The 72,089-nt window shown below is 34.0% G+C and overlaps 1 long non-coding RNA gene across 1 annotated transcript; it reads right to left on the reverse strand.

Annotated features, from left to right (window-relative positions):
• Nucleotides 1–15,572: 15,572 nt before the first annotated feature.
• LOC145266471 (uncharacterized) lies at nt 15,573–48,828 on the reverse strand. Its single transcript, XR_013864722.1, has 2 exons — nt 48,332–48,828; nt 15,573–17,794 (listed from the first exon to the last, which is right to left on the reverse strand). It is a non-coding gene; the product is annotated as an uncharacterized LOC145266471 (long non-coding RNA).
• Nucleotides 48,829–72,089: the final 23,261 nt, after the last annotated feature.

Below are 72,089 nucleotides of genomic sequence, written 5' to 3' on the forward strand. Positions count from 1 at the left end.
CTACCATTTTGTTGCACGGATGCCGCCATTTATATGCGAAGATTGCTCTATGACTCACAGTTGTCTCATCTTGTCTTGTTTTCGGTGAGATGTTGTACCAAAACACCGCCTCCATGGGTGAAATGTTGCTTTTTTCCGCAGCAGCCTTGATGGTGCGATGATTCCTCTCAACTATCCCATTGCCACTTGGCCAATACCCTGCCCTAAAAACTCCCCCCATATCACACACCTCTTTAAAGGCTTCTGATCAGAAAGTGGGGCCATTATCCATTAACGGTTCCTCAACCGGCCCTCTCTCCAAAAATATTTCTTTGATGACCCCTCCGATCGCCCATGCAGCTTCTGCCCTGATCTCTCTCCAGATGGCAAACTTCCCGAGTCCACAGTCGACCATCGACAGATACAGCTTATGGCGATAATAGGTCACATCAATGGCCAATCGCTTCCAGTCTTCCGCAATGTGTAACTCTTTAACTTCCTCCCCTGCACAGCATAACGAGGAACGCTTTCCCATTTGCAGCCATGCCTTATTTACCTGTGTCATCGAATCTGCTTGTTCTTTTCCGATGGGACCAGCACAACAGATACCCTCAACTGGAATTCCGATATCAAATCTGCAAGTGCTCCAAGCCTGTGCTTGATCAGCATTTCTGCAGCACCTCTGGTCCTAACTCTCTTATCGCCAGTCACTGCCGACCTGATCCATGAAACTACCGATGCTGAACTGGATTTGATTTCAATTATTTTCAATCCCCACTTCAGGGCCAGATGGATTCCTTTCATAGCAGCCTCCAGTTCGGCTATGTTGATATGGGAATTGTCGTTTTTCTTTCTTAGCCATGCTGTATCTTCCACAGTTACACCTCCCATCTCTAATACGACACTCAATGCCAGGCTGCTGGCATCGCACAAAATCACCCACCTGTTTCCGCCGCTAATGCACCATTCCCCCTTCACTGAGTCTTCTTCCATCACTCTCTCAATGATTTCTTGTAGCATGTTTGTGACCTCCTTCGTCACACGGCCCTCCCAGCCATCAGTGGCCGTTTGTCATTTAATAAAGCTGCCCGCTATCCTGAGGCAGCCGGCGCCTGCAGACCAAGAAGAGACTCGTTTTGTCAGGTCAGTTTCGACTTCGGGTATCGCATTCCCTCGTCTAAAGACAAGGCTTCCTTTGCCATTTCGGCAAAGTTTCAACCCCAATGCCGATCCTCCATCCAGGGACTCTGCCGGTTTTGCAGTCAACCCATACCTCGCGACATGGCCTCTCACTTTTTCCACTGTGACCTCTGCTTCCTCTACGAGAATGTCGTCAATGTACGAACTAGTGGCCTTGCCCACTGTACAGTCTTTACTCAGCACTGTCTTCAGCACGGCAGTCATAATTTTGGGGGCTGAGCTCAGACCAAAGCCTAACCTCGTCAGGCAATACAACTTCCCCTTGTACCGGACCAATTGATGTTGCCAGTGTTTTTCTGGAGATAAGCTGACTTCAGGTCGACAATCTTAGTGGCTCGCTCCATCCTCCTCCATTTCCTCATAACCTCTTTGCATACGTCAATCCCCTTTCCAGTATGGCAGGCTATGTGTCTGTTTTATTCTCTGAAATCCAGTACCGGTCTAACTTTGTTCTTGGTGGGTTGAACAACCACCAGTAATGGTAGCACTCCTTTTTCTTCCCCTGTCCACGGTTTCAGAATTCCCTCCTCTATCCACCTCTCCACTTCTTCCTGGAATCCTTTTCTTATTTCTTCTCGCAGTGTTTTCTCATAGCAGCTTACTTTGTTTCGTAGTTCCTGAGGCCTGGAGATCCATTTCCATTCCACTGTCCACCTCTCGCCATCGAACCTCGCCAGGAAATCCTCATCCTCGATGCAGCAAGCCTCCGGTTTTTGCATTCTGATATTTCTATCACCTTCAACTCCTGCCATCCCTACGGCGCCGAGGCGTCTGAAAGTTACTTGGCCCCATCTCAACATAGCGCCCCCCAGTTGGTTGATCACACTTACACCTAAAACCACATCAACATCACCGACCAGACGATCCAATACCAGGGCTCACAATCCAATGGGAACACCTTGCACCAGTACTTCTGCTGTTGTCTCCCCTAGACATTTCACCTCCCTGCCATCCACGGTCTTAATACTCCTGGCTCCGCTCCATGACCTAGCAACATTCTTTGCTAATAATGTCATTGTGGAGCCTGTGTCAATAAGGGCCATGGCTCTCTTCCCATTGACTACTACCGGTAACTGAGGCAACGTTTCGTTGTGCACTATTTCCACATAGAAGGGGGAATCACTAGTGCAATGGGCCCTTGATATTCTTGACTAGGACTCTGGTGTGGACCAAGATATCGTCCACTTTCATAGTATTGATCTCAGTGATTCTTTGCATGTTCGCAGAGATTTCTTCTTAGAAGCCGTTCACTAGGTATAGCTTCACCGTCATCTCCAGGCTCCTCCCACATAACCAGCCAATCCTGCCAGTCTCCTGATCTCTGCAGCAAAGACGTCAACAGACTCGCCAGTTCACCTCAAACTTGCAAGCTTGCCGAGTGCTTCAAATGGACTCTCAGAGAAAGCCAATTTCAGTCTTTGCTCCATTGAGGCGAGGTCTCCCTTATCTTCATCACACATCTGCTGGTAAATTGTGAGGGCTTTGCCCTCTAAGTATAGCGGCAGCAGGGTAACCACGTCTTCGATTTTTTGCAACCTTGCCACCATCTTTAATGTTTCCATCCATTTAATTAGGTCACCCTCCCCAGTGAAAGGTTTCAACATCTGAGTGTTCAGTCTCCAGTCAGCCATGTTAACCTGCTTAACAGAAATAGCTTCTAAATGTTACAATCAAGATTCGGTTCTGGGGTTCGGGAAGGAATGAGTCACTTGCTCGACAACAGCACATTTCTGCCCTCCTTTCCAATCGACCACACCTGTGTCACACCACACAATCTGAACGTCAGCAACACAAAATACTTTTCAAGAGAAGATGGTCACCACTCTTTTCTTTTTTTTCCTTCCAGGGAATTTTTCCCAGCTTTTTATATCCTCCTGTAAAAAAAAACAAAGGAAGAGACAAGAAAAAAAATAGCTTCTCCCATCATGCCCTGCCTTCCCAAAATTCCCTTGGGTACATAAATGAGCTAGCCGTCCTTTACTTCTTCTTTCCTAAAAAGCGATGCAGATACGTTGTATATTACTTATTTTTTTTAGTTTTTGTATCTAAGCATAACTTAGCCTTAAACGGTACCCTCCCCCCCTTTCGTATATACCCCATAGTAAATAAGCGTTTTTGTGAACTCATCTTGGCAACAGAGTTTTAAAAAAAAGACGTAAATGTAGGACATCGTCAGCTACATGATGAGCCGTTTGCTCCTAGAAATAAACTTGTTGCCCATTTTTGTGGTGAATAGCGAGATGTATAATGGTGTTGTATCTCTGATGTAGCGGAAATGAGAAGAAATGCCACATTCCTTACCCACAGCATAAGAAACAGCCGATGACAAGATCAGATGGTTCCTTTCAAGAACCGTCGTGCTGCACAGCAAACACTACGGAATCGCTACTTTTGTTAACATATTTGCAGATATATTTCATGGATTTTATGGAGTTGCAGACTTCCATATTTATGTAAGCCTCGAGTATTTTCACCAACAGGGGACAGTATGGAACGATCCATCTGTTATTAATGGTGTGTGTCCAACCGTCATCATGGGACCTTTCATCATCTGGACTCCGACGTCTGTATAGTGAGTAGCAATCGCCTCCCATTTGTGTAGCAGAGACGAATCTGTGTGAATAGCCGCTAGACCATGCAGTTTTATTTCTGCAACAACGTGGCCTTTCTGATCAAGATTGCATGGTCAGTCAATGTTGCGAAGCTGCGGATAAAAAGTAGGATCTAGAATTTTGTTCAATATAATTTTGTCAATTTTAGAAGCCAAAATTCTGTTGCAAAGCCAAATATGTGGTTATGCGGAAGGTCTCTTTTTTGCCATTTGACGGTAAACATGGGGCACTTTATAAACATGTGGTACTTTATCATAGATTTGTTTCTTTACGATAATTTCCATAAGTTTGCACAATTTAAGCCAAAAGATGCAGGCAATGAGGTCAGGTCGATCAGAGATTTCTGGACCAAGAAGCAGTTCATCTCAAATCTCTTTCCACAGCGAGTTGCAAGTAAACTATCCATCTCCTATAGAATAATTTGATTGCAGAAATTTCCCTCTGGACCAAAGTACGGTAGGTTTGCAACAACATATGCCACATACAAATCTATCATGTCTAGACTATTAGTCACTATTTTATGTAACTTTAGAACGCCATTATAGGCATATTTAGTCGTTATATTAAAATCCTACGTTACATCCTAGATGCAAAGCAACATCATCACAATCGTAACCATCTTTAGAGGAAGCAGTTCCTATTTTTCCCTCTAAATAACAAGTAATACTACCGCTTCCAGTAATCACCAGAAACTATTCTGCACTAGGAACATATGTGAGGTTTCACCTTTCGTAACTGGATCATAAACTCATTGGCATAACATAATTTTTCCCTTTTCTATTACAAAAAATAATAACCTCCCCCAAATAATTCCGCTCCTTCTGATTTGATGATCTCTGCCCATTCCTATGTTCCAGAATACCTGTATTAACATGCCAAACGAAGGATAATATACCTAATTGCTCCCGATGAGTAAATTGTTCGCTCGATTTTACCTTTGTTTCGATGATGAATCATACTTTTTACAAACATAGTTACGTTTTTTTAAAGTAATTCATTTATATGTACTTTATTTATACCTGCGCGATATACTGGAGTATCCAACTGTTTATTTTCTTCTCAACTTTCCCTTTCTCCTTTTCTCGCTTTGAAGACAAAAAGCAAACATTTATTTCTTCTCCCTCTCACTCGTTCGCTCGCTCGCTCACCTAACAATTTACGATTTTCGTAATAAAATTTTCCAGCTTTCCTAAAAGAAAAAAAATTCTATCAAGCAAAAAAATAAAATAAAAATAAGGATAAAAATCTTGAAAAAAATTAAGTATGTATTTACCTCTACCAATTTACAGTTAAAAATAAAATTAAAAAAATGAAAAATCTCATTGTATTTTAAATCATTGGGAACACAAAACATTATTGGAAGCCATTATTAAGTAAATAACGGATCCTATTCTCTTCTGCGAAGTAATAGCGGAACTGAGAATGTTTTTCTGTTGAATCATTGCTGTTGAATCATTGCTGTTGAATATTTTCGTGTTTTTCTCAGTGACGTGATTGATTGGGTTTTTCCGTCAATTTAACCAACTAAAGACTTTGAAAAATATAGTTTTATTTTTAATTTATATTACATTTTTATGTTAGTCAAAGAGAGAGAGATAGAGTGAGAACAAATCCTCTCACATGCGAACATGGTGACTAATGCCATTAAAACCAGTTCAATTACATTTCTCTTTTCAAAACAGCGTCTGTGTATAACATTTCTATATAAAAAATATACTCTTACACAACTGATAAGTCTTTATCACATACAGTTCTCAAAAATTCTTTTCATTGAGCTGAGTGAATTTCGAATATAATCTGTTATTTCATCTGACATAATGGCAGGCCACATAACACATAGGAGGTAGAAATAAGGCTCTATAAAATTTGACATTCTACTGTATCGTTTTATATTATCACAACACATGTGTTGGAGCCTCTCCTACAAAATGTGTACCCCATGTTTAATATGCTGCGATATCGTGGTCAAAACATAAAGGGAAACAGTCATGGATAATACTAGAGACGGTTGAATTTTCAGACATGTCCAAACATTTATTTTATTCAAGGAGATTTTCTCAACGAATAAAGTAGGATGTTACAAATGTGGAACGATATGGAATAATAAGCTCATCAAGTTTGAGCCGCAGTTAAAAAAAGGACAATCTTTGATTTCAAATCTTGCAAAGAGTTCATTCTCGCAATATAACTCAGGCGAAATAATGTTAATAGAGTTCAAGGGAAATAATTCTAAATATACTGAACAGACAAACCTATAAAGATGTGCAAGAATTTAGAACATACATTACGAGATGATCCTTGACTCAATATTGATTAAATTTGACAGTTTTTCTTATATTTCTACTTTGCCTCCCTCTCCCTCTTTCTTACCAGTGTTCTACTATTATACTAGATGATAATCCTTTCAGCCAACGTTGGTACATTTTACACTAGTTGAATAAATATGTTAAAAAAAGTAAAACGGTATTACTATTTTAAGCAACTTTTTAGCCACTGCATTTATATTTGCCCTCTATCGCCCCCACAACAGTGGAGTTACTATCTTTAAGATCATATCTTAGAAAATTGACCACATTCTGTCTGCGCATACTTCGGCTAACATTCATATTTGTGATGACTTCAATGTCAACAATGTGGATTGCTGACCCACTCGAACAAGACAGATAATGAGGGGAGGTTCTGTCATGATTTCGCCATTGCCTATGACCTCACCCAGATTGTTCACAAACTCACCCGTGTGCCAGATACTTCCGGTCAGTATGCTAGCCTTCTAGACCTTTTTCTCACAACTTCTCCTGAGCTATGTTCATATTCTGTTCTGTCCCCTCTAGGATCTTCCGACCACTCGGTTGTATCAGTTAAGATAAAAATGAGATGCAATAAGTCTTCAGATGTACCTCTCCACCATAATGTATATCGATACTCTACGGCTGACCGGGATAGCTTCTGTAAATTTATATCTGATCTACCTCTACATTCCATGTTTAAAAAGGATGTGTCCTCCATAGTATCAGAGCTGACCGAATGATTAATTGTAGACATAGACCGATTCATACAATCCAAAAATTCCAACAAAAACCTAACAGCCAGCCATGGTTATCCCCAGAATGTGCTGCTGCCATTGCGCACAGAAATCACTTTTTCCATAGCTACCAACGAACGTAATAGATGCACTGTGACTGGAGCTTTCAGGACTGCCAGCAATCACAATAAAAGAGTAATAAAAAATGCAAGAGCGCTATATGCTCAGTCCGTTAAATCCAAAGTAGCTGAGCAGTGGCTTGGTTTCCACTAGTTCTGGCAAATAGCAAACAGGATCCTGAACAGAAGCGTACGTTTTATCCCAACTATCATCAATGGACCTGAGGTCATCTCGTCAGTATCAGACAAAGCCAAACTATTTGCCAAGAACTTTGCAGCTAATTCTACCCTATGCGACGAAGGCCATCAACTCCTATATTTCCTCTTATAACAGACAACACGCAACATACAAATATCTGTGCGTGTTTAAAACTGTTTAAGCGTTGCCTTAAAGAGAAGTGTGTTCCAACACCCAGGAAAACCTCATAAGTATGCCCTGTATTTAAGAATTCAGGTGATAAGTCGTCTCCTTCTCAGTATATACCAATAAGTCTCCTGTGTGTCATGAGTAAGTTGCTGGAATTCATATTAGAGAATAGAGAAGTAGTCAACCACCTCAGCAGAAATAACCTTCTTAGTGATATACAATATGGTTTCTGTTCTGATAGATCTACAGCAGATGTGCTAACGGTTATATCTCATAGGATAAGTGAATCTCTTGACAAAGGCTTCCTCTCTAGGGCAATTGCTCTTGACATACCAAAAGCCTTCGATAAAGTATGGCATAAGGGTCTACTTCACAAGATGTCCAGCTACAGTATAACTGGAAATGTTTTCTCAATCATTAAATCATTTCTCTCTGATAGACTCATAAGAGTAGTGGTTGATGAGCAGAAATCAGAGGCCCTCAGTATTTATGCTGGAGTCCCTCAGGGGTCCATCATGGGCCCAACTCTCTTCTTGATCTACATCAATGATCTCCCAAAACACATACTTAAATCATTCGTTGACATCTATGCTGATGACACGACCATTTATGGCAACACATCAAAGTCCATAAATGACAAAGTTCTCTGATTCTCTCTCCTCGGATCTTGAGCACGTGGTACTGCGGGGGAAGACGTGGCTGGTTACTTTTAATGCATCTAAAACCAAGCTCCTATCTTTACATCAGCAACACTCTGATCCCTAATTGAAATGGATGGCTCTCGACTAGGGGAAGCTCCATGTTTTGATAAGCTTCTGGGCTTGACCTTTACTTGCGATCTGAAATGGATCATGTACATCGTCTTTTGCCAAGGTCGCTGGAAAAATGGTGGGATCCTTCTACCGCTTCAGAAGATATCTCACTGCTGATGCAATTCTCTATCTATATAAAAACCAAGTACGTCCAAGGATGGAGTACTGTTGCCACATCTGGACAGGAGCTGCTAAAAACAGCCTATCCTGCCTTGACAGAGTACAAAATAGGCTTTGTGGCCTAGTGGAGGATGCCCTTTTCTCTTCCCTGCAACTGCTCTCCCACAGAAGAGACGTTGCGAGCCTGTCTTTGTTTTATCGTTACTTTCATGGCAGGTGCTCGTCTGAGCTCCAATCCCTGGTCCCCCCTCGCCGATCTTTCACGAAAAACACCTGTCTAGCTGTACCCATTGTCAAAAATTTTTCCCACTCTTTATCTGTGCCGAAATCAAAACGTAGATTCCACGAACAAAGCTTCTTTCTTAGAAGTGCACGCCTGTAGAATTCTGTTCCGTCTTTCTGTTTCCCACCTGACTACAACTCGGATGACCAAGTCCAACATAAACAAATTCCTGATGAACCGCCCCCTTAAGTAAGACACTTTATCAAATCTCAACATTAACGTACTGTACACGCAATAACTCTTATCCCCGAGTGGCTTACGGGCCTTGATAAGTGGTGACCACCTTGTAAAAAAAAAAAAAAGGATTACGGTTAATGAGTGTCTGGTGGGCGATGAAATAGAAACATATAATGATAGACGCGTTTCCTGTTTTCCTGTTTCTCTCTATTCTTCCATCTCCTCTTCTTCTTCATCCTTTTTTTTGTCTCTCGCATTTTAATCTTCACAAAGAAAAGAACCTCAGAATACATTGTGATGTCTTATTCAACCCTCTATCTTCTCATTTCGTTCTCATCCTTTTCTCTTCCTTTTTTACACCATTCCATTCCTCTTGCAATTTCTATCATCATTCATCCCTCCTCCACCATACATGTACACAAGTCGTTGCTTCAAATCATATTATGCAATCCGTGGCGTAAAGTTGAGGCTATTGTCTGGATACTTTTCCCTTGGATGGAAAGTTACAACCAAGTTAAAGGAAATGGTGACAATTTTATGAATTAAAATCATTTATTTAGCTTTTATCAGTGCCATTAATGTTTCTTAGTTAAGAGTTGTATTTCATTATTCTCAGTATGGGAAGTCAAAACTTCCGTATTTACCAGGATCTGTTTCTTTTTTCAGGGACGGACTAACCTTGTGACCAGGATAAAAACGTAGTATCTGTTCTGTAATTAGTTGGAGGGGAAATGTAGTTTAGAACTCAATTATCGTATAACTATGACTTCTTTTCATGGCATTCAAGTTTAGATCAAAGCCCTTAACTAAAAAAAATAAACAAAACTAAAAAGGTAACTAAAAAGCCTCCCAAATGCCCACCATTTTATTTTTCCTTTCGTTTCCAGCCCCTCCCAAATTGTATGCATCTTGGAAGGACATTACCCACTCTCCAAACTCCACCCCAACTCATTTTTCTTTTCTCTCCTATCTAGATCTCACAGCCACTTGAAAATTTGCCTGATTGTTTTCAGTTGAAAACAAACAGGAAAACAGTGGGCGGTTTATTATTTAGAAAGAGTTGGGAGGGTTTACTAACGAAATTTTTTTTATTAAACATATGGTATTGGAAACTGAAGGTTGGTCTAACGGTAAATAAACGAATACATTTGCCTTTTGTTTTTCTTTGTCAACAAAAAGAAAAAAACGAAAGAAAGATAACGTAAAACGGACGAATAAAATGTTTCAGGTGAGACTGCATGCTTACCTTATTATCCTGGAACGACACTACAAGATTTTGGAGCACGATAGTCTGTACGAGCCTGTGATTCAGTGTGATTAAATAAACAACAAAAAAAAGGAAAAAAAAGGAAAAAAAAGAAAGTGCATGTTTCTTATATGTGTAATTTCCCAATACTTGTGGATAAATATTTTGGATATTTCATCTTCTGTATAAAATAAAGATTGTCTGATTTGTCCACTCTAGAACAAGCAACATATAATTATCCATATGAGAAGCAATCATTTTGTTAATGCAAATCAGACAATTGTAAAGATTGTCACTTAGCTTGTCATTGATGGTGAGAATCTGGAATTACAATCTTTTTAATTGAAATGGCATATTCGTTGGAATCATAGGAATGAGGGCATAATCACCTTGTAAAACCCCTGTTTAGAGTGGTTCTGCTAGGATGTTGTTCATTATTTTTTTCTACTGCAAGCCGTGTGCTATTGCAAAGCTTGGGCTGGTTGATATTTCGCAGCATTTTCACTTGCAGTACATGGGGTGGCATCCCTTGCAAATCTAATGAATTCAAAAATTTTGTTGGATATCTACTCGCTTCATCTGTTTCCACAACAGTGACGGCGGATTGTATGTGTGAATAATAGCGTTTATGTACCACGGTTCCCCGAGTTGGCCAATAAATGCATGGACACGTACCCCGACGGGGTTGTCTGTATGTCCAATCTTGATTTACGAGACCAATTGGTGTAACAAGGCCGTCTCCAGTCCTAAACGCAGTGGCTAACTCTAAGTCTCCATCTAGTGATTGATCTTTCAAAATGTAACCAGACACTTACTTATCAATGGAACTAGAGCTCTGTTGCTTACAGCTCACAAAACATGCATGAACCCAAGTCCATGTTGCAATACTTTTAGCACAATGGCTGGTCGTTCGTCATCAGATGATGTGGTTTGAGTTCTTCTCATAGTGCTTTGGTGAATGGCTGGTTGTGGCGTCGGCGTTGTAAATAATTGGATTTTAAATAAAAGCAATTCAATAATAACTCAGAAATATCTTATGAACAAGAATTCATAAGATATTTCATAATACAGTTTGTTCAAAGGAGAGTTGGTTCCAAGATGCAGGATGTTTTTTACTTAAGGTCGTTCAGACAGCTTCTCACAGAGGAGAAAGAGCTTTTCAACTTAGTTCTTTTGGGGAGGTTATCTAGCCCTGGCAAGGGCCCAAAGCTGTACTCTTCGACGACAAGCAAGCAAATCTCTTTTCATTTTCAAACACAATGTTTTTTATGAAATCTTAATTCTGACTACCATCTCTTTGAGATTAGCATTTCCTCTCCTATTGTATATCCCTTCCCCTTTTATTGTCTTCCTTTTCTCTTTTCTGTCTTCTTCTGAATCTCTTTTCTTTCTCTTAAACCCAATTTGTCTTATTCTCTTTTTTCTTTTTTCTTTCTTTCTCCCGACCCCCCCTTTTTTCAAAGAAACTTTATTATCAACTATACCGAGGAGGTCTGCCATCTTTCAAGCTAATTCTTATCATCTACAATAGTAGGCTATCACTTTAACATAAAACACGTAGTCTACTGCCGATATCTTCATGGATGTCAGTTACACTCTTTGCCTCCAATGTCGACTTTGCTCAGAAATTAATTTTTTTCTCTACCATATCAGCCATAAAAAGATATTTATTCTTTTTTTCGTCATTTAGTCTATCTTGAACTTCGTGTCAAATACCCCATCTAACTCTAACCCTAACCCTAACCCTAACCTTCAGCCCGTAAGCAAAGTGAATTTGCATTACTCGGTGCATGCAACATTTAATTTGTAGCTGTCTTTGTTCTTGGTTGCAAGAATGGCACTTTCGAGTGTTTTCCTTACTAAAAATAACAATCTTCAGTAATTTGCATTACTCGGTGCATGCAACATTTAATTTGTAGCTGTCTTTGTTCTTGGTTGCAAGAATGGCACTTTCGAGTGTTTTCCTTACTAAAAATAACAATCTTCAGTAATTTGCAGCGCGTTGTCCATTTATTTATTGATTTCTACTATGATTTTTTTTCATGGTAAAGTTTACATTTGATCTGGAAGGCAAAAATGAATAGTTAATGAATTTATATTTTTGTTAAAAACAATTAATTATAAAGTAGCGTTGATTGTAACGTCCGAAATTCGCGTATGAAAACATGAATGAATTTCGTGAAAAAAGCTTTAGTGGGTTTTACAGACCGGCAAAAATGTTAAACAACAAATCAAGCTGTTTTTTATTTGCGTGAAAACTTAGTCTGTTATTGGTAACTAGCGGAGGGCGTCCAGCGTTGCTCGGTCGTAAAAAAATTGATAACGGAAGTGGTGGCTATACGCTTAAATGTGATTAATGCGGGCGGGGACGTTGTTCAATCGTAAAATACGCTTAAATATGATATTTTAATTTATCCAGAAAAAAATGTGACATGGAGGGGGGCGTAAACTCCGCTGAAGTATATTATTTTAATGTTTATAAAAATGTGACTTGTGTGACATCAGCCAAAAAAAAAATTATGAATATAAGTAAACGAAAAAAAGGTTATAAACTGTTAAAAATGCAAAAAAAAAAACTACTTAAATATATTCGTTCAAAACAGACCCGAATACTTAAAAGGCAAATATTTAGTTGATCTGCTAGAGCATTTTTAACTCCATTTCACTCTGCAATTCGTCAGCTTCTTTTTGTTATTAACGCTTTTTTGCGTTCGTTTTTAGCGTCCGAAATTGTATGAAATAAAGAATTAAATAAGTTTTAAACTTAAAAAATGAAAATGAAAGATTATTTTTGGTTTTACTTAAAAAAAATCGTAATTGGATAGGCTTTTTTTGTTTTTTTATTTTAAATAAAAATTTAATTCTCAGTTGACTTAAACCGCTGATAAAAAAAATCGAAATAAGGAAATTGTTTTTTTGTTTTAAACAATTAGCCGCTGATAAAAAAAAAAAAAAAACAGTAAATACTACAAGTTACAAAACGAACCTTATTTAAATGCAAAAGAAGCCCACCGGTTGGTTTGCGCTAACCTCCGAACTGATGCTTATGAGACAACCTTCTAATCCATTCAGCCATAATCGCGTCGAAAATTCTTATATTTAAAATAATTCAGAGAACAATCGTTTGTGCATGCGCATATGTTGAAATCGTTTAGAAAGAGACGATTTGAAATAAAACGAAATTTCTACACAAAATAATTGACTATCTTTAAAAAATTTTGGATATCATTTGTCCGAGAGATCAATGTTTCTAACGATGCAAGTCGGTGCGTGTACGATGCGCATGAGAAAAGTTTTAGAAGACAAAATCACAGACACACACACACACACTTAGACAAAAATAATTCCCCTTTATATAATAGATGATTCGTTGAAGCCCACGCATAAAGAAATGTCAAGGAATAAGAAGAATAAATCAAAGTAAATGGGATGTCGATAAAGAAAAAATGTAAGAAGTTTTAAAAAAAGAAAGGAACATGCTAAACCAACGAAAAAATCGTATATTATTGAAAGAAAGGAAAGGTTTTTTTTTTAAGAAAAGGGAAAACGAGGTGAAGAAGAAAGGCTTGTTGCTTCTATTATCTATGTGTGAGGAAACAAAAGAGTTAAACTATGAAGAAAAATAAAACAGTTAAACTATGAAGAAAAATAAAACTTCCGTGGTTGTTATGTATCGGCTATTATCGGGACGACGGAAAAATATTTTTTGTAAGTTTTGATATTCTGTATATGAAAACACAATCAGTGTAAATGATAGAGAAATAAATTTTAAACAATAAAAAGAAACGTGCGCGGAAAACAGTCGTGTTTTTTGTAGACCGCGTTTTCTCTAGAAAAGTTGATTTGGAAAAATATTTTTTTAATATTGCAATGAGTATAAGCACGCGCTCTTATCCGATGGAAATGATATAGCAAAATTTCGAAACAATCAGTAAAGTAGTTTTTAGATTAGTGGTTAGTAACAATATATATATTCGTGAATGAAATCAACAAATGCCGAATTATTTTACTCTTTATTTAGGCCGTAAAAGTCTGACCAAAACGTATCGAACGCATGTGTATTTGTCTCTAAAAAAAGTAATGGAAACATGGTGGGATATTCACTGCTGCTGAATTTTTTGAACAGGTGCACTGTGACACCATGTAAACTATCCATCAAGAGAGAAACATAAAAACATGTTGAATTTATTTGTTGATTGTTGTTCATGTATATCTTCATCGGTAATAAAAATTCATCGTCACAGATATTATAAACTCCATTGGTACACTCATTTTTAAACCCCACCTTCGCAAAAGCACCGACGCCATAAGAAAAAAATATATATGACAAAATAAAAAACAGAACAAGCTTTCGCAAGCAGCAAAATAACAAATGACATAAATTAAATTAAGCAAACAAACGAAACAACAACAAAAAAAGTAAAATAAAAACAAACATGAAACATAAATAAAACAAAAATATCCAAAAACCTAAAATACGAACAAAAAATGCAAAGATGAATAATTACAACGAAATATTAATTACAACGAAATATTAATGCTTTGTCATAAAATATCTTTATTAGCCGCTCACGAACAAAGACACAAGTATAATAATTCTTCATATTGTGTGGCTACAAAAAATAAGTTAAGCATGATTATATATATATGTGTGTATGTGTTTATGTGTAATTGGATCAGCACGTGTTTGTTTTAATCAGTCATGAAAAGTGGTTTTACGCTGTTAGCGTTTCATCAAATGACTAACACGTTTTATTATTTTGTGTGCTTTTGTTTTACTGAAAATCAAATAAATAAGAAATAAATAAGAAATAAATAGTTTATTGACACAAACAAAACTCGTTTAACATTGAACAAAACTGGATAATTAATGTCACTGTTTGTTTTCAGAATGGGGATCCATGGGAAGCAGAAACAAGCTGGAAATCGTAAGCATTCCGTGTATGATTGCAAACTTGAACAATATATTCATATGTTTAGTTGTTCGTTAAATTTTTGGCTCGTAATGGATTAGTACATGTATCGTACATTACGTGTACGACTATATATATATATATATATATATATATATATATATGTGTGTGTGTGTGTGTGTGTTTGTGTGTGTGTATGTGTGTGTGTGTTTCCATATCAATTGAAGCTTTAAACAGTAGTCGGTAATGGATTCTATTAATCTTATTGCGTTTATACAATAGTTCTCAAGTAGAGTTATATATCTATTCAGAATAAATTCTTCTTATATCAATAACCAAATTGACGTTTGTATGCAATAATCATCAGTAATTAATTTAAATTATTTAACAAATGAAATATTAATCATTAATTCATCTTTACAGTCATAATATTGTGTATCAATTTTAAAGAGAGATACTTTAAATTGAACTATTACATCGAGAAGCAAATCTACTTTATTAATAAATTTTATGAAGCTATGACAATGCGAGGAACTCGTGTGAATATATTCTTTTGATTGATTCACTTCATAGAGTCACGTCGGTGCTAGTAGTCAACTCTTCTCCCCAATCGTGGCAAGAAGGCGATGCATCATAATATTAGAATCTCTGTACAGGTATGCAGTTTATAAAGTGAAAGATATATAAAAGAAAAGTATGATAACGCCGTTTTCTTATTATCGTTTTTATTTCACTTTTTTATTCAGTTTTTATCCGGTTCTCAAACCTTCTCGCATTATCACAACTTTCCTCAGTCTATACACAATGAAAAATACAACATCGTATTTTATTTGGAATTGAAGTAAACATGAGATTATGGCGACATAAAACAATTTTCATGTTTGCGAGAAAAATTGTCTACACAGAGTTTACTGCGACGCCCACCTCATTCTGAACAAATAAATAGAAATAGCAGAAAACTTCAATCTCAAACAAATTATAATCTCACTATACTAGCATCTGTCTAATGTGTCAAATATGCGTGTGTGTGTGTGTGTGTGTGCGTGTGTGTGTGCGTGTGTAGAGAGAAACAAACTCAAGCTATAGTAAATAGCAAATAGTAAATAGTTATTCCTGCTCTCTTTAGTCTTTTCAGATCTGGTGAATTTTTCAATTTCATTTTTTCACATTAATTTAACAGAAATTATTTTGTTCTAGTATCTCAATAAAATATAACTAGACACACAAGAAAACTTATAATTATCGCGTATTGAGTTTCTTATGCTATATCCGTAAATCTTTGTTCTTTCGAATTTCGAGGAGTTACAAAGTAAACATGGCCAGTTTTGACTTTTTAAATTGTTGATCTTTTTTCTTTTTTTTTTTTTTTGAAATGTGAGTACTTTTGACTCAGTTTGCTATCATTTTCGAAGTATTTAAGAAGATATTCAAATCTATTGAAAACAATAAAAAAAATCAACTCGGAATTTTGTTTAAATGCCTTAAAGATAAACTCAAGTAGAATCAAAAGTACTTGCTTCTCTTACAGATTAGTAATTAAAAAAACGGATAAAGAAAATGTGTGTGCACTACAAACAAAATTGATATGTTTCCTATGTATATATATGTGTATATGTGTATATATATATGTGTGTGTATGTATGTTGCTATGACTGAATAAAATATGTGTTTGTTAATTAATCGCGACCATTGCTTTCACGTTGGAATCACATGGATCTAACACGCGTTTTTTATGCTTGTTTTTTCTTTCTGTGAGTAAACGAAGCACCAAAAAATCCTGTTCTAGTCATCTGACGAATCGCTCCAAACGTGAAAGTAATGGTTGTGACTGATTCAAAAACAGTCATTTATTGCATTGTTAGACCACTTTGACCGAGAAGGCATTCAACATCATGTGTTTCAATCAGAATTTTGGAGCCGATTTTCGAAAAGAATACCCGCCAGGTTTGAGTGTAGTCGATTTCATAGAAGAATAAGTATTTATTTATACGCCTACACTTAACTAGAAATAATGATTTTTATTTAATAAGCCCTTCTGATCTTTTAATATATCTGGAATGACTGTTCTTGGCATATTTCGATTATATATAGAAAAATGTGTGTGAGTGTACATACACACATACATACATACATACATACATACATATATATATATATGTGTGTGCGTGTGTGTGTGTGTGTGTGTGTGTGTGTGTGTGTGTGTGTGTGTGTGTGTGTGTGTGCGTGTATACATACTTAGAGATGTAAGGATTGTTTTTAAAACCTGCTCAAAATTTGGGATCTTCACATATATGCTATATACACCTGATCGATGTCTTCTCAGACAGAGTGCAGTAGTTACTGTACAAATTACGTACTTTTCAATCAATCGAGATCAATGTCTTCCTGTCCTGTGCGATTATTAGACGACAATAAACGTGATTTTGTAATTTCTTTGTATATCATGTTTTTTGTCGACTGATCTTCAAGTGATCTGTGTGAAACTATTGCTCATGCTGAAAAGCATTCAATTATTCAATTCATATATTTTTGTTATATGTGTACTTTCATAGTGCGTATGTGTCAATTGAAAATGTGTAATTTAAAAAGATGTTTGTCCATTAATGCACGAATATCTTCTTTTTTTTATCGTACTTCCAATGGAGATCCGTATCCTTACTATCATCAATACCCGTGGCCACGCGGCAGTTGGTGTAGTAAGTCTCATTGCAAAAACAGCAGTGCTCAATCCGGCTCCCATACATGGAGCCGCACTCGCCGCATACCCAGCTTTTTTCCAGTAAAAGGTCGTCGTCAATGTGACAAGAGGTGCAGGGGAGTGCCGACCCGACAATTGGTCGGACACATATTAATTCAATGGTCACGAACATGAAGAAGAGGACGAATTTCATAGTGGCTGACTCTGCCATATTGACCTGATCTGGAATGTCTTTTTATCTTTTATCTGAAATGTAAAAAATGAATATTCTAATCAAAAATGTATAACTAAATACAGTTCTGTTTTTTATCAATAAATTTTGTTACTTAACTAAATAGATATATAAGTATCACAAGAGAACTATTAGCATTTCCCAGATTACGTTCCAGTTGTAGAAATTGGAAAGTAACGTTTGGCAAGGAGTAAAGTGTAGCATCTGTTCTAATGCTACACTTTATCTGTCTATCGTTAGTGAAGGAGAAATACTCTTATATTGAGGCGATTTTTGTTATTCTTCCTAACTAGGATCGACTTCCACTCGAACTATCAACGCAGTTACCAAAATTTAATATAACACAATTTTCCAGAAATATCAGTTATCAACCACATTTCAATTAAATTTATCCCCCACCTCTTTACTTTGCTTTCTTCTTGCCTGCTCCCCTTTTGACTTTCAGCTCATATAATGAACATATTCAGATGAATAAACCATCTCATTTTCAAATGATTTTTCGTCATATTACTTAAATTACTTAATTAAAAATATGATGTTAGAAGCATGTGATAATATTGTTAGCAGCATGTGATAATATTGTTAGCAGAATGTGATAATATTGTTAGCAGCATGTGATAATATTGTTAGCAGAATGTGATAATATTGTTAGCAGCATGTGATAATATTGTTAGCAGAATGTGATAACATTGTTAGCAGCATGTGATAACATTGTTAGCAGCATGTGATAACATTGTTAGCAGCATGTGATAACATTGTTAGCAGCATGTGATAATATTGTTAGCAGCATGTGATAATATTGTTAGCAGCATGTGATAATATTGTTAGCTTTTAGGTCTGCCAGCAACCACTGTAAAAGAGTAATAAAAATGCAAGAGATCTATATGCCCAATCTGTTAAATCCAAGGTAGCTGATCAGCGGCTTGGATCCCACCAGTTTTGGCAAATAACAAATAGGATCCTGAACAGAAGTGTGCGCTCTATCCCAACCATTATCAATGGACCAGAGGTCATCTCGTCAGCGTCAGACAAGGCCAAACTATTTGCAAAGAACTTTGCAGCTAATTCTACCCTATGCGACGAAGGCCATCAACTCCCCATATTTCCTCCTATAACACAGAACAAGCTAGGTAACATACAAATATCCGTGCATGAGGTCGCCAAGCTAATAAAGAACCTAGATTCCAGTAAAGCAACTGGCCCTGATGGCATCCCAATTATAGTTTTAAAAAAGCTTCAACCAGAACTTGCTCCCATACTTACGAAACTATTTAAGCGCTGCCTTAAGGAGAAGTGCTTTCCGACTCCCTGGAAGACCTCATCAGTTTGCCCTGTATTAAAGAATTCAGGTGATAAGTCATCTCCCTCTCAATACAGACCAATAAGTCTCCTGTGTGTTATGAGTAAGTTGCTGGAATCCATATTAAATAGAGAAATAGTCAACCACCTCAGCAGGAATAACCTTCTTAGTGACACACAATATGGTTTCCGCTCTGCAAGATCTACCGCAGATGTGCTGACGGTTATATCCCACAGGATTAGTGAATCTCTTGACAAAGGCTTCCTTTCTAGGGCAATTGCTCTCGACATATCAAAGGCCTTCGACAAGGTATGGCATAAGGGTCTACTTCACAAGATTTCCAGCTACGGTATAACTGGAAATGTTTTCTCAATCATTAAATCATTTCCTCCGATAGGCTCATAAGAGTAGTGGTAGATGGACAAAAATCGGAGGCCTGCAATATAAATGCTGGAGTCCCTCAGGGGTCAATCCTGGGTCCAACTCTCTTCCTGATCTACATCAATGACCTCCCTAAACACATACTTAAATCATTCGTTGACATCTATGCTGATGACACGACCATCTACGGCAACACATCAAAGGCTGTAAATGACAAAGTTCTCTCTGATTCTCTCTCCTCTGATCTCGAGCGCGTGGTTCAGCGGGGGAAAAGGTGGCTGGTTACCTTTAATGCATCCAAAACCAAACTGCTATCCTTACATCATCAACGCTCTGATCCCCATCTGGCATCAATTGTGATGGATGGCTCTCGTCTGGGTGAGGCCCCGTGTTTTGACAAGCTTCTGGGTTTGACCTTTACTCCTGATCTGAAATGGAACACGTACATCAAGTCTGTTGCCAAGGTCGCTGGAAAGATGGTGGGATCCTTCTACCGCTCCAGAAGATATCTCATTACTGATGCAATTCTCTATCTATATAAAAGCCAAGTACGTCCAAGGATGGAATACTGTTGCCATATCTGGGCAGGAGCTGCTAAAGACAGCCTATCCTGCCTTGACAGAGTACAAAATAGACTTCGTGGCTTAGTGGGGGATGCCATTTTCTCTACCCTGCAACCTCTCTCCCACAGAAGAGACGTTGCGAGCCTGTCCTTGTTTTATCGTTATTTCCATGGCAGATGCTCGTCTGAACTCCAATCTCTGGTCCCCCCTCGCCAATCTTTCACGAAAAACACCCGTCTAGCTGAATCCACTGTGAAAAATTTCCCCCTCTCTATATCTGTGCCTAAATCAAAACGCAGATTCCATGAACAAAGCTTCTTTCTTAGAACTGCACGCCTGTGGAACTCTGTTCCGTCTGCCTGCTTCCCTCCGGACTACAACTTGGATGTCTTCAAGTCCAATGTTAACAAATTCCTAATGAACCGCCCCCTTAAGTAAACATTTCAGCAAATCTCCTCACTAACGTCATGTACTTGCAATAACCCTTATCCCTGAGTGGCTTCCGGGCCTTGATAAGTGGTGATCACTGTGTAAAAAAAAAAAAAAAATGCAACATGTGATAATATTGTTAGCAGCTACCAAATTGACTTTAGTCCTTGGAGAAGACAACACACTTGCATAAGAAAGTATGGTTTTAAATCAAGATAATATTATCCGTTAATTTTTTATGACTATATTATGAGTAAATGCTTGCTATGTAATATCAATAGACTATCTCATTATCTCCGCCTAAATAATATACACCTGAGAAATAAACAGCACATATTTCAAGTACAGAAATTTTCTACTTAAATAATGAAGTAATTAATATTTAAATCCATAGAACCTTCTATAAATGTAAAATCTACGAAGATATTTCTTTTATAATTAGCCACCACTTATCAAGTCCAAACGTTACTCGAGAATAAGAGTTGAATGATTACGAATACCATGAGAGGATTGAAAGTGTCGAAAAAAATTTTGAAGATTGATTATATCAAGTGAATATTCACAATTGATTTCAAGAGGATGTGAGGATCCAAGCGCTGACAACGAAGAATGTGGAACGAAAATTTCTCGCTATAGAAACCAAAAATACCTTTGAATTACACTGCTCGATCACGTGATGAGACTAAAAACATTAGCACATCACACCAATTAAAGGTAGAATGAGATAATAGAAATTCAGATGGTTTGGACATGTTGAAGATCAACAACGACACCATCGTGGAACTTGCCTTTCTGTTTAGAAATGGCGAGGAAGTAACCAATAGGAAAACCAATGGTGAAATGGACAGACACCCCGCAAAAAGATGTCTGTTAAAGCAGCCTTCACACGGACCAAGGACCAAGTGATAGAGAGAAATGTTCGCGTTGTGAACTCTGCCGTTGCTCGGGATTAACGCACAAGAAAAAGAAGAAAGTTTTGAAGAGGATCATGTTGCAGCCTGCAGGGAAGCAATCCTTTTTGAAAAAAAACACGATCATAAGAATTCTGTTTGATTTTCGGCACATAAAAATGGAAGTTTTTTGCAGCTGAAATTTAGAAGTATTGAAACGCAATTGAAAAACTTCCAAATGAATAAGGGAAGAGCACTACTAGCAGCATCTATTTTGTGAAAGGATCTAGAGAAGAGAAAAAACTACCCCAACCACCACTAGATTACGAAATCGATTTTGTATTCTGTCAAGATCAGAAAGAGTGGCATGAGCAGCAAATGTGACAGCAAAGCTCTACTTTAAGTCATAGTTAGAATATATAACTGTATAAAACATAGTTAGAATATATAACTGTATAAAACATAGAATATATAACTGTATAAAACATAGTTAGAATATATAACTGTATAAAACATAGAATATATAACTGTATAAAACATAGTTAGAATATATAACTGTATAAAACATAGTTAGAATATATAACTGTATAAAACATAGTTAGAATATATAACTGTATAAAACATAGTTAGAATATATAACTGTATAAAGCATAGTTAGAGTATATAACTGTATAAAACATAGTTAGAATATATAACTGTATAAAACATAGAATATATAACTGAATAAAACATAGTTAGAATATATAACTGTATAAAGCATAGTTAGAATATATAACTGTATAAAACATAGTTAGAATATATAACTGTATAAAACATAGTTAGAATATATAACTGTATAAAACATAGTTAGAATATATAACTGTATAAAACATAGTTAGAATATATAACTGTATAAAACATAGTTAGAATATATAACTGTATAAAACATAGTTAGAATATATAACTGTATAAAACATAGTTAGAATATATAACTGTATAAAGCATAGTTAGAATATATAACTGTATAAAACATAGTTAGAATATATAACTGTATAAAACATAGTTAGAATATATAACTGTATAAAACATAGTTAGAATATATAACTGTATAAAACATAGTTAGAATATATAACTGTATAAAACATAGTTAGAATATATAACTGTATAAAATATAGTTAGAATATATAACTGTATAAAATATAGTTAGAATATATAACTGTATAAAATATAGTTAGAATATATAACTGTATAAAATATAGTTAGAATATATAACTGTATAAAACATAGTTAGAATATATAACTGTATAAAATATAGTTAGAATATATAACTGTATAAAACATAGTTAGAATATATAACTGTATAAAATATAGTTAGAATATATAACTGTATAAAATATAGTTAGAATATATAACTGTATAAAATATAGTTAGAATATATAACTGTATAAAACATAGTTAGAATATATAACTGTATAAAACATGATAAACGATAAGCGCGTCATATATCTGCTGTCCGATTTAAATCCCTCTTTTCCCTTACCGGCCGCTTTTTTTTCTTTTCTTCATTATTTACGTTATTTATTAACGTCAACCTTTTACTCGCCTTCACTTAATTTGCTGTTGATACTAATGCAAGTAAGTTCCCTATTCCCCTCCATCAACCACTTCTCATCTAACTCGCCGTTCACATTTACTATTATATATATTTTTTTCATTAAACACCATTCATTTAAGCTATACTCTTATGTGCATTAATTGGATTATTCGGACTAATATTCTCATCTTGAATTATATAACATCTCTGCAGATGCAACCTCTGACCTTCTCCGGATGCATTTTGACGGACTCGGGAATTTGTACAGCATTTTTAACTGAACCTTTATTTAATCCACGAAATTAGATTATTCGCGTCCGATCAGCCATAGTCGGGTAGAAGTTTTAAGAAATTCTTACATATATTTTGTAACACTTGCACTCGGTGCTGAACTTTCAACCTTAAGAAAATTATCACTTAAAATATAAATAATTACTGAGAACTTTGTTATTGTGCCATTCGTACACATGGAGTGGTGCAATCACGTGAACATGAGGAGTAATCAGTTCAGGTTTTTATCTGTGCAGTTATTTAAAGCCTATCAAAACAATCTTCATATTATTTCCTGGACTGAAGAGAGTCATCACAGCAGGTTAAAAAGCCAGTGTTGACACTGGCTTTTTAAAAGAGTGTGTCAAATGTTATTGTTAACTTAAGATGTATTTGGGTGTTCTTATCATTGAAAGGCAATAAGACAAAAATTATTGAACATAATTTCATACCTAATTTTGAATTAAATACTTTAATCCGTCTATCACACTAAAGTTAGAAGTAACATTTTTATTGGTCGATCATGCCTAAGTTTAAAATATTTTCATTGTCACGTGTTAGTTTGAAATATATTTATCGATCCTTCGTGATTAAATTTGAAATAACATCTTCATTGATCTGTCATGCTGGAGTTTAAATATTATTTTCATTAGTCTGTCATGCTTAAGTTCGAAGTAAATAATACATACCGGAATGGTTACTATGAACAACATGGACACGAATATGGGTAGAAAAAGGTTAGTGAATTTTCTCTCCGCTGAACCGGTACCGGTGAGTCGAGATTCAACGTCTTCTGACGCATTTTTAAAAAATGGTTTTAGTTGCGTTTTATGCAACTCTGTTTCTGACGTTATTATTTTCTGTTCACTTTTAAAAAAAAAATGTAAAATACGGTTGTTGTTGTTGTTTTTGTTGTTGACCAACCCATAACCTCCTCATGTGAAAAATGGCTTTCGGAATAGACATACCATTTTGTGCCTGGGGTGGGTTTGTCACAAAATTTGCTGGAAGGTTCAGGGTATTTTTTAGGGTATGGATCAAGATAAACTTCAGGGCAAGGTATTTTTGTTACTAAGACTAAAACAGCCTAGTTTTGTTGGATAAAAGAAAAGAAACGTGTAGGTACTGCAAAAATAGACTAATCAGTTGTTTTATTTTTTTTAATAAGTGTATAATGTTTGATCGACACACAGGCTGATAGCCATTATTTATTCATTTTCTTTTAGAAAATGAATAAATAATGGCTATCAGCCTGTGTGTAAACATTCTGCGCGCTGTTGCTAAATCCGAAATGTGTATCACGCTATCGTAGATGTGTACGATAATCTGTGCTTCCACCTTACAAGTGAATAAAAAATATTGTGAAACTCGATGCTAACCTATAAAAAAATATGTACAAATAGCGCGATATCAAAAATGCATACTCACTAAAGTTTGGTATGCCTATTAAACTTTAAATGGGTTAAATTAAATCACGTTATTATTGAAAATGTAATCATGCGATTATATTTTCATATAAACTTTAACAAATAAACAAAAAAGAAATAATACAAGATAAAGGTTTTGAACTGTTGGGTACTTATGTATTTATTGTTCTGTGTTGTAATAATGATATTATTATTTTGAAAGCCATTCTTTACATTGGGAGGGTGTTTTTTAAAACAAGGATGTGCTTCAGCCTTACAATATAAGAAATAAAAAGATATCATAACACTTGAATTTAACCAGAAAAAAAAACTATTAAAAATAGCGGTGTGCCAAAAACTGCACAAGCGCCAAGTTTTTATATAATGTTACAGTATGTATAGTTTTAAAGTATGTATAGTTTTAAAGTATATATAATGTTAAAGTATATATAGTTTTAAAGTATATATAGTTTAAAAGTATGCATAGTTTTAAAGTATATATAGTTTTAAAGTATATATAGTTTTAAAGTATATATAATTTTAAAGTATATATAATTTTTGAAATATATATAATTTTAAAGTATTTATAGTTTTTAAAGTATATATAATTTTTAAGTATATATAGTTTTAAAGTATATATAGTTTTAAAGTATATATAGTTTTATAGTATATATAATGTTAAAGTAAATATAGTTTTAAAGTAAATATAGTTTTAAAGTATATATAGTTTTAAAGTATATATAGTTTTAATATATATATAGTTTTAAAGTATATATAGTTCTAAAGTATATATAGTTTTAAAGTATATATATTGCTTTACAGTATATATAGTTTTAAAGTATATATAGTTTTAAAGTATATATAGTTTTAAAGTATATATATAGTTTTAAAGTATATATAGTTTTAAAGTATATATAGTTCTCATATGCATGACAAATGGTATTGCGTTCTGCCATCATATACATCCGAGATCAATAACTACTTTAAAATTTAGTGTTTATGCATTTTTGGTCCCACTGTATTTGTAAATATTGTTTTCATGTTAAATACAAGTTGCACGGTAAGTTTTTTTTATTCAATCGTAAGGTGGAAGAATAGTCACAAAACACCCTCCCCTCCCCAAGCTAAAAATGGCCTTAAAAATAAAAACATTATTTCAGCACGGTCCAAAAATACATAAATACTCAAAATTGTACTTCGTATTGTTCAACGCTTTTAAATATAAATTATAAAAGAAAACAAATTTACTCATTTTGAAACTTCATCGCGCATTATTTCTGTTTTTATTTGTTAAACAACGCGGTTAATTTCAATTAAATTTTTATCACATCCTCACATGTGAAATCATCGCGTGATTAAATTTTACCCATTTAAAGTTAGTGAAACATTATTAATATAAACAAACTTCAAAAGTTTGAAATCGAATTGGAAACTCGAAAACAAAAGGAAATGGACTTTTTTCACATGCGTCCCTATTAATATTTTAGTAAAAATGAATTACTATTTCGTTATCCTTCTTTCTAAATATAATTATTAATTCTTTTTTATGATACTTTTTAAATGTAAAGGAAATATATAAATGACGAAATTAAAATTTAAAAAATTCCAATTTCTTCTTGAACGACAAATAAGTAATAAACAAAATTTTTTATCCGAACACAAAATCTTTGAAAACCAAAACATGCATTGTATCCAAATGTATCAACATATAATTGTAAAAAAAACATTTATTTAAAAAATGCGTAAGGAAATATAATTTTAATAAAACAATTTCATAATGAAAGCAACATTGTTTTTTATAAAGTAACCAAAAAGTTAACATAATTAGAAGGCACGCATGGGAAAAATGAAAGAATTAACAATGTTGTAATAGGGTAACGAAATATTTTAGTAAGAAAGGTAAGGAAATAGTAATTCGTTCTTTTTAAAATAATAACAAGAAAAGTACATCTTTTCTGGTAACAATAAAAATAAAGTTCATTTCATTGTTTTTGAGTTTCCGAAGTTTATAATCAGGGTATGTAATCTAATCTAATCAGGGAAGCCATGTTTGTTTTTATATCTGGAGCGTTCTTCTTTGAAAGACGTTTCGTTATTTCAGAATGACCGAATATTTAGTTGTCAGCCAATGGGATTTTGTGAAATGTGAGGAGGGAGAAATCATTATTTTTGGTATAGAGAAAAGGAAAGATTATGGTATATGTATAAGTATATGAGCTAGAAAATTAGGATGAAAACCCATATATGACTCTAATGCAGAACACCTCCAGGTGTCGACTGGGAGAAGGACTAGTACTTTTTATTTAAAGGGAAAGATAACAACTACTTTCATTGTATATCTTTGCGATCATGATGATGTTACTACTATAATTAAATCTGGGGTATTATTATGACGCATGAATGCGTCTAAAATGTCGTTTTATGGATACATTTGCTAATAGCGTAGACATAATAAATGTTGCTGTAAACCTACGGCATCGTGCTCAAGAGGGGAAAAACTGCGACGTTTTTATTGTATATAAGGATTACTATAATTGCTGAAGTAAGTTTACGTTTTTACTTTCTGCGAAGAAAAACAATTTGATTAGAGAAAATCCTTAGTTTTACAGTAGTTTCGAGAATTTTTTCTTTGGTGTCTGACAAAACTTTGTTTTTCTTTTTTATGTTTTTTAAAAACTTTTGAGATCTTTTCGTAGTTCCAGTTGAAAAATATTGAGAATGCTACTTCCCTGTACGATTACTGGTATAACTTTATCGTTTTCCTTATTGTTCCGAAACGGATTTTGTTACCGGTGGTTCTTTCTGAATTTGAATTCTTTGTCACCAAGTTGTGCGTATCTCCTTTCTGAATTCAAATTCCTAGTAGTAAGTTTGTGTGGCCCGTAAGGAATACACGGACACACGTATGGGTTAGAGAAGGGTATTTGTATTGAGATAGAGAAGAACAACAGTCGTTGTACTTAATGCCAAGATGGCGTATTACAAAGTACACACACACACCATTACGAGAGTTGATGCCTCCCGGTTTATTTATACAGGTCAGAAGAGTTCATATATTATCCTCACAATAATTTTCATTTGTCTGTCACGCTTAAGTTCGAAATATTATTTACATTAAATTGCCATGCTTAAGTTCGAAATATTATTTTCATTGCCATGTTTAAGTTCGGATATTATTTACATTAGGCACCGCCAAAACTGGGGGGGCAGGTCAGTACTTTTTGACGGACCGTCTTTTTAAAAATCTACCAAAAATCAGGTAATTATCCGATCAATACGAAATTTTCAGCGATTATTAGGAGAAGAATGAACTTTATAACACTGTACTTATTTTTCATAAACGATATTTATATATATATATTTTTTTGCTTACAAAACCCCCCCTTGTTTTGAAGTGGGAACAAATATGCTTAAAATAATCATCTGAAACTGAACAAAACATATTGTGTTGTTGTAAGGGACAGAATTATAGATTAAAAAAAAAAAAAAAAAAAATTGTTTGCATACCTTATTTTGACGTCTGAATATCAGAACTTCGATTGTGTTTAATTATCCCGCTTTTGAGTTTTGAAGTGTGAAATTCGGTGAATATGTTAAGTAAAATAATTAATTTAAGTTAAGCAAAACAAAAAAAAAATTTTTTTTATATTTATACGAAAAAAGCCATTTTAAAATATTTGATAAATAAATTAACAATTTTTTTTTAGCGAGCCGAATAATGCATGACCATTATTAAACAGAGCATGCTTTGAATAATCGATACAAAAAAAAAAAATTCGATAAATATTGTGCCCTTTGTGTTAAAAATAGCATCATTTTTTTCGATCTCGTTTGAAAACGTTTGCCGCCTTTCGACTACGGTGGACCAAACGCGCTGAAATAATTTTTTTTTATTCTGCTTTAAATTGCCCCCTCCCCCCATTTTGGGGAGCCTGGCCCCCACACACATACACATTAAAAACCAAACTCATACAAATGGTCACCCATCTGGTACTGGCCAGCCTCAGCTTAATAATACATTGAAATTTTCGTCACTGAAAAATAAGTTTTTTTGGCCTGTTTAGTCTTCCATAGTTTTCGTCTCATCGAAAGAAAACGTAAACAGAGTCGATCTGAACTCTTCGGCGACGCGAAATATCTGGTTACATATATGAATAAGTGGAATTATTTGAAATTCAGGTACTTATATTATAATATTTTTGCATATTCTCTTAGAAAATCATCCTAAATCTTAGTTAGACAATAAATGAATAAATAAATTATTTCAAAAACCCTTTTTTTTAAATATTTAAGTACGTTTTTTGTGCAAGACAAAAAATAACAATTGTTAACTTTTTGGGAAAATTTAACATTTAAAATTGAATTAAAAATAGTAGAAAAAGTTTTACATTATTCTGTTTTCTATATGATAAAATTCAGGGTTTTATCTTTCTGGAAAAAAAAAGTTACTCAGAAATAATGGATTTTAATAAATGTAATTTAGTTTTAAAAAACAACAACAACTTGATTTTGCGGCCATTTTTGGCGGTGCCTATAAAATTTACATTGATTTAGCATGGCAGACGAATAAAAAATTCGTTGATCTGTCGTCCTTAAATAAACTTTTCGTTGATATGACAGATTTAGATAAAAAAAAAAAAGCTAGGTATGTGCAAATGAATAGTCGATGCTCAAAATGTATAAACATCTTGACCCTTCCCTTTACTTAATTACTTCCCTTTACTTAATTACTCCCCTTTACTTAATAATTCACCAAAAATCAGGCCTTATCGAATTTTAATGAAATTTTCAGTACTGATCCAATAATTATCACTGAATATAATGAACCCATTATTTTTATTTGAACCTTAGTGGAAATGTATTATTTTGTTTTAACAAAAACATCTTTACTAAAGTTATGCTTTTCAGTAGTAAAAAAATAATAAATTCATTTTTGCTTTTTTTATGAAAATAAAGCATCGTAAAATATAACAATTAAAAAAAGTATTTTTTTCAGGAACATTACGAAAAAAATCCCCCAAACTCCGTATTAATGAAATCGATATAACTCGAAGATGAATTAATTTCTCGAACTAACAATATTATCATTGGATTAAGTATTGATAATTTAATATTTTCACAAAAAAGTATAATTACAAAATATATTGCCTCTTTTTATATTTTTAGCATAATTTTATATGTAAGATTCTAATATTTTCTTTGCCTGAATATGTAATCTTCAACGTAACATAATTTTATATAATCTTGAAAGAAAAAAAATGAAAAGCAGAAACAGAAAAATAAATTAAAAATGGTAAAAATTATACAAATATTCACGATAGGAATGTACGGATGCACGGCTAGGTAAAAGAAACCAATCAATTTTAAACCACCCGACGTCATTTTAAGACAGCCTTTTGATTTTTCGATATTTTGGGCTTCAATAGAACTCATTCTAGACGGGTTTTTATTTGTTTTGATTGTGCGAAGCCAGCTCGCTTTTGGGGACTGATTAAGCTATTTTTTTTTTTTTTTACAAACAAGGCATTTTTAATTAATTTAATATCTTAGGATTTTAATAATTATTTTTGAAATAGTCTCAGAAACCCAATACTAACACTTTTCAAATGATGTTTACAATGAATTTATTTAACTTCAAAATTTAGCTGAACTTGTCAGTTTCCGAATGTCGCCGTGAAAAAAAAAATTCATTATAATTTTTTTTTTTACACGTGTAAAAGTATGATTTTCCCTTTTGGGAATTAACTTTAGGCTTAACCTTTAAAATATAACGAAAAGGTAATCGGAAACCTACAAAAAAATGTTATGATAATTCAGTTTTCAAAACTATGCCCCCCCCCCTATCAGTTTTCTGCCATTAATGCAAAAAAAAAAAAATAGTTTCACATGTTTGTCCTGCGAAAGTTTGAAATAGCATTTTTATCGTTCTGTTGAAATAGCATCTTCAAACGCTCATTTCTGTTGATAAACATTTTTTTCGATCCGTCATGCTTAAGTTGATAAATATTATTTTCGCTCTGTCGTGCTTAAGTTGATAAATATTATTTTCGGTCTGTCGTGATTAAGTTGATAAATATTTTTTCTATCTGTCATGCTTAAGTTGACAAATATTTTTTCTATCTGTCATGCTTAAGTTGACAAATATTTTTTCTATCTGTCATGCTTAAGTTGATAAATATTTTTTCGATCTGTCGTGCTTGTTCAAACTATCATTTTCGTTCCTTTTTCACACTTGAGTTTAGAATATTATCTTTTGTCGATTTGTCATTGTTACGATTAAAAATATTTTGTCAGTTCAAACGCGTCAATTGAGGAACTTCCGTTTCTGGATTGTTTACTTAAGGCGAGGCGTAATCATGATGGAAACACGTTTTTCAACCAACCTGTTTGCTAACGTTATTGGCGAAGCCGCTCGTAGGAAGGAACGTGGCACACTAATGACGTCAGAATTTGAATCCTATCGGAAGAATAAGAGAATACTCCTAGGGTTTTTCGGGCAATCCCGAGGAAAGGGATCTTAGGAGGAGAATGTGAAGGAGAAAAAGTAATAAAAAATAAAACCCCTATGACGTCATTGACCTCGGAAGGTTGTAAACTATGCACAGAGGTTGATTGCTTACTTAGCCAAGCATTGCACGTGACAAGTTGAAGATTTTGTTCTTGGTAGGCTTTGCCAGATTCGAATATGACTGAAAGTGACGAAGATTAAAATATGGCAATAGAAATGGTAATATTTAGTTTTAGAACTTGGAGTAGATTTATCATGAATTAAGTTGTACCCAACAGTGATTCTTAAATAAACTTCAATAAAACAATTTTATGAAGTCATGATAAACACAGTGCCTACCTACCCCAACCCTCGTCACATCCCAGCTTAGAAATAATGGTATTCAAATCAGCTCTATGAGAATGTTTTAAAAAGTCAGTTAACCATTGTAGTACTAGTTCGTCGTGGATTCTTAGTAATGATCGTAAAAAGGAAAATTCAAAGTTTATTAAGGGAAAGTTTTCATTAGAATTTAAAATTAGAATATTAGGCTAATGTGTCAGGAAGTTACTTGATGACTGGAAGTCGATGTGACAAAAAGCTAATCTTTCTCTTGTTTCTAAACTAGGGAGGAAAGCGGACGTGTTTGGGACAGTGAACGATAATTAGAAGAAGAACCTCGTGGTATTATATAAAACCAATGTATACAGTTTACTGAAAAGAAAACCCCAAAGAATTGCTAAACCACAAATGACTGTCTGCTATTATGTTGATAAAAGCAGTTTCAAGCCGCTGTTAGTGAAAAGTAGACGACATACAAACAGTTACAAAAAAATCCACGATGAATTATTACTACTGTTACGTGTGATCAACACAACACTTCTTCAGTCGTTTACGTGAAGTTCGAAAAATTATTATTACACCATTTCTCATTTTTCATTTCACTATTTTTCAGAATTTTCCAGAAGTTTCATAATTAGTTTAATTTGACAGTTAAAACTCCATAAAATTACGTATATATCTATGCGATTCGTCTATCGTCTGTCCAGTGCGTGATGAAAAAATATTTCCTTATAATTTAGTTCTCTTAGTAAACATTTCAGTCTAAATTCACAGTAAATTAATGTCTTTCTTCATGCGTTTATTTTTTTTAAAGAAACTCCAGTAGTGAACTGACTTTTTAAAACATTCTCACAGAACTGATTTGAATACCATTATTTCTAAGCTGGAAGGTGACGAATTGACGACATCTGGATGCTTCAAGTTCGAATCCAGTTTGTACCACAAGAATCACTTTGACTTAGAATGTTGAAAACCTTTTCGTGGTCTCTCTCGTGAGAAAGAATTCTGACTAAAAAATATCGCAGAAACTAATTCCAACAATACAATCTTCGGATTCATACGATGATGATGATGATGATGATGATGATGATGATGACAACGATGATGTGATGATGATGACGATGATGATGATGATGATGATGATGACGACGATGATGTGATGATGATGACGATGACGATGAGTTTTTAAAAATTATATGTTAAACAGTGTTCTTTTAAACGAATTCACAAAACGAATGTTATATGATTGAACCAAGAAACTAATCTACTTATGTCTGCTCTAAACCTATTCAAATATGGAATTGTTTTATGTTTATATAAATTATACATAATCGATTCATGGCTTTAAAAATCATGCAAATCAAAAATAAAGGTTGGGTTAAAAATATGTCTTATATTGACCCAGATTATATCGAAAATCTGATCAAATATTTATGTTTTAAAATCAACATTTTTCATTAAGTTTGAAATATCATTTCTAATGAACTGTCAAGCCTAAGTTCGAAATATTATCTTCATAGGTGATTCACGCTTAAGTTTGAAATGTAATTTGAAATAATTTAAATGATTAACCTTATAAAAACAAACTTTAAAATTAACCATAACTTATTAATCATTTATCATTTTTTTTCAAAAAAAATGATAAATGATTAATAACTGAAACTGAAAAAGAATTATTTCCATATATATATATATATATATATACATTTTTTTTCATATAAAAATGTTTGTAAACATTTCATATGAAAATGTTTGTAAACATTTCATATGAAAATGTTTGTAAACATATATATATTAGAATACCCATACTACGGGTGTAAAATGAATTCCTCAAACAAAACAGTTTTACACCGTTTTTCTGCACTCTTACAAAAATTAAAAATCAAGACGTAGTAATGATAAATCTCATGCCTAAAATATTTCTCATTTAGTTGAAACTAATAATATGCTATGATTTTAGAAAATGTCTAAAATGTAAGGCTTAAACTTTAGGGTCTTATAAAAAATAGAAATTCATGAAATTTTGATAGTGTCGAATGACTGCAAATCAAATTCAATGCAAATCTGAAATATTTTAATTTTCAAATAAAGGTCATGCTCATATTATCTGCCATAAAGAAACTTGAAATACTCCAAATAAATTTGTCTTGAATATCTACTCTTTAAAAATCACCAAAAAACAGAAATATCTGATTTTTACAAAGAATTTTCACGCACTTTTACCCCCTCCTCTCTTTGCATATAAAACTAAATATAATTCCCATCTGAAGTGTTACGACAAGCAACCGTGTCTCTAAATTCATGATTATCAGTTAATTAGTTTAGAAGCAAATCCTTTACATAGAAATTATAAAGTATAAACATGCCTAACTTTATTACACACACACATATATATATATATATATATATATATATATATATATATATATATATATATATATATATATATATATATATATATATATATATATCTTTTACATTTGTATAACCTTATTCATTTGTAGTTTGTGCAACTCCAGAATATATGTCAACAAAATAATGCGAATTTGTGAAAAACAAATCAAAATAAATTTACAAAAATCAAACGTCCTTCCATGTCGACCAAACATCAAACGTTTTATATTCACCTCCCACCCCTACCCCTTATTCCTCTTTTACATAGAAACTGTTTTTTATTCACAAAGGATTTTTGTTTTCTGTTTTTGCGGCCACGTACTAAATCATCTTCCTAACGTTTCTAGGTTAATCTTATTGGCGTAATGTGGCCGAAATATGCTAATCGGCCCCAATCGAGTTTCTGTGTCAGCGTAATAAAAAAGGCGTTAAATTGCGGCAGAAAAAGAGGGGAAAAAAAGAGTGGTTAGATGATAAAGAGCGGAATTAATTCCTTATCAGATTGGCCGACAGCAACCATTTCTAAATGCTCCAGTCAGATCGGCCGTTTAAGGAGAAACGTCTATCTGAATGGCCACACCTCGAACAGGGCGCGTTCTCAATAGTTCTTAAATGTTATTGTGTTTGCAAACATTTGACTAATAGATGCGCATTCGCTTTATTAGATTGCATTGTTTTACGAGGAAATTCTTTTTCATTTTGTTTCATTTTACTTCTGAATTAGTAAAGAAGTTGAGAATATAATTTTCCCCTTCGCAAATTAGCATTTGAATAATTTATAGCATACTTTTCTTGTGGTCTCTTGGTCTTCCTGGATTTCAGGACAAAAATTCATCTAGTCTGGTGAAGTATCACACCCGCTAACTCAGATATTCTAAACGAGAGATATTTTCTAAGATTCTGGCTGTCTCTTTAAGTGAACCTCCCTTGCACTTGGTTAACCGGTTATATTTGCCAGATAGTTTTTGAAATTCATGTTTATAAGTCCAGTTATTCTTATAATTACGTGAATGATAGAGATCTTCCTTAGATTCCAGTTTCTTTTCATATAAAACATAAAACGTTGGTATTTCGTCAACTTTTCCGTTTCGGTTCTGTTTAAACCAGCATCATTGGAGACATAACTTCTACTAAGGTTGCTTCTTTCTCCTTTACGTCCCATATTATTATGTTAGGTTTTATGGCTCTGTTTTCTAAGTACATAGCTGTAGGAGTTGTATCGTCATAGTGAATAGTGTATGACTTATTTCCTACTTTTCTTTCTGGTAAACATGTTCCCATGGCGGTGCTGCACTGGTATTCAACATTTTACAGATGATCCAGTGGAAATATTTACACACGCCATACACAAACCATTGTATTGTAAGTATTCCTCAACAAAACTTAACGACTGGATGTCTGTTGCATTCGATATTTAGCTTTTACAGATTGTCCAGTGGACATATAATTTCAATTTAGCTCTTATGTGCAGTTCATCATATAATGATTAGATCACTCTGACAGACGTTAAAAAGCATTTAAATAATAAATGTTCAATTTTCAACAATATTTCTTGCAGTAGCCGAATGGATTGGGTCCTTGCTAATGAAGCCAGAGATTGCTTCTGTTGTCGGGATCGAATCTATCGATTGGTGTTAATCGTGACACTCTGCACTGATGATTCCTAGAAGGATGAAACACTAGTATCTGTTAGGTATTTAATAATTATTATAGTAAATAATTATGTCAGCCCCTTTAAGAAACTCGTTTCTTATCGTTGAGCATTTTACAGTTGAATTAAAGTCGGTCAATTTAGCTTGCATGCGCAGATCATCATATAATGATTAGATCATTCTGATAGATGTTAAAAAGCATTTAAAAATAAATGTTTAAATTTCAACAATATATCTCGCGGTTAGCGGTAGCCGAATGGAGTGTGTCCTAGCTAATGAAGTCAGAGATGGCTTCTGTTGCTGCGTTCAGAATTTCCGACTGGTGTTAATCAGGACACCCTGTGCTGATGATTCCCGAAAGGATGAAACACTCAGTAGGTATTTAATAATCATTATAGTAAATAATTATATATATATATATATATATATATATATATATATATATATATATATATATACACTCGCGAGCAAAAAAAAAAATGGGCCAAACAAATTTGATACATTTTATTGCACTAAAAGCTATATTGAACAAAGAACACTTGAACAAGGAAACTTAAACGAAACTAATAACACAGAACAAGACATTTACTTTAATAAATGTTTAGTATAGCGTCGCATTCCCTTTTGACTACTTTAAAAGATCAATCCTTTTAGACATGCTCGCAACCAAAGTGGAACACTGTGAAGAGGAGATGCTATTCCATTCGCTTTGCACAGCTTCCCACAGTTTATCATTGTTCGAAAAAGTTCTTCCATCCAATGCACGAGATATTATGGATCAAATATTCTTGATTGGGTTCAAATCGGGGCTTTGACCTGGCCAAAATATCACATTAATTGAATTATGAGAAAACCATTTTTGTACAGATGCATTATCATGTTGAAAATAATATTCTGAAATATTCCCAGCTTCTGGATACTTGGTAACAGTCCTGTTTCTAATATTCGAATATATTCCTTTGCATTGATCGACTTCTCGCATCTAATAAGTTCCCCAACTCATGCTGCAGTAAAAGTTTCCATACTATTATCCCTCCATTCCCATGTTTAACTGTCGTTTTTATGCAACTTGGTGAAAATCTTTCTCCAGTTCTTCGATTGCACCGTTTGAGAGCATTGGGAGCATCAATAACTAATAATAATAAAAATCTTGATTCATCTGACCAGAAAACATATAGAGAATCAGCAACTATGTCCCACAGCCTAGCTGGAGTCCGAACACGGTACCCCCGTAATAATAATAAAGGGTTGGGTTCGAGAATCCTAACCAACGGTTCCCCAGTTCGATACAAAACACCTGATGAAGGCCGGAGTGCAAAACGGCCGAAACGTTTTGACGATTACAACCAAGATGAGGAAGTCAGTCCGACAATCTCAATCAATTCCTGAACTAGTCTGTATCTTTCTTTCATAACACGAGAGAAATCTCTCTGTCATTGATGTTCTTCTTAGATAAAAATGACTTCTTTGCACACCTTTTAGAAGAAAATCCCATTTCTTTCATTCGTCTAGATATTGTATATCTAGAAAGAGAATTTCCAGCCCCTGTTTTAAATTCTTTGCTATTGTCAACATAAGTTTTCTTTCGACCCTTAAAAACAGTTAATTTAAGAGTGTGGTCGTCCTTCAAAGTGAATGCTCTAGGGCGACCAGATCCAGATTTCCCTTTTACCAAGCGTTCGACTTCGAACCTTTAATCAATTGGCTTCACTACAGAAAGAGATGTTTTCACTTTTTCTTTTCTTAAAATATCAAAAATCTGCTTGTAAGTCATTTTAGACTGCCTTAATCCTGCAATTCGGTTTTTATATCCTCGCTAATATGCGGTCTTACCATTTTTAGGATTCATTTTTCCACTTCTTATTATATGCTATAATAATAATGATCTGCAAAATAGAAATTTTCAGTTAAAATTAACAAGAATTCATGGAAAAATATTGAAAAATCGATTTCTTCCTTTTTTCACTCTTGGCCCATTTTTTTGCTCTTGAGTGTATATATATATATATATATATATATATATATATATATATATATATATATATATATATATATATATAAGAAAATTGTAAGCAATGTAGAATACCAGGATGTTGAAATAATGTGGAAAATGAATATCATATTTGGATTATAAATCTTTGTTATCTATTGATTTTTCAAAATCATTCGCATATAAACCAGTAAATATGGATTTACTGATTTATATAACCAAGATGGTAAATCAGGAATACAAAACCAGACCAGCTGGCAAGCAGAAAATTAATAGGAGGTCAGTAAATTGATTAACGTTTAATGTTTTTAAGCATTATTAGAGCTTTTTGTATTTAATATGGTTTGTGCATTGCTTCATGAAAAGCATGTTACACTAACAATATTCGTGTTTTACATATTTATAAGTACGGCAACCTGTCATCTGGAGACTTTATTTCAATAAATGGCGTGTAATTCATAAGGGAAAAGGTAAAACTTGTAAATCATTTTCCTTATGTCTCAGTGGTAAAATAACTTATTCGGTGTGAACCAAAAAAAAAAAAGAAGAAAAACATAAATAAAAATAAAATAAATAATGGTTCGAACTCCAAACTTGTGACGTATGGTTCGAACTCCAAACTTGTTTCTAAGTTCAGCACACTAACTGATCGACCTACTGAAAAATATATAATAATCATCCTATTAGATTTAAAAATATGTAATAATCATCCTATTAGATTTAAAATATGTAATAATCACCTTATTAGATTTAAAAATATGTAATAATCACCTATTAGATTTAAAAATATGTAATAATCACCTATTAGATTTAAAAATATGTAATAATCACCTATTAGATTTAAAAATATGTAATAATCACCTATTAGATTTAAAAATATGTAATAATCACCTATTAGATTTAAAAATATGTAATAATCACCTATTAGATTTAAAAATATGTAATAATCACCTATTAGATTTAAAAATATGTAATAATCACCTATTAGATTTAAAAATATGTAATAATCACCTATTAGATTTAAAAATATGTAATAATCACCTATTAGATTTAAAAATATGTAATAATCACCTATTAGATTTAAAAATATGTAATAATCACCTATTAGATTTAAAAATATGTAATAATCAACCTATTAGATTTAAAATATGTAATAATCAACCTATTAGATTTAAAAATATGTAATAATCACCTATTAGATTTAAAAATATGTAATAATCATCTTATTAGATTTAAAAATATGTAATAATCACCTATTAGATTTAAAAATATGTAATAATCACCTATTAGATTTAAAAATATGTAATAATCAACCTATTAGATTTAAAATGTGTAATAATCACCTATTAGATTTAAAAATATGTAATAATCACCTTATTAGATTTAAAAATATGTAATAATCACCTATTAGATTTAAAAATATGTAATAATCACCTATTAGATTTAAAAATATGTAATAATCACCTTATTAGATTTAAAAATATGTAATAATCATCTTATTAGATTTAAAATATGTAATAATCACCTATTAGATTTAAAAATATGTAATAATCACCTTATTAGATTTAAAATATGTAATAATCACCTATTAGATTTAAAAATATGTAATAATCACCTATTAGATTTAAAAATATGTAATAATCAACCTATTAGATTTAAAATGTGTAATAATCACCTATTAGATTTAAAAATATGTAATAATCACCTTATTAGATTTAAAAATATGTAATAATCACCTTATTAGATTTAAAAATATGTAATAATCATCTTATTAGATTTAAAAATATGTAATAATCACCCTGTTAGATTAAAAAATATGAAATAATCACCCTATTAGATTAAAGAATATGTAATAATCACCCTATTAGATTTAAAAATATGTAATAAGCACCTTATTAGATTTAAAAATATGTAATAATCAGCCTATTAGATTTTAAAATATGTAATAATCACCTTATTAGATTTAAAAATATGTAATAATCACCCTATTAGAGTTAAAAATATGTAATAATCACCCATTTAGATCGACATTTTGAACCGATAAAGAGACTTAGCTGTCGTACAAAGCTAAAACTCTGTAACATCATCTTTGTATAGATACTTCCTCAGGCATTTGTCTATAAAAATTGTCCGTGGCGATGGAAAAAGTGTCATGTGTGTAGCCCTGAAATGCTGGAAGCATGTAATAATTGATCTGCCATCATTCTATATATGCATATGTGTGTGTATGTATGTATGTATGTATGTATGTTAATATATGTACTAGTGTATGTATGTGTATGTATAACTATTTGCATATGTATGTATATATCTATGTGTGTATATATTTTCATTTATTTATTTATTGTGTATACATGTTTATGTGTGTTTGTATGCATATACGTATATATATTTGTGTGTATGTATATGTATATGTATATATGCATATATGTGTATGCGTATAGGTGCATATATATGTATGTGTATGTATATGTAGGTCACTTTATGTGTATGCATATATATGTGCATACATGTGTACGTATATGTATGTGAATATGTATGTATATGTGTGTACGTATTTGTATATGATAGTATATATGTGTATTTTTTTTTATTATTACATTTTCACCCCAAACAAGGCACATTGCCACTTTGGTGTAGGGGGCTACTATCAGGGTCAGCAACTACTGGGGCACTATGTAGGGATTTGGGCAGCAAGATGTCGGTTCACGTTGGACTTGAACTTCTGCATGTCAGTACAGTTAGGGAAGCAGGATCCTGGAATGGAATTCCAGAGTCTAGCGGTTCAGGGAAAGAAACTACTCGAGTAGAAAGATCTTTTACATCTAGGGATCTCTACTGTGTAGGGGTGGGATTTAGCTGCCTGTCGGGTTTGTCGAGGGTGTCTGCATCGTGGGGGCACAAGTGTCTGCAGTTCGTCAGAGCATTCACCATTAAAATACTTGTAGAACAAGCAGAGGGATGCAACGTTTCGTCGATGGGACAGAGGCTGAAGCTTAGATGCCAGTTCAGGGCCTATCAGATTGGCGACTCTTTTTTGAACCTTGTCTAGGAGCGAGAGACTAGTAGTAGACGCACCAGCCCAGATGTGACAACAATACTCCATACATGGGCGAATGGTGGGCTTATAGAGATACAGGATACTTTTAGGTGTCAGTAGTTTTCTAGCACGGTAGAGAGAGCCTACCTTTTTTGCAGCGGCCCTGGCAATGTTTTCAATATAATTGTTCCAGCTCATGTTTCCTGTGAACGTTAGGCCAAGCAGTTTGAAAGATGTACTCTCAGACAGGGAGTCACTGGCCATTGCTATTGGTGGCAGAGAAGGTTTCTTGTAGTTATTGAAGGAAACCAGTTTAGTCTTGGCAGCATTGAATGTGACCATCCATTTATGTCCCCATTCCACTACAGATTGGAGGTCATCCTCTAGTGTTTTTGCCATTTCTTTAGATATGTGTTCATTTGTTTTCCTGTCATGCCTGTTATAGAGTGTAGTGTCATCAGCATATATACCCATCTCAGAGGCAGTTTTGTCAGGGATGTCATTAATAAATATCAGGAACAATAGAGGTCCAAGAATAGACCCCTGAGGCACTCCCGCATTTATATCACACTGTTTAGATGTTCGACCGTCGAGGACAACCTGGAGTTTTCTCTTAAAGAAGGATTTAATTATGCTAAGTATTCTACCAGTGATACCGTATGATTTAATTTTCCTGAGGAGACCTTGTGCCATACCCTGTCAAAAGCCTTAGATATATCTAGAGCTACCGCTCTGCCCTCCCCCGCTTTGTCTAGTGAATGGTATATACGTTCAGAGATTACAGTGAGGATGTCAGCTGTGGAACGGGCTTGTCTAAATCCATATTGTTTGTCAGTCAGAAGTTTAGCATCTGTAAGGTGCATGGTTAATTATGGACTAGAGCATGGTTAATTATGTTCTCAAATATTTTGGCGAAAAGTGGGAGGAGGCTAATGGGGCGATAATTTGATGGGTCAGTTCTTTCGCCAGAATTCTTGAATATTGGTACCACAGAAGCGGTTTTCCAACAGCCCGGAAAGCAGGATTCATTAAGGCATTTGTTGTAGAGTTTGGAGAGAACTGGAGCTACTTCGGCTGAGCACTTTTTTAATAGCACAGCTGGGATGAGATCAGGTCCACATGCTTTTGAAGTGTCAAGATTTTTTATGATAGCATGTACCTGAGCAGAGGTGATTTTTAGATCGTCTAGCGTGGTGTCTGTCCGCAAAGGAAAGTCAGGCAGGGGGTGGTTGGAAGGGTCCAGTGTGGAGCTCGAGGCAAACCGGCTGGCAAGCATATTAGCTTTGTCGGTTGCTGAGCAAACAACCTCGTGATTATTGATTAGTGGGGGAATTGTTGCTTGCCCATTATTTACTACACTGTTGTAGATTTTCCAGAAGTCACAATTTCCCAATTTTTGTGCTTCGATGCGTTTTTTAGTGGTTTCAGTAAATTCTCTCTTGGCTGTCGCTATTTCTTTCATAATGTTATTTCTAGCTTCTATATACTTCTGTTTGTTTGAACTGGACTTATGTCGGTTAAATCTGCAGTATGCATGCTGCCTTTGAGCAATGGCAGTTGCGCAAGTCAAAGTAAACCATTAAGTAGAGTGGGGCTTGCTATAAAATTTCCGCATGGGAACATGTGCTTCCATTGCGGTTTTGAACCATTCAGTGGTCTCATTTGCGCACTGTTCAGCAGGAAGAGAAAAAATATTTCCCCATGGAGCATCTCTGATAAGATTTCTGATGGCTTCCCAGTCAGCCTTTTTATAATATCTCGTTGTTTTGAGCACTGGCTCTTCAGTTTTGGGTCTAGAATTTAGGGCGATTTCTACCATTATCACTGCATGGTCAGCGTTCCCGAGTGGGCTGTCAGCATTGGTTGTACAATCCTCAGGAACTGTAGTCAGAAACAGATCTAGAAGTGATGCTTGTTGTTCTTGCTGGTCAGGGAAACGGGTTGGAAACGTAACTATTTGTGATAGGGAGTGAGATATGGCAAAACTATGTGTTGTGCTGCCTGCTGCATCTGTGTGAGTAGAGAATCCAAGCCAGTTTTTGTGGTGAACATTAAAGTCACCAAATACATGGACTTGGGCGCTAGTGTCAAGGGAGAGTGCTGTCTATACTGCCAGAGACTTTGTTTATTATGGTGCAGTCCTGGGTCGAGGGAGAGCGATAGAGAAAATAAAAGTAGCTTATGTTGTGTTGTATGCTTAGTCTAAAGCACATAAAGGCTTGATCGTCCGTTTCTAGGTTTGTTTCTCTAGTCAGGGGGAGGGTGTTACGAATGTAGACTCCAAGTCTGTGCATGTCTGTCAGAGTCCTTACGGCAGAGTGGGAGATAGCCAGGCATGTTAAAGTAGTTAGAGGGGATGGAGGAGTGTAGGTTAGTCTCGCTTAGTGCTAAGATATCCGGGATATTTGTTAGGAGAAATGCTTCAACATCAGCTAAATTAGTTCTAAGCCCATGGATGTTAGTGAATGCAAGCCTCAAGGGAGGAGGCAAGTTGAATTTGTTTGTCCCTAGGCCTGGTTTGAGCTTATTTTTTGATTGTAGTGTCATCATGTTTTTAAAGAGTTTCAGTTAGGTGAGGGGGAGCTGAACAAAAGGTTATGCAGGATATCACATGCAACACAATCAGACCATTGGCTGACCTTTCTTCAACTAGGACTGTGGCCTCGGGAAAGCCCATCGGGGATGAGTGCAGGGTCCCTTTCCATGCGCGACATGGCACTACAAACAACCCGATATTATAAAACTGTTGATGGAGCAGCCGCTCTAAGCGCTACCAAAGAGTTAGGGCTCCTGTACTACCAGTCGGAAACAGCAGCCAGGAACTGTCAATCCGGTACCCTCAGCCCATCAGAAGAAGATCACCCCAATCTAATTGCACAGGCATGCGTGGTACTCAAGCACTCCCAAGTACCCAGTTATGAGGGGTGGGATGTGTCGGGAGTGGGGGAACGGCATTCAATGCCCTAGACAAGAAACAAGATCTACCACTAAGTGTTTTGTCGATTAACCTGTGATAGTGTCTCTGCGCCTGACTAATAGGCAAAGAAGGAGTATGGAAGCCGCTCCTTAAGCAATTTAGGTTTGCAGACCGGTAATTTGTTTGAGTCATCAGCTCTAGGAAGGTTGTCGTCCAAGACTGGAGAGGCCTCCCTCCCCTTTGGTTTAGTTTCAGAGTTTTCCTTCTCCTAGACGGGTGATCTGGGAAGATCTACTGGGTCCATCAGCCCTGAGATGGTTTGCTCCACGCCTGGGTCCTACTCCAGGTATTTCGGCGACCCCACGTGGTTAGTTAATGTTACAGGGTTAGCTTGTAAAGGTTATATATCTAATGAATAGTTACACTTCTCAAAGTGATTTAGGGGCATGCAGTGGAAGCGGTTTTGTGGGGAGGCTTGTTTGTTAATGTTACAGGGTTAGTTTGTAGAGGTTATATATCTAATGAATAGTTACACTCCTCAAAGTTATTTAGGGGCATGCAGTGGGAGCAGTTTTGAGAGGAGGCTTGTTAGAAAAGCGTTAGTGCGGATTAAGACTTTTACCTTAGGTTTTTTCATTTTTTTTTTTTTATAACATTATGTTAGTTTGGGTTCAGGATAACGTTATAGTTTGAGTAGGTATTAGGAATTGAGCTAAGAAATTTTGCCCAGTCACTGTATATTTAGGTTTACGGAGGTTAGGGTGTAGGTGCAGTACACTGAGGGTGTAGCTGGAGGTACATTTTAGGTTATGGTGTATTTCGTATGTATAATTAAGTAATAAATATTTGGGCGAGTTTTCAGTAGATGCAAATAGGAGTTGTCAGTGTTTCCATTATTCAGGGGGAGATAGTTTCAGTTTTCATTTAAGAGTCATAGAGAGTTTTGCATGGCAGGGAGTATCGGCTTGGTTTAGTATTGTTTGTTGCAGAACCATCTAGGAAGAGGCAATTGCTATGTAATGAAGATCGCTTTGCATCCGAGTGCATACTTTGGCTGGTAAGTACCTAAATGGATAGGAATGAACTCTAATGTATGTCAGGGGTATGTATAGATGTTTAGTGAAGACCGTTAGGCGGTTAGTATGTGAAAGTTAGGAACTTGAGGTTAAGGATTCCACTACTAAGGCGTATGTATAATGTAGGATTTTAGTGGCAGCTGGAGGGGGGGCAGATTGTTAGCTTTCAAGGGTCGGGGTAATTTACTTACAGAATACAGTAAAGTTTCATTTGGATTTAGAGTTTACAGTATTGTTTTAGTTTGGGAGAAAAGAATAAAATCTACCTTTCTTTTCCCCTATTTTGCATTCAGGTTAGACATAGGCAGTCGGCTTGGAGGTAAAGAGAAACAATTATTTCGTCGTGATTCGGAATTCATATTTTTAGGCATAGGGTAATTGTAGATATTAAGTATATTACTTAAATAAAGTTCTTCTCACTTCTAAGGTAGAAAATAAATCCACGTTTGTGCTAAATTCGGAACATTTTTTCGGCCTAATGCTATTTATTCTCTAGCCTTAGTACATAGCGTGGCAATTATTTTAGCTGGAAGAGAACATGATTGAGTTTTGCTTGGAGGGTGAATTTAAAAAGCTAACCAGAGTAAAGACAAATGCATGCATATATATGTATATGTGTGTGCATGTGTGTATGTATATGTTTGCATGTATGTGTTATATGTATTTTTTTTATTTTTATTTTTTTTTACACAGTGATCACCACTTATCAAGGCCCGGAAGCCACTCAGGGATTAGGGTTATTGTAAGTACATTACATTAGTGTGGAGATTTGATGAAGTGTTTACTTAAGGGGGCGGTTCATCAGGAATTTGTTAACATTGGACTTGAAGACATCCAAGTTGTAGTCCGGTGGGAAGCAGGCAGACGGAACAGAGTTCCACAGGCGTGCAGTTCTAAGAAAGAAGCTTTATTCATGGAATCCGCGTTTTGATTTAGGCACAGATATAGAGTGGGGGAAATTTTTCACAGTGGATTCAGCTAGACTGGTGTTTTTCGTGAAAGATTGGCGAGGGGGGACCAGAGATTGGAGTTCAGACGAGCACCTGCCATGGAAATAACGATAAAACAAGGATAGGCTTGCAACGTCTCCTCTGTGGGAGAGAGGTTGCAGGGTAGAGAAAAGGACATCTTCCACTAAGCCACAAAGTCTATTTTGTACTCTGTCAAGGCAGGATATGCTGTTTTTAGCAGCTCCTGCCCAGATGTGGCAACAGTATTCCATCCTTGGACGTACTTGGCTTTTATATAGATAGAGAATTGCATCAGTAGTGAGATATCTTCTGGAGCGGTAGAAGGATCCCACCATCTTTCCAGCGACCTTGGCAACAGACTTGATGTAAGTGTTCCATTTCAGATCAGGAGTAAAGGTCAAACCCAGAAGCTTGTATTGTGTATGTATGGATGTGTGCATGTGTGTATGTTTATGGGTATGTATATGTATGAATGTGTGTATATGTATATATATGTATGTATGTATGCCAAGGACCGTCTTCAATGTCATGTCTGCTTTTGAGCGTGTGAATCCGCTTGCAGGACTAAAAAAAAACAAAAAAACAGTGACCGAAGGAGTGGCACTCGTCTGACAAGACGTTGCAATCATCATTAGATTTTAAAATATGTAATAATCACCCTATTAGAGTTAAAAATATGTAATAATCACCCTATTTGAATTAAAAATATGTAATAATCACCCTATTAGAGTTAAAAATATGTAATAATCACCCTATTAGATTTAAAAATATGTAATAATCACCCTATTTGAATTAAAAATATGTAATAATCACCCTATTAGAGTTAAAAATATGTAATAATCACCCTATTAGATTAAAAAAAAAAAGACTGGGTTTTCTTTTTCTTCACCTCCCGCTCTGCTCTCTCATTTTTTTTTTATTTTTTAGATTCAAATGCTTTATTTTTCTTTTTTCGTTATGTTTGGTTAATACCAAACGCAACAAAAAAAGAAAAATTAAGCGAAAAAAGACAGATTCAGACTTAAAAGCGGAGGAGTTTTTAATCTCACCGTCAAAAGTACAAATACTGCCTCTCAAATCACCAAACACAAAACCAAGGAATGAATAACTTTTTCGATACTCACTGGTGATAATATGCAAAAACTTCTTTTTTTTTTCTTTTTTCGACGGTGAGGTTAAAGACGCCTCTGCTTTTCTTTATGATTTATTAAAAATAAAATAAATTTTTATAGCACAAACCAATATTTGCGATTAATCACTTAGAAAACAGATTTGCTAATGTTTATTTGTTGTAAAGAAAAAGCACATAAATCCCAAAATTACGTGGATAGATAAACAGTTTAGACAAATTTTCTATTTTATATACCAAATCAAAAACTACGACTGAAAATCTTGACATACCACACACTCAAAACTACAACCAACGTAAAAATAGCATGTCTTCACGTTCACTGAACGACGTTTCTGACAAAGAGTGAAGAATTGCTATTCACTACATTCACGTTACCAATCTCATTAATCTTAATCACTATATCATATTTTAATAACTTCATTAAAATTCTTCTTCTTCTTCTTCTTGTTATTGTTATATTTTTTTTGCAATGTTTTGGTCGATGTAACTTCCGACTTTGTTCAGGAGCATTTCTTTTTAACTTCGGAATCTTTATATCAAATTCAGAAACTTGCCCAGAATTTCAAACTAAACTCTTTCATTGAATCTATGGGGGAGAGGAGTATTCTCATTACTGAGTAAAAGTGTTAATTTTTATATTATTATTGACTATAATAAGAATTGCCTCTTATAAAAGCAGAATATTATCAATAAGAATTTATGTTAATTCTTTTAACCAATATGCAATGGGACAATTCTAGTATTAATTTTGGGAACTTTAGGAAATAGTAATTCTATAGTAATAAGTTGTGATATTATATGTCTGTACAAAACAAAGTTTTAAGTTCCACAGATTCAGAATAGAATTGTTCGCGTGGACCCATGGTTCAATGGTTAAAACCTTTGGCTTAGCAGTCAGTTCTAACGTTCATCTGATGGGCTTATTAATAACTTATTAATGAGAATAACATAAAACTCTTATTAATAACATAAAAAAAAAACTTATTAATAAGATCAAGCACTTATTAATAACATAAAACTCTTATTTATAACATAAAACACTTATTAATAAGTGTTTTCTGTTATTAATAAGAGTTATATGTTATTAATCAATGTTTTATCTTATTAATAAGAGTTTTATGTTATTAATAAGTGTTTTATTTTATTAATAACAGTTTTATCTTACTAATAAGTGTCTTATGTTATTAATAAGAGTTTCAGGTTATTAATAAATGTTTTATCTTATAAATAAGTGGGTTTTTTTTGTTATTAATAAGTGTTTTATGTTAATAAGAGTTTTATGTTATTAATAAATGTTTTATGATAGTAATAAGAGGTTTATATTCTGGAAACAGGAAACACTTATTAATAACATAAAACACTTATTAATAACATAAAACTCTTATTAATAACAGAAAACATTAATAACATAAAACACAGACTTTTTGGTGGTATGAGAACAATCTACTTCCGTAAATTAAGTTAAAGGTTCCGATTCAAATTCCGCGTAGGTTTGCGAGTTCGACATAAAAAGATTTCCAAATGCAAAAAAAAAAAAAAAAAAAAAAAAAAAATGCACATAAAGAAGGTTGGAGGTTATATCGGCCGAAACGTTGTAAAAGTAACAACCAAGAAGAGAATAGTAGTTCGACTAATGTTAACCAATTGTCATCTAATTCTGATTTTTTCGTTTGTTTGAATCTTTTGTCCCGCAACTCATGCGTTTATCTTGTATAAATGTGAATGTCGTCTCACTTACCTTGTGTTAAGACGTTGGTCTTTAGCTTGGTTGAGGCCGGCGTTGAAATGGGTACCTCTTTCACCCGCTTTTCGCCTTCTCTCCCGTAAGAAAGAATGGAAATGGCCCAACCGTTAGAAGTGTAGACAACAGCTCAGGCGCGTGCACAACGTACGAACAAGTTTCAGAAACACAAATCTAATAACAAGAATGGCTGAAGAAAAGGACTTCGGATAATGACGCTGGGAGACTAAAAGGTTCGGACGTTGGACGTTCTCTAATCAGAATCCAATGACTGAATCGGACTTTTAATGTCCGCGAAATAGAAGAAGAAGAAGAAAAAGAAGACCAACAACAACTGCTCATTGGTCATCTTCAGCCTTTTTCCTCCCACCACCAACACTCACGCCAATCTGCCTTCTCCCTTGTTTTCATCTCATAGTCAGTCGTATTCTCTATTCGCGCTCGAACTTGACCAAACCATTTGTCAATTCTTATTGCTCCTCCCTTTCTTTTTTCACTTCCTTTCTACTCCCGCTCCCCCTTCTCCCCTTTCCCCTCCTCCTCCTATCTCTAATCATAATCCTCCTCTCCTGAATCGAAATGTTACTTTTTTTTGGTTTCGCTTGAGGTTTTTATTTGTTATATCTAATCGAAACGATTTTTGATTCTTTTCTCTTTTTATTTCTTTCCCTTCATATTTCGTTGTTCCAATTTCCTTTTCCCGTTCTCTCTTTGCTTTCGTTATCGCTCAACAACATTTTATTCAGACTGTAACTCTCGCCCACGCTCTCTTTATCCTGCCCCCATTGTATCCCTTTTCTCCCCGACTCAACCTGTAACCCTTTGCCTTTCCCTTTATCCTTGACCCCTTTGTTCTTTTCTTGCTCTTCCTTTTTTTCCCCTCGTCATCCTTCTTCTTCCCCCCTCCCTTTATCTTTACAAGGCTCCCCTCGCTCCAACTCTCAATTTGCTCCCCATTTTCTTCTCGCTAACCCCTTACTTCTCGTCACTCTTGTTCTACCAACTCTTCTTTGTTTCCCCCTCTCTTGTTTCCGCTCCTCACCCTTGTACCCTTTTCTCTCCATTTCCTTATCCGATTCTCCCATTCCTCTCTATTCTCATCCAGATCATTTGCTCTCCGCTTCCATCTCACTTCTAGCTTTTCTCTTCCCGCTTTCTCGCTGTTCTTTTCATTCTCCCCTTACTCCCCCAATTCCCCCCTTGCACTTCCTGCTCCCCATTTGCTCGTCCTAATCTCCAATTGCTCCCCACACATCTCTGATGTTTCTCCTTGTTTTTCCCACTCCTCATTGTCCTGACCACCCTCGTTAATCTCCCCGCTCCCAACATCCTGTCCTTTGCTTCCCCATTCACCCTGGCTCTTCCTATCATTCCGTCACTCACCTTATTCTACCACCACTCTCTCCCTATAATATTCATATAATATTCATATAATATTCATATAATATCCATATATATTCATATAATATTCATATAATATTCATTTCTTGCATCTTAATTATATTGTCAATAGTCAAATTGTTATGATCATCTAAATTCTTTAAAATTTGCACAAAACCTTACGCATTTCTCTTTTTATTTTTTTTTTTATTTCATCGTGTAATATTTTTTGGTGTCCAACTTTATCCTATATTCGAAATTGGAAATTCTGCCAAGTATTGATAATGATCGCTATAATTAATACAATTAACATTACAAAACACCCACTCGACAAGGCAACTAACTCGACAAAGCAACTAACTCGAAGTATTGCGAATCGTGAGTCGAGGTTAAGCCATTTATGAATATTAGGAATAATAAAGGGCAAGGATCGACCTCTCGCATTTATATTATATTGTTTAGATGTACGACTATCGAGGACAACCTGGATTCTTCTCTTGTTTAAGAAAGATTTAATTATGTTAAGTATTCGTTCAGTAATACCACAGGATCTGATTTTCATGAGAAGACCATCGTGCCATACCCTGTCAAAAGCCTATATATCTAGGGTTACTGCCCTCCCCATCCCCTGCCTTATTCAGTGCATGGTATATACGTTCAGAGATTACAGTTAGGATATCTTGCCTTAATCCATATTGATGATCGGAAAAAAAATTAGCAACTGTAAGGTGGTGGACTAGAGCTTGATTAATTATGGATTCAAATATTTTGGCAAAACGTGGGAGGAGGCTAATGGGACGACCATTTTATGGGTCAGTTCTTTCGCTAGAATTTTTGTAAATTGGTACCACAGAAGCAGTTTTCCAACAGTTGGGAAGTAAGATTCGTTAGGGCATTTGTTGAAAAGTTTGGAGAGAACTGGAACAAACTCAGCAGAGCATTTTTTTAATAGTACAGCCGGGATGAGATCAGGTCCACATGCTTTTGAGGTGTCAAGATTTCTTATGATATGATCCCCGCTTTCCCACACTTTTAATGACATTGTTCTATGTTATACTTTTAAGCAAATAAATTCAAATTTAGTATGGTTTTATACTACACATTATCTTTTCTGTTTGTGAAAAAGAAATCTTTCTAGACTGAGGCAATTTTAATTTCATCTCAATTTAGAATTTTTCTTCTTGGATAGCATGATTCTATACATTATAAACCAACCTTGTGTTTAAACCTGCATCAGTAGAAAGATAAGTAATTAGAATGCACATAATTAATAACACCGGAACTAAATCATTTCCCTCATAAATGAGATTTTACTTTTCATGCAATTATGTGTACATGAAAAAAAAAGAAAAACCGAAGAGAATTAATTTAGAATATGAACTGAGGGATCAGTTTCTTATATAAATGTTTACTACTAACCCTAAGATTGACTGGAATAATCATAAAACTACACTCAATCACTTAAAAAGTTAGTATCTCACGCCCAAATATGCACAGAATTTATCTGAATAAATGTCCTAGCTGTCCTAAAACACTAGAATAGCTCAGAAGTTTGGGATATCTTTTCACGTTAAATTTATGCATGACACTCTAAATTTTAAAAGAATGCATATTTTCCTTCTCGACACATTTTTTAGGGTACCTACACGTAATCGCCTAAAAAACTAGAATCTCGCTTTTGTTTAGAAGGATTTGCTGAAGACTCACCTACTACTACTATTACTACTACTATTACTACTACTACTACTACTACAATACTAATTTTTTATGCACTAAAAGAATCTGCTTAACCACTATATTTACGCGAAGATATAAGTTGAAATATGAAACGAAATCTTAGTAAAATATATTTTCATTTCTTTCAAGGCCCTGTCGGTGGGGCATTAGAATACGCTGACTGCCCCCCTGCAGAGGGTAAAAGTCCCTCAATGGGGGTCCTGGATATGACCTTAAACTATATCCAGTGGTGAGGCCCCAATTTGTGGGTTTTGGGGAGTGTGGAGCCACCCTTTAATTGCCATTACTCCCAGATCCACTCTGACCCGGAGTGGTAGTACCTGTTAGGGTCCCAACTATGGGTTAAATAGAAACCGACGTGAAAACAACAAATATATTCTATTAAAAAAAATTTTTTCTTCAAAATCTTTGGATTCGGCATTAAATAACCCGAAAAGGGTTGATATGCCGTAAAACAACCAACCAACCAACCATTTCTTTCAAATATTTTAAAAAATACGCGCATTTGTTGGCAAATTTTCAGTCTTTATCTGTGTATTCATGTCTTATCGGGAGAAAGGAATATAAACTTAACTAAAATTGTTCCATGAATCTTTTAATACTCGCTTTTGATGCATTTGCTATAGATTGAGAACGTGCGTTTACGGCCAGTAAACACTACTAAACAGACAAGAGATTCCGAAATCAAAGAAACGTTGACGCCAAAATGTGTTTAGCGTAAAAGTGTGAAACAATCTCAAAGCCCACGAATTCATTAAAGTTTTTTGTCGGGCATGTCAATGCCTATGAACAAATGCCAAAATAAATTTACATCAGTATTTTTATGTTACTATGGTGTAGATATTAATTTTTATGTTACTGTGGTGTAGATATTAATTTTTATGTTACTGTGGTGTAGATATTAATTTTTATGTTACTGTGGTGTAGATATTAATTTTTATGTTACTGTGGTGTAGATATTAATTTTTATGTTACTGTGGTGTAGATATTAATTTTTATGTTACTATGGTGTAGATATTAATTTTTATGTTACTGTGGTGTAGATATTAATTTTTATGTTACTGTGGTGTAGATATTAATTTTTATGTTACTATGGTGTAGATATTAATTTTTATGTTACTGTGGTGTAGATATTAATTTTTATGTTACTATGGTGTAGATATTAATTTTTATGTTACTGTGGTGTAGATATTAATTTTTATGTTACTATGGTGTAGATATTAATTTTTATGTTACTATGGTGTAGATATTAATTTTACTGGTAGGTTAATAGCAATAAATATTCATCATTTTATCTTTAGGGTCATCAATGTAAATTTAAGTTCAACATGTTTTTTAAGGAATCGATTTTGAAATCGAAAATTAGAATCGAATTTTTCCGATTATGATATCGATTCCGAATTCAGGCAAAAATAGCACCAGAAAAATGACACAATAAAATAGCACCAGAAAAATGGCACAATAAAATAGTACCGGTAAAATAGCAAAAGTGAATAAATACGTAAAAATGACACTTTGACAACGCAATATTAGGCCCGTTCAGGCAGTGCAATTTAAGCCCCCATACATCTAGTTTAAAATAGAGCTACGCCACCCCACCAAAAGTGAAATAAACAAGTCAAAAACTATATAGTCCCCCTACTGATGCCGTTGTCATGTTTTTGTGGTGGGACTGGAGAGAGTCATGTAGTTAAGCTTATAGCTGATTACTTCAAGCAAACACTTTCTCTCAATAATATGGAACATCCAGCTGTTATGGTTGCAGCTTCCACTGGTACTGCAACCAGTAAAATAAACGCCACCATACTTCACACAGCTTTTTATCTTTCTATTTTTCATGACAGATGTAGAAAGAACCTTTCTGGTAAAACGCTAAATAATCTACGTACAAAGTACACAAATTTGAAGGTTGTTATCTTCATGACTGCCTTTAAACACTAGCTGAGAGAGTTTATTATTAAAACTCCTCGGCTTAACATTTACACGTAACAAAATTGGAATAAATACACAGTCAATTCGACTTGTAAAACAAATCAGAATTGACATGTTCTTATTTACTTGCCGCCTCACAAGGTTAGATCTTCATGTGTAGAAGGCACTTAAAAAAATGGGTTGCCTGCTTACTAGTTTGTATATTATAAGCCAATCGCATATATTCACTATATATGTTCAATATACGAATATATAATCAATATTTGTAAAATCAATTCTACAAGAGTTTTCTCCCTTGTACTTTTAGCCAAAATCGGCCGTAGAACTATGACCTATTTTGACCATTTAAATCCCTGGCCTAATGTAAAACATTAGGCTAAAACAGCAACGATGCCTTCATTTTTTTTTTAATTCGGTATCATTTAAAACCCCTATTAATGGCACAAGTATGAATTTTAGGAGAAAAATGAAAGGTAGTCCCAAAAGGCGTGTTTTTCACCCCTAAAACACCCTGGTACTAAAGGTCCAGAATTTTCCTAGGGTCAAACATTAGTTTCCATATGTAAAGTCATGTGGTCTTGCTTTGAGGTAATTATTAGCAAGGGATATCTCTAGAGAAGATCCTAATTTACCCTATATGTGCTTCAGGGTTGCACTTGCTAACACCACTGCATTTATATTTGCCCTCTATAGGCCCCACAACAGCGGAGTTACTATCTTTAATAGCATATCTGAGAAAATAGACCACATACATCCCTCGGCTAACATCCACATATGTGGTGATTTCAACGTCCATAACGTGGAATGGCTGACCCATTCAAATAAGACAGATGATGAGGGGAGGTTTTGTCATGATTTTGCCATTGCTTATGATCTCACTCAGATTGTTCGCGAACCCACCCATGTGCCCGATACACCCGGTCAATATGCAAGCCTCTTAGACCTTTTTCTCTCAACTTCCCCTGAGCTATGTTCATGTTCCGTTCATTCTCCTCTAGGATCCTCCGACCACTCCGTCGTATCAGTTAAGATAAAAACGAAATGTAAGAAGTCCCCAGACGTACCCCTCCACCTTACTGTATACCGATACTCTATGGCTGACTGGGATAGCTTCCGTACATTCATATCTGATTTACCTCTGCACTCCATGTTTAAAAAGGATGTGTCCTCTATAGTATCAGATCTGACCGAATGGTTAATTGTAGGCATAGACCAATTCATACCATCTAAAAAATTCCAACAAAAACCTAACAGCCAGCCATGGTTCTCCCCAGAATGTGCTGCTGCTATCGCACATTGAAATCACTTTTTCCATAGCTACTAACGTAATAGATGCACTGAGACTAAAGCTGCTTTCAGGTTTACCAGCAACCACTGTAAAAGAGTAATAAAAATGCAAGAGAGCTATATGCCCAGTCTGTTAAATCCAAGGTAGCTGATCAGCGGCTTGGATCCCACCAGTTTTGGCAAATAACAAATAGGATCCTGAACAGAAGTGTGCGTTCTATCCCAACCATTATCAATGGACCAGAGGTCATCTCGTCAGCGTCAGACAAGGCCAAACTATTGCAGCTAATTCTACCCTATGCGACGAAGGCCATCAACCCCCCATATTTCCTCCTATAACACAGAACAAGCTAGGTAACATACAAATATCCGTGCATGAGGTCGCCAAGCTAATAAAGAACCTAGATTCCAGTAAAGCAACTGGCCCTGATGGCATCCCAATTATAGTGTTAAAAAAGCTTCAACCAGAACTTGTTCCCATACTTACGAAACTATTTAAGCGCTGCCTTAAGGAGAAGTGCTTTCCGACCCCCTGGAAGACCTCATCAGTTTGCCCTGTATTAAAGAATTCAGGTGATAAGTCATCTCCCTCTCAGTACAGACCAATAAATCTCCTGTATGTTATGAGTAAGTTGCTGGAATCCATATTAAATAGAGAAATAGTCAACCACCTCAGCAGGAATAACCTTCTTAGTGACACACAATATGGTTTCCGCTCTGCAAGATCTACGGCAGATGTGCTGACGGTTATATCCCACAGGATTAGTGAATCTCTTGACAAAGGCTTCCTTTCTAGGGCAATTGCTCTCGACATATCAAAGGCCTTCGACAAGGTATGGCATAAGGGTCTACTTCACAAGATTTCCAGCTACGGTATAACTGGAAATGTTTTCTCAATCATTAAATCATTTCTCTCCGATAGGCTTATAAGAGTAGTGGTAGATGGACAAAAATCGGAGGCCTGGGATATAAATGCTGGAGTCCCTCAGGGGTCAATCCTGGGCCAAACTCTCTTCCTGATCTACATCAATGACCTCCCTAAACACATACTTAAATCATTCGTTGACATCTATGCTGATGATACGACCATCTACGGCAACACATCAAAGGCTGTAAATGACAAAGTTCTCTCTGATTCTCTCTCCTCTGATCTCGAGCGCGTGGTTCAGTGGGGGAAGATGTGGCTGGTTACCTTTAATGCATCCAAAACCAAACTCCTATCCTTACATCATCAACACTCTGATCCCCATCTGGCATCAATTGTGATGGATGGCTCTCGTCTGGGTGAGGCCCCGTGTTTTGACAAGCTTCTGGGTTTGACCTTTACTCCTGATCTGAAATGGAACACGTACATCAAGTCTGTTGCCAAGGTCGCTGGAAAGATGGTGGGATCCTTCTACCGCTCCAGAAGATATCTCACTACTGATGCAATTCTCTATCTATATAAAAGCCAAGTACGTCCAAGGATGGAATACTGTTGCCATATCTGGGCAGGAGCTGCTAAAAACAGCCTATCCTGCTTTGACAGAGTACAAAATAGACTTTGTGGCTTAGTGGGGGATGCCCTTTTCTCTTCCCTGCAACCTCTCTCCCACAGAAGAGACGTTGCGAGCCTGCCTTGTTTTATCGTTATTTCCATGGCAGATGCTCGTCTGAACTCCAATCTCTGGTCCCCACCCTCGCCAATCTTTCACGAAAAACACCCGTCTAGCTGAATCCACTGTGAAAAATTTCCCCCACTCTATATCTGTGCCTAAATCAAAACGCGGATTCCATGAACAAAGCTTCTTTCTTAGAACTGCACGCCTGTGGAACTCTGTTCCGTCTGCCTGCTTCCCTCCGGACTACAACTTGGTTGTCTTCAAGTCCAATGTTAACAAATTCCTAATGAACCGCCCCCTTAAGTAAACATTTCAGCAAATCTCCTCACTAACGTAATGTACTTGCAATAACCCTTATCCCTGAGTGACTTCCGGGCCTTGATAAGTGGTGATCACTGTGTAAAAAAAAAAAAAAAAAAAAAAAATTTTAAACCTGTTAGAAATAACAACCGTGAAAAGATGACATTTTGACAACTGGTAGTCGTTATCATCCATAATAACATACTAAAATTTGAATTATTTGCAAAGGATAGAAAAAGAATTAAAACATTTATTTATTTTCAAAATAGGAACGTCCAAAAGTAAGGGACAAGATTGAGAAATTTCACTGGCGATTAATGATAGTTTGGGGCGATACAATGCAGGTACTGTTTGAATTTTAAAAACGCAATTAAGGGAATGTGTAAATCAATATAAATTAATAAAATTACGTAAAATGGTCCATTAGAAAAATAATGGAAAGTAAAAGCAGAAGTTTTACAGGTTAGGGATTCTCACTGTATGTGGATCGAAATCAGTGGCAGCAGTCCTGGCTGTGTTTTTAACGACTTTTTTCACTTCATTCTTATTGATTGTCATGTTAAGAAAGGCGTTTGGAATGGACATCCCAAACTCCCCATGTTAAGAACGGCTTTTCGAATAGACACCCCCAACATCCCCATCTTAAGAACGGCATTCAGAATAGACACCCCAACCACCCCCATATAAAGAACGCCTTTCAGAGTAGAATCGGTAATTGTGAGCTTAACCAGACCCTAACTTTCAAACACCCGTGTAAGTCAGTCAATTGGAGTATAGAAGGAAAAAATAGAAAATATCTAAACCGTTAAACGAAATATATGATATTAACTTAAATAAACATAGTTATTTTAAAAGATATGAGATAAAAAAAAAACTAAAAACTAAATTGTTAAAGAAAGGTTACGTATTTCTAGTATTTTTTATTATAAGGATGGTAAAAAGAAAATAAATATAGTTAAGTATAAAATAGTTTTACTGTTTTCAAATGGGAAGAATATTCACAGTGAGAGATAGAAGCGAGAGAGAGAGAGAGAGAGAGAGGGAGGTGAGGTGAGAAAAATATATACAGCGAGATAATCAAGTAGATCACGCAGGTTTAAATAACATAATTACCTGAAAAACGTAACTATGTGTGAAGGAAATATAATTAATTATTGAAACAAATATACAAAACGAGCGAGCGAGCAATTTACTCATAGGACAAAAGTAGGTATCATTGCGACGCCATGTTTGAATGGTACATTAGCGTTCGTTTAGCATGCTAATACCTTATTTTTGAATATATGAATGGCCAGAGCTCATCCAATCAGAAGGAGCTGAATTAGTCGGGGGAGACTTTATCATTTTTTTTTTGTAACGGAAAAGTGAAAGAGTATGTTATTTCAATGAGTTTATGATCCAGTTACGAAGGGTTCAATACTAATACTGTCCAAAGTGCAGAATACCTCCCGGTGATTACTGAGACCGGTAAGAGGACTTGTTATTTAGAGGGAAAAATAGGAACTATTTCCTCTAAAAATGGTTGCGATGGTGCTGATGTTGATCATAGGATGAAATCTAGGATTTTATTATAACGATAAATGTGTCTAAAATGGCGTTTTAAAGTTACATAATATAGTGGCAAATAGTCTACAGATAATAAATTTGTATGTGGTATCTGTTGTTGCAAACCTACGGTACTTTGGTCCAGCGGGGAATTTCTACAATCAAAATAATATATAGGAGATTATTATTATTATTATTATTATTATTATTATTGTTATTATTATTATTATTATTATTATTATCATCATCATCATCATCATCATCATCATTATTATTATCAATCATCATCATCATCATCATCATCATTATTATTATTATTGTTATCATTATCATTGTTATTATTGTTATCATACATCATTATTATTATTATTATTATCATAATCATCGTCATTAGTATTATTATCATCGTCGTCATCATCATCATCATCATCATCATCATCATCATCATCATCATCATCATCATCATTCTTGTCATCATCAGCATCATCAACACTAGCATGAGCATCATAATTAAAAACAGCAGAGGTTTTTGTCACTCCTGGAGAAGGAATCCCTCTTTCTTTTTCATTAATCTTATTTTGTCATCAGCTAACCCTAACCCTGTAGAACAAAGTTGGCTGTCATGGGTGTATCTTCGTCAGATTTTTTACCTTCATCTCGTTTTTTATTGCTTCATTTTGCTGTATTAGATGATGTCCACATGCTGTGTGCGGATCTCGAAAGCTGACTCTCCCATTATAATTAGGTCTCCGTATGGTGGTGGTAATGCCATTTATTATAGTTTCGACGTGTTTCAAACCCTACCCAAGTTCCACCACTACTGATCACCATGGTGTTGTCCGACACTCATTAATCATTATCCTCGAGTTCCCCTTGGACCTCGATAACCGGTAATAACCTCATAAAAAATAGTGATGCCGAGCATAATGCATTGTATTTTGCATTGTGTAATTCTTATATTTTCCATTGTTTCATTATTAAATGTCCGTGTTTTGTTACGTCATAAGAGTCATGACGTAATCATTGAAAAATTTCTGTTTTAATGTTCAGAGTAGACTTTCTACCTTGTGTGATGTTGTCTACTTTGAAAAAGGCTTTCCATCCAAGCGCAATATGCAGTTTGATTGCAATCATAATATCAGAGTTACGTCTCATTATCATCCCTAAGAAGATTTAGTTGTTAATTTCCTCGATATTTTCACCATTCACTATGACTGCGATTTGGCGGCATATATGCTTACATATTAATTTAGTTTTATTTCGGACTATTAGTCTCATCTTTTTTAGTTGTTGTTTTTCATCTTTTTTTTTATTGGTTTGTTTATTCACAACGTTTCGGCCAACTATTCCTCTGGCCTTCGTCAGGTGGTAACCGCGACGGATAGGTACTTCGAATCTCCTAACTGCATTCTCAGTCATCCGTAGTTGTTGTCGTCTCACCACATTTTGGTCAAGTAAACCTCTGGCACGCTTTGGGTGGGATTGAAACCGCTATTTTCAGACAATGTTCCTATCCGTCGCGGTTACCACATGACGAAGGCCAGAGGAATAGTTGGCCGAAACGTTGTGAATAAACAAACCAGTAAAAGATGAAAAACAACAACTAATAAAGATGAAAACAACAACTAATAAAGATGAGAATAATAGTCCGAAATAAAAATACATTAATATATATAATGCTCATCTCCAAACGAATTCCAATTAAGGAATGATATATATATATATATATATATATATATATATATATATATATATATATATATATATATATATATATATGCTTACAGTTTAAAAAATATCATGCAGAGAAGGAAGTTAGAGATAAATGTCAGAGGTACATTATAATGATTGATATGAAAACAATAAACATGATTACAAACGTGTTACACGGGAACATGTAGGAGAAAGGACAGTTTTTTGTAGTGGCGCTTGTTAGTTCTTGCTATGAAAGTTTCATTAAGAGGAATCAAAGATTGAAACTCAGTATAGCACTTTCTATAGAAATACTGACAAGGAAAGGCTAGAAACGCATCTTCTATGAAAAAAGAGATTATAAAGTCGATGTTGAATTCTATCAATGCAAAGGGTGTTTGATAAATGATATTTAGCCGGATATAATATCAGAGAAGTGGGTACTTTTCCATTGATTCAAAGGAACAGTTGAACTGAGAGGAAGCGTTTAAAATGGTCTAACAGAACGTTAATATAATTAAGAAATACGGTTAAAACGTAAATAACTTCACCTTTGTTCACATATTTGCATAGTGCATACACATACGTGCATTGTCTTATGGTTTTTAAAGATATTCTTTACATTAAAACGCATTTACTTTTTTAATGAAATGTAATATTAGTAAGGTTTTACTCGAAAGTATTTACGAGCAACTTTTGCATGTTTTCGATCGAAAGGTTTCCTAATGAGATTCTAATAGAGAATTGACTTGTATTACGATGTTTGTCAAGTGTAGAAAGTCTTTAAGCAGTAATTGAAGTTGATTTAACCAACATTGGTGATTGCGTATCAATAAGACAAGTGTACTTCTTCGGTTCCTTAATCAATCCAGTAACTGTATACTGTCGAATACCCTCATCAACAAAACTAAAGAGGGTAATGAAGCAGCCTCAAAGAATACTAGGTTGAGGGAAAAGCTAACAGACACAGACAGTATATATATATATATATATATATATATATATATATATATATATATATATATATATATATATATATATATATATATTAAATTCAATTCACAATTTTTGAAACTCATTTTTTTAAATTTTCTTACAAGATTATATGTTATAGATCTGTTTCGTTAGCAATTTTCAACAAACCGTAAGAATCTGTTATCGCTGTATATTTAAATGTAGCAAACTCTTCAGAAAATTCAATGGAGAAAAACATATTCAAACACAATCTTTACATGTCACAGTCAAAACATAATCCCATGTCGAGAGTAATTTTCGTTGTTAGTCATGTTTGCATATTTTTATTTATTTTTTATTTTTCCTTCAGCCGTACTCTCCTATTTATAATTATTTCTGTTTTTTTTTTATTTTATTTAGTATAATTTACCTCTTTATATTTATTTTCTCCAATTATTAATTTCAGTTGAAATTCTTCTTTTTGTTTTAACTACAATATCATTTGAATGTATTTTCCACTTTGCCTATCAACACTGAAACAGGCGTACCGTCGTATTTATAATAATTCCTTTTATTCATCTTATTTTATTTACCTCCTAAAATTTATTTTCTCCATTTAATCCTTATTGTATATTATTATCAATTTAAATTTCTTCGAATTAAAACTGCAATATCTTTGGAATGTATTTGTTTATCTGTCTACAAGTAAATATTCCGTTTTGTTCTATATACGCTAATTTTTAATCCAGGGGAGATCACTCTAATTAATTTTTCCGGATATATATTTTGCTTAGTTATTTCCCTTTACTTATTTCTCATATATTAACATTTGCTGGCTAATTTATGGATTGTCTTTTATGTTACTATATTCATGTACCTTTTTACCATTACTTTTTTATGGCTGAAAATGCCCTTTCTTTATATGGTCTATCCTTGTTATCTATTTTACTCCCTATTGTAATACTTCCTAATTGTAATATTTATGTTGCGTTTCTAAGCTATATAGATTTAAGAAATCTATTGTTTTTATGTCTCTATTTATGAATTTACTATCACCCTCTTAACTGTTACTAAAATTGTTTAATCTAACTTTATATTTTTGGTATGCTTCATTATTTGCTTCGGTTTTCTTTGTTGATATTTCAAGAGTAGGTTTCCCCAGAATTTATACTTGATTTATATTTTCTATATTAAACATAAGTTATGCTCTAATTTCTTTTTTTTTTTAAATCCTGTCCATTTCCATATTTATGTATATTTATGTATTTATTTGTTTATATATCTTCTATTTTATTATTCTTCTTATTTAGCCGGGTCTAGTGCGGAATAGCAGGAATTTATTCTTGTGCAGGCATCTCTGCACTGCATCCAGACTCTTATTTAATAAATCTTCCTTTGTATCCTTGAATCACATCACATATTAACATCTAAGCTTTCTTGTATTCAATTCATGCCATATATAAATGATGTTTTCCTAGGTTTTACCTCCTTCAGGATTATTTTTATCTATATATAACAGACTGTTCATCCTTCTTCTTTCCTGCATCATTTTTGTTCGTCGATTATTAAGGTAGTGGCAGATTGTTTGCTCAGTTGTGCCGCCAAGATTTTGTAAACAGGTTATTGGTCTGTAATTGCTTGGCAGTTATTCCTTTTTCGGGTTTTTTCTTACATAACATAGTTATTTATTTGTTCATCCATTCTGGTACATTTGTTTTGCAAATATATCTTCTCAGTTTTTGCGTCAGTCTTTCATCTAGGGTCGGGACTTTTTAAAATCAGTATGAATGTATTCCATCATCGCCTCGTATTTTCCAATTTTTCATTTTCCTCATAGTTGTGTTCAGCATTTCTTCAAAATAAAACATACGAAACTATTATCAATACTGTCACTCGGACGTCATGTTCTAACAGAAAGACGAAACCCCTTAAGATGATTGCATGCATTCAAGCGTATAAAATTGTTGTAAAATCTGAATACAGTAATTATAATCGAAGTAGCAACATTCATCTATTTAAATACTAATAATGCTGCTAATAATGTTAACAATAATGAAATTAGATGAACTAATAATACAAATTATGACGTGTGACGAACACTAATGTGATATGAATGCTGTTATTTACATCGACTCAACATTATCAAAAATCAAGCAAGGACTTTCAGAACGTATAAATTCTTTCAAAAATGAAAACTTATCGATGTATATCTGAAGCTTTTAAGAATTAAAAATGCTTAATAAAAAGGTTTATTATCAGAAAAACAAATGTTGTTTTGTGTGTATGTCTGTGTGAATCTCACCATGTCTAGATCGCTAAGGACCAATGTCATATGGAAAATGTTCTCAGTATATATATATATATATATATATATATATATATATATATATATATATATATATATAATGTGTTAAGATAAAATGATTATATAAACACGCAATCCCCCAGAAGACAGAAAAACTATTCGACATACAAATACTTCACATTAGAAATAAAAGACTAAAATACATATTTTTTAGATTAAAACTAATGTTAAATAATATTTTTTGCGTGAATTACATGCTTTAATTATTTAATTGAATAAAGTATTGATTTTGAAACACATTTTAAATTGAAAAGAATATAGGAAAAAACAAGAAAAATCTGTCAACAATAATTAACAATAATTAAATGAAAGTAAAACAAATACCCTCAAAACAAACAAAAAACGTGCAAAATGTGTTGCTACTGTATTTGTTGTGTTTCTGGACCCATTTTTTTAATCTATGTTATTAATACAAAACAAATTTAACATTGATGGATCAAATCGCCCATCTCTCGCTCTTTGTGTGTTGGTCAATGACTCACTGATATTTCTAATGTTGGTCAATGACTGTCAATGACTCACTGATATTTCAAATGTTGGTCAATGATTCACTGATATTTCAAATGTTGGTCAATGATTCACTGATATTTCTAATGTTGGTCAATGATTCACTGATATTTCTAATGTTGGTCAATGATTCACTGATATTTCTAATGTTGGTCAATGATTCACTGATATTTCTTATGTTGGTCAATGACTCACTGATATTTCTAATGTTGGTCAATGATTCACTGATATTTCTAATGTTGGTCAATGATTCACTGATATTTCTAATGTTGGTCAATGACTCACTGATATTTCTAATGTTGGTCAATGACTCACTGATATTTCTAATGTTGGTCAATGATTCACTGATATTTCTAATGTTGGTCAATGACTCACTGATATTTCTAATGTTGGTCAATGATTCACTGATATTTCTAATGTTGGTCAATGATTCACTGATATTTCTAATGTTGGTCAATGACTCACTGATATTTCTAATGTTGGTCAATGACTCACTGATATTTCTAATGTTGGTCAATGATTCACTGATATTTCTAATGTTGGTCAATGATTCACTGATATTTCTAATGTTGGTCAATGACTCACTGATATTTCTAATGTTGGTCAATGACTCACTGATATTTCTAATGTTGGTCAATGATTCACTGATATTTCTAATGTTGGTCAATGATTCACTGATATTTCTAATGTTGGTCAATGACTCACTGATATTTCTAATGTTGGTCAATGATTCACTGATATTTCTAATGTTGGTCAATGACTCACTGATATTTCTAATGTTGGTCAATGACTCACTGATATTTCTAATGTTGGTCAATGACTCACTGATATTTCTAATGTTGGTCAATGATTCACTGATATTTCTAATGTTGGTCAATGATTCACTGATATTTCTAATGTTGGTCAATGATTCACTGATATTTCTAATGTTGGTCAATGATTCACTGATATTTCTAATGTTGGTCAATGATTCACTGATATTTCTAATGTTGGTCAATGATTCACTGATATTTCTAATGTTGGTCAATGATTCACTGATATTTCTAATGTTGGTCAATGATTCACTGATATTTCTAATGTTGGTCAATGATTCACTGATATTTCTAATGTTGGTCAATGACTCACTGATATTTCTAATGTTGGTCAATGACTCACTGATATTTCTAATGTTGGTCAATGATTCACTGATATTTCTAATGTTGGTCAATGACTCACTGATATTTCTAATGTTGGTCAATGACTCACTGATATTTCTAATGTTGGTCAATGACTCACTGATATTTCTAATGTTGGTCAATGATTCACTGATATTTCTAATGTTGGTCAATGATTCACTGATATTTCTAATGTTGGTCAATGATTCACTGATATTTCTAATGTTGGTCAATGATTCACTGATATTTCTAATGTTGGTCAATGATTCACTGATATTTCTAATGTTGGTCAATGATTCACTGATATTTCTAATGTTGGTCAATGATTCACTGATATTTCTAATGTTGGTCAATGACTCACTGATATTTCTAATGTTGGTCAATGACTCACTGATATTTCTAATGTTGGTCAATGACTCACTGATATTTCTAATGTTGGTCAATGACTCACTGATATTTCTAATGTTGGTCAATGATTCACTGATATTTCTAATGTTGGTCAATGATTCACTGATATTTCTAATGTTGGTCAATGATTCACTGATATTTCTAATGTTGGTAAATGACTCACTGATATTTCTAATGTTGGTCAATGATTCACTGATATTTCTAATGTTGGTCAATGATTCACTGATATTTCTAATGTTGGTCAATGACTCACTGATATTTCTAATGTTGGTCAATGACTCACTGATATTTCTAATGTTGGTCAATGATTCACTGATATTTCTAATGTTGGTCAATGACTCACTGATATTTCTAATGTTGGTCAATGATTCACTGATATTTCTAATGTTGGTCAATGACTCACTGATATTTCTAATGTTGGTCAATGACTCACTGATATTTCTAATGTTGGTCAATGACTCACTGATATTTCTAATGTTGGTCAATGATTCACTGATATTTCTAATGTTGGTCAATGATTCACTGATATTTCTAATGTTGGTCAATGATTCACTGATATTTCTAATGTTGGTCAATGATTCACTGATATTTCTAATGTTGGTCAATGATTCACTGATATTTCTAATGTTGGTCAATGATTCACTGATATTTCTAATGTTGGTCAATGATTCACTGATATTTCTAATGTTGGTCAATGATTCACTGATATTTCTAATGTTGGTCAATGACTCACTGATATTTCTAATGTTGGTCAATGATTCACTGATATTTCTAATGTTGGTCAATGATTCACTGATATTTCTAATGTTGGTCAATGACTCACTGATATTTCTAATGTTGGTCAATGACTCACTGATATTTCTAATGTTGGTCAATGATTCACTGATATTTCTAATGTTGGTCAATGATTCACTGATATTTCTAATGTTGGTCAATGATTCACTGATATTTCTAATGTTGGTCAATGACTCACTGATATTTCTAATGTTGGTCAATGATTCACTGATATTTCTAATGTTGGTCAATGACTCACTGATATTTCTAATGTTGGTCAATGACTCACTGATATTTCTAATGTTGGTCAATGATTCACTGATATTTCTAATGTTGGTCAATGACTCACTGATATTTCTAATGTTGGTCAATGATTCACTGATATTTCTAATGTTGGTCAATGATTCACTGATATTTCTAATGTTGGTCAATGACTCACTGATATTTCTAATGTTGGTCAATGACTCACTGATATTTCTAATGTTGGTCAATGACTCACTGATATTTCTAATGTTGGTCAATGACTCACTGATATTTCTAATGTTGGTCAATGATTCACTGATATTTCTAATGTTGGTCAATGATTCACTGATATTTCTAATGTTGGTCAATGATTCACTGATATTTCTAATGTTGGTCAATGACTCACTGATATTTCTAATGTTGGTCAATGACTCACTGATATTTCTAATGTTGGTCAATGACTCACTGATATTTCTAATGTTGGTCAATGACTCACTGATATTTCTAATGTTGGTCAATGATTCACTGATATTTCTAATGTTGGTCAATGACTCACTGATATTTCTAATGTTGGTCAATGATTCACTGATATTTCTAATGTTGGTCAATGATTCACTGATATTTCTAATGTTGGTCAATGACTCACTGATATTTCTAATGTTGGTCAATGATTCACTGATATTTCTAATGTTGGTCAATGACTCACTGATATTTCTAATGTTGGTCAATGACTCACTGATATTTCTAATGTTGGTCAATGATTCACTGATATTTCTAATGTTGGTCAATGATTCACTGATATTTCTAATGTTGGTCAATGATTCACTGATATTTCTAATGTTGGTCAATGATTCACTGATATTTCTAATGTTGGTCAATGATTCACTGATATTTCTAATGTTGGTAAATGACTCACTGATATTTCTAATGTTGGTCAATGATTCACTGATATTTCTAATGTTGGTCAATGATTCACTGATATTTCTAATGTTGGTCAATGACTCACTGATATTTCTAATGTTGGTCAATGACTCACTGATATTTCTAATGTTGGTCAATGATTCACTGATATTTCTAATGTTGGTCAATGATTCACTGATATTTCTAATGTTGGTCAATGATTCACTGATATTTCTAATGTTGGTCAATGACTCACTGATATTTCTAATGTTGGTCAATGATTCACTGATATTTCTAATGTTGGTCAATGATTCACTGATATTTCTAATGTTGGTCAATGATTCACTGATATTTCTAATGTTGGTCAATGATTCACTGATATTTCTAATGTTGGTAAATGACTCACTGATATTTCTAATGTTGGTCAATGATTCACTGATATTTCTAATGTTGGTCAATGATTCACTGATATTTCTAATGTTGGTCAATGACTCACTGATATTTCTAATGTTGGTCAATGACTCACTGATATTTCTAATGTTGGTCAATGATTCACTGATATTTCTAATGTTGGTCAATGACTCACTGATATTTCTAATGTTGGTCAATGATTCACTGATATTTCTAATGTTGGTCAATGATTCACTGATATTTCTAATGTTGGTCAATGATTCACTGATATTTCTAATGTTGGTCAATGACTCACTGATATTTCTAATGTTGGTCAATGACTCACTGATATTTCTAATGTTGGTCAATGATTCACTGATATTTCTAATGTTGGTCAATGACTCACTGATATTTCTAATGTTGGTCAATGATTCACTGATATTTCTAATGTTGGTCAATGACTCACTGATATTTCTAATGTTGGTCAATGACTCACTGATATTTCTAATGTTGGTCAATGACTCACTGATATTTCTAATGTTGGTCAATGATTCACTGATATTTCTAATGTTGGTCAATGATTCACTGATATTTCTAATGTTGGTCAATGACTCACTGATATTTCTAATGTTGGTCAATGATTCACTGATATTTCTAATGTTGGTCAATGATTCACTGATATTTCTAATGTTGGTAAATGACTCACTGATATTTCTAATGTTGGTCAATGACTCACTGATATTTCTAATGTTGGTCAATGATTCACTGATATTTCTAATGTTGGTCAATGACTCACTGATATTTCTAATGTTGGTCAATGACTCACTGATATTTCTAATGTTGGTCAATGATTCACTGATATTTCTAATGTTGGTCAATGACTCACTGATATTTCTAATGTTGGTCAATGATTCACTGATATTTCTAATGTTGGTCAATGATTCACTGATATTTCTAATGTTGGTCAATGATTCACTGATATTTCTAATGTTGGTCAATGACTCACTGATATTTCTAATGTTGGTCAATGACTCACTGATATTTCTAATGTTGGTCAATGATTCACTGATATTTCTAATGTTGGTCAATGACTCACTGATATTTCTAATGTTGGTCAATGATTCACTGATATTTCTAATGTTGGTCAATGACTCACTGATATTTCTAATGTTGGTCAATGACTCACTGATATTTCTAATGTTGGTCAATGACTCACTGATATTTCTAATGTTGGTCAATGATTCACTGATATTTCTAATGTTGGTCAATGATTCACTGATATTTCTAATGTTGGTCAATGACTCACTGATATTTCTAATGTTGGTCAATGATTCACTGATATTTCTAATGTTGGTCAATGATTCACTGATATTTCTAATGTTGGTCAATGACTCACTGATATTTCTAATGTTGGTCAATGACTCACTGATATTTCTAATGTTGGTCAATGACTCACTGATATTTCTAATGTTGGTCAATGATTCACTGATATTTCTAATGTTGGTCAATGATTCACTGATATTTCTAATGTTGGTCAATGACTCACTGATATTTCTAATGTTGGTCAATGACTCACTGATATTTCTAATGTTGGTCAATGATTCACTGATATTTCTAATGTTGGTCAATGATTCACTGATATTTCTAATGTTGGTCAATGATTCACTGATATTTCTAATGTTGGTAAATGACTCACTGATATTTCTAATGTTGGTAAATGACTCACTGATATTTCTAATGTTGGTCAATGATTCACTGATATTTCTAATGTTGGTAAATGACTCACTGATATTTCTAATGTTGGTCAATGACTCACTGATATTTCTAATGTTGGTCAATGATTCACTGATATTTCTAATGTTGGTCAATGATTCACTGATATTTCTAATGTTGGTCAATGACTCACTGATATTTCTAATGTTGGTCAATGACTCACTGATATTTCTAATGTTGGTCAATGATTCACTGATATTTCTAATGTTGGTCAATGATTCACTGATATTTCTAATGTTGGTCAATGATTCACTGATATTTCTAATGTTGGTCAATGACTCACTGATATTTCTAATGTTGGTAAATGACTCACTGATATTTCTAATGTTGGTCAATGATTCACTGATATTTCTAATGTTGGTAAATGACTCACTGATATTTCTAATGTTGGTCAATGACTCACTGATATTTCTAATGTTGGTCAATGATTCACTGATATTTCTAATGTTGGTCAATGATTCACTGATATTTCTAATGTTGGTCAATGACTCACTGATATTTCTAATGTTGGTCAATGACTCACTGATATTTCTAATGTTGGTCAATGATTCACTGATATTTCTAATGTTGGTCAATGATTCACTGATATTTCTAATGTTGGTCAATGATTCACTGATATTTCTAATGTTGGTCAATGATTCACTGATATTTCTAATGTTGGTAAATGACTCACTGATATTTCTAATGTTGGTCAATGATTCACTGATATTTCTAATGTTGGTCAATGATTTACTGATATTTCTAATGTTGGTCAATGACTCACTGATATTTCTAATGTTGGTCAATGACTCACTGATATTTCTAATGTTGGTCAATGATTCACTGATATTTCTAATGTTGGTCAATGACTCACTGATATTTCTAATGTTGGTCAATGACTCACTGATATTTCTAATGTTGGTCAATGACTCACTGATATTTCTAATGTTGGTCAATGATTCACTGATATTTCTAATGTTGGTCAATGACTCACTGATATTTCTAATGTTGGTCAATGACTCACTGATATTTCTAATGTTGGTCAATGATTCACTGATATTTCTAATGTTGGTCAATGACTCACTGATATTTCTAATGTTGGTCAATGACTCACTGATATTTCTAATGTTGGTCAATGACTCACTGATATTTCTAATGTTGGTCAATGACTCACTGATATTTCTAATGTTGGTCAATGATTCACTGATATTTCTAATGTTGGTCAATGACTCACTGATATTTCTAATGTTGGTCAATGACTCACTGATATTTCTAATGTTGGTCAATGATTCACTGATATTTCTAATGTTGGTCAATGACTCACTGATATTTCTAATGTTGGTCAATGATTCACTGATATTTCTAATGTTGGTCAATGACTCACTGATATTTCTAATGTTGGTCAATGACTCACTGATATTTCTAATGTTGGTCAATGATTCACTGATATTTCTAATGTTGGTCAATGACTCACTGATATTTCTAATGTTGGTCAATGATTCACTGATATTTCTAATGTTGGTCAATGACTCACTGATATTTCTAATGTTGGTCAATGACTCACTGATATTTCTAATGTTGGTCAATGATTCACTGATATTTCTAATGTTGGTCAATGACTCACTGATATTTCTAATGTTGGTCAATGACTCACTGATATTTCTAAATTTCTGTGCGAACATTTACGGAAAGTCTGATCTATCTTCAACACGGCCATTTTATTTACAGTTGTTTTTGAAATAAAACAAAGCAGGTATTATTGCAAATTATTGAATTGATTTAATTTTATATAATAATTCTGATTTCGTTTATCAACGTCTCCCTGAAAAGAAATGAGATTCATTTCCTGGGGATTTCCGTAAATACCGGCTCCTAACCAAGAGCTTTAAAGATCAAGGGTTTTCCTAAGGATGTTGGTGGTACCTGTCTATCCATATGTTTCACGTACTCAGTCTTTGTCTCATATTATTATTATTATTATTATTATTATTATTATAATAATAATAATAATAATAATAATAATAATAATAATCATGATGATGATGATGATGATGATGATGATGAAGAAAATTATAATAATAATAATAATAATAATAATAATAATAATAACAAAGATAATAAAAATAATATTAATAATTTTTAAAAACAATATTTAAATGTTACTTACTCTATAGTTTAGCTGACGCAATGAAAACACCATGCAACAGTTTAAAAGACGTGCATAGTAAATTCTTCGAAGGTTCATGTGAATTTCATTTTTGATAATTTAATCGTAATTAATACAAGTAATTTAAAAAAAAAGCAGAATTACAAAATACACGTAAACATAACACAGATATACGTAGCTATCTCTCCACTATTAGGAGAATAGTTTGAATTTTTATGCTATAACATTTTTATGCTAAATCAATATCTGTAGATAAAAACGACTCTATAGACTGGCTGACAAAGAGGATCGCTTCACTATGATCAGAAGAGAATGATAATAGTGGCCCAAGATCAAGACTTGATGACTTGATGACCAATACAGAACTAACAGTAAAGAAGATGAGTAAGATCATTGGCCTCACGTAATGATGGAATTCCCTGATCAAGCATTGTAAAAACACTTTTCTGCTCCTTTTGCTCAATGTTTCCTCTCAATGCTGGCAAAACAGAGTTACACCAAGACCATTGCCTTTCTAGAAGAATAAGAGTGAAAAAAAATCGAAATCAAAGTTATCTCCATTCTCAGCATTGCCGGCTAAGTTCTTGCTTGAATCATCCTGATCCACCTGCAGAAGCTGACAGAACCTGTCTACCCCAAATCACCAAACAAAGATCAACGGTAAACA

This window comes from Euprymna scolopes, chromosome 41 (genome assembly GCF_053919585.1).
Source record: "Euprymna scolopes isolate OS-2025 chromosome 41, ASM5391958v1, whole genome shotgun sequence".
NCBI classification, from domain to species: domain Eukaryota; kingdom Metazoa; phylum Mollusca; class Cephalopoda; order Sepiida; family Sepiolidae; genus Euprymna; species Euprymna scolopes.